The following is a 72,089-nucleotide window of genomic DNA, read 5'->3' as shown; positions in this document are numbered from 1 at the left end:
GGGTTTGGTAAATTGACAAAGTTGAAAAAAGTTGTTTCAGATTAGCAAATTTTCGTTTAAGTTATGATATTTGTGAGGAAACAGTATTACTGAACATTTACCATAGTCCAAAATAGCCTTTATATGTATCTTTTGACGATTTGAAAACCTAAAAATTATAAAGCGTTGCAACGCGAAACGATTGAATAATTTGGATAGTTCTGTTGTTGTCGTTTAAATTTACGAAACTACGAAGATTGCTTATACAAGGTATAAAATACTTAAACTGTGTAAATTCGGCGGAATAGCCAAAAGGGCTAATGCGTTTCTACTTCTGACTCACTCCAGGACTCCGGGGGCCAATGGTTCGAGTCCTGGTACCGCCTACTTTTTTTTCCCTTTTTTATATTTTGTTCTTGATTTTTTACTGGAGCTTTTAAGATACAATGTTTACATTTATCAATATAAAGCATTTAATGACAAACTTCAAAATATGCCAAATTATGTGAAAAGGCCCCTTTAACATCCTTGAGCATGAATAAAATATTGTGTTCTTTTCTGTTCAGTCATTAACGTTCAACATCACTGTATTTCTAACATTTTAATTGCTTATTAGAGCATGCTAGATGATAGCATGACCCCTTAATTTTCAATACAGCCAATTGCACATGTAAAGCATATTACATATTATAACACACAATGCAATGCTCCGCGGAGAGTACTTGGTCTGTGTGTTATAAAAACTGTCTATCAATCGAGATGAATATAATCTGCATCAGTAGCAGTAGCGAATTTAGCACGTCTCTTTATCTAGTCAATAAGTGAATATTAAGCATTGATAAATATGTTAACCTAACCATAAAACCATATATATAAAGCACTGTGTTTTTACGGACAGAGATACTATATCGCATTAATACAATAAAGGGAACACGGGCCGTTTCCCATTAACGGTTGTTTGGAGTTCGGAATCGAACAATCATTGTTTAAGTGGTGGTTTCCACGTTTCAATGACTTCAAAATTGTTTCAGGCAAACATGTGATTGAGTTCAGATCACGAATCATAGTTAATTCAAGGTTTTACATTAAATGCTCACTAAGGCTGATGTGATTAACTTAGCCATTGCATTACGTGCATATTGCACGTTGTGTCTAATTAAAGGTATCAACCGACAAGTATATTGCTCGCATTGGAAGTGTGACATTTCATTGAGTACAGTATTTTACAATATTAACCGAAATATAAATACTTCAGATGGAGATGCACAATAGTATTACCTTAAAATTCACGATACACTGCATATCATGATGTTGTGAGTGAATGTCCACCCTTACCTATAATGAACGTGTCTTCCACCCTTAACCTAAATGAACGTGTCTTCCACCCTTACCTTAAATGAACGTGTCTTCCACCCTTACCTTAAATGAACGTGTCTTCAAATGACAAGAAAGTAAAACGCATAATTAAATGTATTTTCTTTATTTACGTAGTTTTTATTATTTATTAAAATACAAACAATCCAGTAAGTGAAGCATCAGCGGATATAAAATGTTTGATTTGTTTTGTTTTTCTTATTTTATTTTGCAAAATCCTCAGTATTTTATTGATTATTTTACTGTATGCGTTCGTATATAAAACGTTACCACATTGTTCTACACGGACACATGACTCCCAGCGTTGTAAGATTGATTTTTAACTTAAATGAATTCCGCAGCTTGAAAGATAGACAACCGGACAACAAACACCACAACTACATACATTGACATAATTATGATGACATTCAAGACGATACACATTAAGGTATAACTAGTTGAAACTCATTGGAAGCATTCCGTGCTTAATAACTACATGCATTGCTCAACGCATATTCATGGTTTTGTCTGAAACATCCAATTCATTTCATTATCGTTAATTTTTCCCGAAAAAATCACAATCGATTAACCTAAACTCTTTATGGTATCACGCACCCAAGCCGTATCTTTAATACAATGTATTTTTATTGAACAAAAGGCATACTCTTTGGGTATTTAAAACAATACAATATTGTTTAGACAAATATAATATTATTTCTACAAAGATAACGTTGCAAAAACATAAACTATTTTAGCAAGCAACACCATTTTCTAATAACTATTATTTTTAAGTAATACATAAAAATGCCCTGCACTGTGAACACATTTATAAATGGACAATAAAAAAACAGTTCGAACGAAACACTGTTATACTTTTGTGCCTCCAACTAATTTGCTAAGATATCAACCTTACATTTGGTTGAAAAAACAGCCAACAAAGATGAAACTAAACAAATCTATGAGGTTCTTACATTTTCGGTACCCATTCTGGTTTCTTCGCGCATCAAGTACGAATAATGCGAACAATACTGATTGTGAATGTTTCGCATATTATTATATTCTTACGATATTATGATTCAAAAATTCATAATATTTGTTCTTATATTTGAATAAAAAGCAACACGTGTATGCGCAATAAGACAATTTCAGCCATCAAATTTAATAAAAGCTCGTACCGCACGTGCAACACATTTACTTCACATGTATCAAAGCGCACACAGCAATCGTTTTCATCAGCAACTTGAACTACACCGTAAAAAATATCTAACATTTTGTGACATATTAAACAAGAGATGTGTTTGTGAAACACTATACCCCCCTAAATAAATTTGACCTTTGTCCTTGAAGGGTGACCTTAACCTTTCACCACTCAAAATGTGCAGCTCAATGAGATACACATGTGTACCATAAATCAAGTTGCTATCTTCAATATTGCAAAGTTATGACCAAGGTTAAAGTTTTGGGACAGAAAGGCACACACAATGGCAGACAGACAGGCAAAAACAATATACATATACCTCCTCTTCTTCGAAGGGGGGACTAAAATATGTATTAAGTCAAAACATTCAAAACAGTACATTATGCACGATCTGCAATTGTCGCGAATTCAGGAATGGATGAACATAGTATCAGCATTCAGTTGATATAAAGGTTTCTATATGAGACAAGAAAATGTGTCATTCTGTCCTCAGATCGATAAGTTAACATAAACGATACTGAGCACCTAGGTATACATAGTAATTTAGCGCATGCATGATTGAAATTAACTTTTTGATAAATAAGCATTTTGAATTGTGTCATGTTGGTTCCTTTTATATTGGAGTGGTAATGCTTGTTTGCTGATAATTTATCGAGTCGTCGATGAATTAAAAGACTTTTTTTTCACTTGAGAAATTATACATCTGTCTCATTAAGTGCCAATTTCCGCTTAGATATTTATAATCTGCTTGTTCCTATCTCTGTAATCCTATCCGCCATTAAAATGAACCAATCATGCTTTAATGCTGGGAATAATGAGAAACAAAAGCACAAGCGAACATAGCTTATCACGTTTCTGCAATATGTATTACTTTAAATTAAACTAAGTCAAACATTAAGAGAAATATAATGACAACAAACAAACATAGAACATTAATTTAGTGCTAAAACCATGCGTGCTTCATCAGTTAGCAATTATATGCAACATAACACTATAATTATCAAGGTTTAAAAAAAACGCAACAAAGAATATAATTTGTGTTTATGTTCCTCATCTGTATGATATTGCACTTGTCTTTGTATGAACTCTCATAAAAATCTAGTTGTTCACAAAACATGATATGTTTTGATTTAGAGACTCATTAAGTCTGAGAGGTACAGTTGACATTAAAACATTCGCTTTGATCATCAATATTGCCTTATATTTGATGAGATGAAATGCAAATTATACTGCACAAGGTCTTCATACTATCGACATTCGCATTTGGATCAAAAGATAAAACCGTTGAACCACCATACTTAACTGTATTGAATTATTGGTTATGCAGAATAAACCGGTCTGTGGCATGAAATGGTGAGAACAACATTACCTGACAGAATACATTATGTATATAATCCATATAAAATACACCGGTGTTAATTAAAAAAAAAAGAAAAAGAAGCACGACCGGCAAGTATATTGTTGACAACTGACTTATTTGAAAACAGATATAACACATTATACTGTTTTTTCGCAATATAATGAGCTCTTACTTAACAATAACGTATCGCAGTTATGTCATGTAAACGAACTCATAGTGAACAGTATTATTTATATATTGCATCAAACACACACAATTGTTGTACAGAGTTAGATATTTTCAGGGTGAACATAGTGCACATAAAAAAGTACAAGCATTGGTAGTCTGTTACTGACATTACAATTACGTGAAAATGCTTTAAGGGAATGTTTGTGTTTTTTGCCATGTTATGGATACAATTAACAAAAGAGCTTACATTGTGCGATTAATGAAGGCAGAATAATTTTAAATTTTATTCGCAATAATCATATTCCAGCTACTGATCATCCAGCTAGATTAGCACAGTGGTTGGTACACACGCTTCGCACCAAGATGACCCGAGTTCAACCCCCTGTCATAGGAAGCATGAACGTTTGGTTTTCGGTCACCTTACCGAACTAAATAGCTGGAAGTTGAAGCTCAATTTCGTGGTGATTATTGTAAGTTCACTAGATAGGAGTGCTCGGACACACTTCGGGTAAAATGTACATATTGTTACATTTAAGTTTCTACGAGACGCTCTCGATATCAAAAGAATATTATTATGTATATACGAACAGATTGAATTACACCAATGTTTTATGGAATGTTGTTTATAATATAAAAATGCGTTACACCAATGTTATATGGATTGTAGTTTATAATATAAGAATGCGTACGATTGTACGATTGTATACACTTAACATATGTACGAAGTTCCCATAAAAAATCATCAACTTGAAACATGTGTGACATACTTTTAAATACCAGATCTAAAAGTAAAACTTTTAAAGTTATTTAAAATGGCTTAATATAGCTTAAGCAGTTTACATGCACTTATCTTAGTTGTAGGTTTTATCTCAGATATGATTTATACAAATTCTTAATTTTGTATCTTGAAATTTGCTCGGTATATTTTAAACGTACACGTTTTATTTGTATTCTTAAAATAATCTATTAATTAAATTGCTTCTAACAAATTGTTAAAAATCTTGAATAGATTTTAACTGGTCTTGTCGCCTATTAACTTTTAATTTCCTTTTACTATTCAGCATTAATTGTCTTTTTTATTAAGTCATTTCCGATGAGCTCTGTCATTTTATGACACTCAACACAGATGCGAATAGATTGGTGTTCAACGAAAAATGTAAAGAAATTTCAATAATTGTCTCCATTATTTAAACTGTAAAACATACAGGAATGTTTATAAAAATGTTAAGCACATTCTCCGCCGTCTGTCTGTCTGTCTTTCTGTCCGTCCGTCCGTCTTGGCCACTATCTCCTCCTACACTATTAGCACTAGATCCTTGCAACTTACACCCATGGTAGCTTTAAGCATATGTGCGACCCTGCACTAGTTGGAATTTTGATCTGACCCCTAGGTCAAGTTATGGGGGTTGGGGTGGGGCCGGGTCAGAGATTTTCACTCATTTTATTAGGTTATTTTACATTAACTTCTTCATTTCTAAACCGATTTACTTCAAATTGATACTGAACCTCTCTTATGACAATACGGTCAATCCCAACTATGCGTTGCACCTTTACCAACCCTGGGGTGCCCCGCCCACATAGCCCACACCCACCCAAAATTGCCTTTTACTATAATGTCTTCATTTCTACACCGATTCACTTCAAATCGTTCTGAACCTCTCTTATGACAATACGGTCAATCTCAACTATGCATGACCCCATTTACAACCCTGGGGCGCCCCGCCCACAAAGACCACACCCACCCAAAATTGCCTTTTACTAGTATTTCTTCATTTCTACACCGATTCACTTCAAATTGATACTGAACTTCTCTTATGACATTACGGTCAATCTCAACTATGCATGGCCCCATGACCAACTCTGGAGCGCCCCGCCCACCTAGGCCACGCCCACCCAAAATTGCCTTTTACTATAATGTCTTCATTTCTACACCGATTCACTTCAAATTGATACTGAACCTCTCTTATGACAATACGATCAATCTCAACTATGCAAGGCCCCATTAACAACCCTGGGGCGCCCCGCCCACATAGACCACACCCACCCAAAATTGCCTTTTACTAGTATTTCTTCATTTCTACACCGATTCACTTCAAATTGATACTGAACTTCTCTTATGACAATACGGTCAATCTCAAATATGCATGGCCTCATTACCAACCCTGGGGCGCCCCGCCCACCTAAGCCACGCGCAACCAAAATTGCCTTTTACTATAATTTCTTCATTTGTACACTGATTCACTTTAAATTGAAACTGAACTTCTCTAATGACAATACGGTAAATGTCAACTATGCATGGCCACATTACCAACCCTGGGGCACCCCGCCCACATAGTCTTGCAATATTTTTTCAAATGCTGGGTCAACTTTTAAGAAATAACACGATACACAACTCGCATGACCCAGTTGATAATGACCATGCAAGACTGAAATCTTCACGGAGTAAAGGATATCTTCCCTACAAAGTTCATGTACCTCGATACCATAATTCAATAAAACGTATGAAAGAATATTATTACCGTTCTTGTCGTTACATTATGCATCAAGACTACCTGTCCAGCGCCGTTTGAAAACTTTGTTTACATACATTTCAACTAACTGACATTTTAAACAAACGAGTGATTTCATTGGTCTAATGTGGAGGTGTGTCTTTACAACTGGAGATTTCATTCATAAAAACAGCATGATCATTGTCAACTGGGTCATGCGAGTTGTGTATCGTGTTATTTCTTAAAAGTTGACCCAGCATTTGTTAAAATATTGCAAGACATATACATTAAGGATAAAAAATGAGGGGTTTCATTAGTATTAAGAAATAAACTTTGAAAATTTTATTGATTTACATTTCAGAAAACCCCGCGGCAACAAACTAAAAAATAATTAATTTAAGATCATCTTGCATTTCAGACGATCAACGAAGAAGCGGAAGTTTAAAAGTTTCAATCGTGATAGCATTTGAAAGAATAATACCGCTATTAAAGTTGTTTGCAAATAAATAATGATGTTACTAACATGTATCGAAGATTCTGAATTATAAAGGTAACCTCAAGACGATGTTCAAAGAAGACGTTAGGAATCGGTTTCGTCTTAGTATTTTGATGATCAAATCAATCGTAAAGTATTACAAGTTATGAACACAAGAGTCCTAGCGTATCGGTAGTAGTAATACTCGTTTATAGGAAATAGTTATGCATTACATGTTGTTTTTCGCTCAAGGTATATTGACACTGGTACTAAATGGATTTATAATGATCGATGAGCGATGTCTGAGCCATACATATTTCACAATGAGTAATGTTTAAAAAAAATCGAATTTTGAAATTGAAATTTGAAATTATACCAACTTTATATAAACTAGTATTTCCGCCTCAAAACTACTGCTTTATTATGAAACTATGAATTTATGATAAGCCATGAAGTACAGAGGATACTAAGTAACTTTAGTTTAAGTTTAAAGCGAGATGCAGATGATCTGAATCACAAGTCATAACGAATGAAGGACGTCATTGTATCTCGCATTATTTATTAGAGGAAAAGATTGATAAATACTTTTACCTTACAATAGAGTATTTCACAAATCTATCTCTTCATTTTGATATCGCCAGAAACAAACAATATTGTCATAAAACTGAACTAGTTTTATTTAGTTCGCATTATTTAAAGACAGCGTATTCAATGCAGTTGTATGTGCAAAGGTAAAGGTCTCGTTTAAGTGAATTAATCAAGATAAAAATGTTGAGGCATCTAAAGCTAAGAAGTAACCAACTACATGTGATAAGTATCAATAAATCTCCAGTTTTTATTCCTGCAAAAAATAAAAATGAAAAATGTCACAAAAGCCTTTATTCAAGCGATGAAACTAATTTCATTTGATGTGTGCACACCTGCGTTTCGATTTAATATACTCAAGTAATGAACAAAAGTTTACAGTATCTTAAACATAACATATGTTGCTGTTTATGATTACAATTGTTCATTCCAAAAAAAAGATTGTATTTGTCTACATAATAAAATATTGTTTATAACATGTATAACTGCTGTTACTTATTTAAAATGTATATGATATGACCTACGTATTGCAAAAATGGGTCTTTTGCCATATGCGAACATCATAGCTCCAGCACAGCCTGCTCATCGACACAGTCTGGTCAGATGCTTCATGGTTATCAAATGAGACAACGAACTATTGCGTGCTTTAAAGCAGACAGCGTAGCGCCTAATAAGCCTGCGTGATTGCATATTGAAAATGAGTTATTTTGCATGAATCGGCTCATATGTTTACATACACAACATAACGTTTTGGGCCGGAATTCTAATAATTGATCATTAACTTTTCCAAAAGTAACACATACTGACTTAAATCATGATTTTTATGAAACAAAAATATAAACGCAGTTATATTTATGAGAAAAGCGCTGTAGCATAACGGAGTTAAAAATACATAACTGGTGTATTCACTTTATAACCGGCGTGTACTCTTGTATAACAAGTGGCGTAGTGAATATGGAGCGATCCCCACCGTCGGAGCGTTCTTAAAATCTCTCCCCAAAGACATCAAGTTCTAGTCCCAGCGACGCTGCTATCGAGCTAAAATAAATAGTTTTGAACTAAATGAAACCAATAACATTACATTTCATTCTGCATTTTGTAAAAGATGTTGCAGTTTGGGGAGAGATTTTAAGAACGCTCCGACGGTGGGGATAGCACCATATCCACTACGCCACGGCGAACTATTTATGACAAAGAATAGTCAATCTTAAAACGTTTCAAACATGATTAAAATTATAATAATTATCTGTTCGTAAATTTGACATAATCGGACAATTTTACGAGTTTTTTTTTCTTGACTACTTGAGTACATTATGCCTTTTTTGGCTTAGTGGTTTTTGATAATTTTGTTCTTGTGTATACTCGTTTTTATATCAAAATACAAAATATACATTTTCATATAAAGCATCCTGCAAATTATTTTCTTAAGTAGATGGCTATAACTGATAGCATTTACCATTTTGACAATGTGATTTAGAACTTGTTCTTTGTCAACAAGGCACGATATATGTTATAATGTGTGTATTTTTGTAATTAGCATTATAGAAAACAAGAGTAACCTTCGCACAAAATTATGTTAAACAGCCAAAAAAATTATAAGCAACATACTATCAAGCTATAAATTAACCAAACGCATAAATATAATAATTGATGTCATTAATATTTGATGTTTGAAAATACATGGTTATGGATTTAGTAAAACTGATTGTGTATGATTCCATACCAGAATAAGGTTTTATCACATGCTATACCATGTTTGCCATGTAATATAACAATTGCGAATGTTTTATCTTACACATGTGTAATATACATTTTGAGCGTTTTTATTGGCTTATGTTTATTCGATTGACCAATCGCATTTTGTTATTTTGCTGAAATGACGTTGCAACGTCAAATGACGTCACAAAGTGAAAACAACATTTGGGATTTATCATTAAGCTTGCATTAATATTTATTTTAATTGGTCATTTAAAAGCATGTGATAAATAAGATCTGACACTCGTCGTCATTTCATACCATATTTTATTAAACTCGTCCATGAAATTTGTTAGTAAGCTCGCCAAAGGCTCGCTTACTAACAGAATTCCTAAACTCGTTTAATAAAATATTGTGTTTCTCTTGTTTTTGTTCATTTTTGCTGAATTACCAATTTCGAATTAACTCAATGGCTTAATCCACGGGGGTCCGTACATGTAGAAATAAACAAGACACAACTTTACGCACATGCATTAAACCCCTTTTTACAGAGCGAGGTTTTAAACATTTCTCCCAAATTGAAATCAATCGCAATTCTTCATAATTTCTCCATTATGTATCATCGAATTTGGTCAAAACTCGGAATATGAAATTCACTTACACATTTTTTTCCACAATTTAATGAGTTATGATTAAACGAAGAATATCACTTTAAATCAAAAGGTCACAAAGTGATACTAGCTAAAAATATCATCTTAATGTGAAAATCATTACACAGTCTATCAAAATTAAACTTGCTCTATGTTTCCGTTCCTGTTAAATTTGTATTTTGTACGTAAACCCATTGCTTTGAAAACAGTTTGACACATTTGTTGTATGATTATCGAGAACCCATAATATCTTAATACCTTTACACGGATATTCAATGCGTCAAAAGATTATCGAGAACTCATAATATCTTTCCGTTTTTATGGGTTTTTTTACTTTTAAAGGAAGTATCTTCTTAGCGAAAATCCTGTTTAGGCGGAAAGTGTCGTCCCTGATTAGCCTGTGCGGAAAGTGTCGTCCCTGATTAGCCTGTGCGGAAAGTTTCGTCCCTGATTAGCCTGTGCGGAAAGTTTCGTCCCTGATTAGCCTGTACGGAAAGTGTCGTCCATGATTAGCCTGTGCGGAAAGTGGCGTCCCTGATTAGCCTGTGCGGGAAGTGTCGTCCCTGATTAGGCGGAAAGTGTCGTCCCTGATTAGCCTGTGTGGAAAGTGTCGTCCCTGATAAGCCTGTGCGGACTGCAAATATACATATATGCTATAATAATTTTGAAGGAAATAACACTTATTCTTATTGATTTGGAAAAAAAGAAAGTTAAACAAAGTTTACAATTATTGCGTTAATTACCACTACAGCTCGATGTATTCTTTCTATCATTCGTATCACTTGTATAATATGAGTCTCGCTCTGTGTAAAGGGAGTTTAATACATGAGCGTAAAGCGTCGTCCCAGAATAGCCTGTGCAGTCCGCTGAGGCTAATTAGGAAAGACACTTTCCGCTATTATTGTATTTTTGTTCACAGGAAGAATGACCAAAATCCAGTTTAGGCGTTTCGTTCTTGAATAAGTCGGTACGGACTGCACAGGCAAATCTGGGATGACACCATACGCACATGCATGAAACAACCTTTACACAGTGCGAGGCTCATGTGATTAAATACGAATCTTTACGTCGGCATAGGCTAAGATCCACTTGTTCACCCTATGCGGCCGCCAGTCTATTTCGCCGAAGAGGATTAGGTACACTCAGTTTGACGGTATCATATTATAGAACTTGTCAAACATAAATACGGCTATTAACTACGGCACTGGGACTGTCACTCCAAAAATACAGCACAATAATAACAAGATAAGTATTGATGCAAAGAATCAAAGGGCGTCGGAAATGTCAGTGTAAAAGGCACTCAATGAAAATACATTGAACGATTTTTTTCTATTGTAAATATTAATATATTGGCCGATTATTTTAAACAAAATAGAAAAAGATACTGGTATAACCATTATCTATTATTTTGTGTTATAACCCCAAAAAACAATTATCTATGATGTTGTGTTATAACCCCCAAATAACCATTATCTATGATTTTGTGTTTTAACCCCCAAATATTTCATGGTTCATTTTATTTACATTGGTTTCCTTTTTTTACTGGCATCCGTGTGCAGTTTTCATTAATGGAACAGAACTGTGTAGGTTTTAAAAAATCTTCTTCATCTTGTAAGCGTAATTTCATATTTTTCAAGGGGATATGATTCTGAACTTATTCTTACGTTGCTCATTTACAATAGGGGTTGAGTACTCATTGATATATTATACACTGTAAAAGTGTTAACTTTAATGTGTTTACGAACCCCCCCCCCCCCCCCACCTTCTCACACGTGTATTTCATGGGCATAATAAAAACAAAAAATGGTTACAATAAAAAAAACATATTTATTTAAACTAAAATGTCTACATCAAAACAAAAGGCTTTCCTTTATCAAGACTCATTATTACAATTAATAATACGTGTCGCGCTTCGCGCTCTATAGCGCCTTTATTAGTAACTAGGTGGTTGCTAGGAGAGTGGAACAAAGAAGTTTTGTTTTTATACAAAACAAGAAAGTTTCACCGGTTCGCGAATTTGCCCAGTCCCTGTGATCTTTTATTATTGCCCAGTCCCTTTGATCAGTTATTAATTAAAAGAATTAGCTTTGCATTATTCGCAATAAATGTTGTAGTAAATGTAATAGGCACAAATGCAGTACTTATTTACACTAATTTACACAAAAATCACCACTATGCAAGATATTCTGAAAACAAAAATATATACATTGATCCGTAAAATAACTTCTCCTTTTATAAGCGAAAAAAAACGTATTACATGCTAGTCGCCGCACTTCAGCGCGACGCCAATAATAACTGTTCAAGATCGCCAATACACCCAGTAAGACCCGTTTATTATATCCATAAACAGGAGCTGATGCAGGATTTCTGGTTGGGGGGGGGGGCGGGATATTGAAAGATTTGCTGGAGGTATATCGGGCCGCTAGGGCCTTAGTGGGTGCAGGGCTGAGCCCTGCTAGGCGGTCCAGGCAGGCAAAGCCCGCCGGAAGCTCCACGATTTTAGTGATTTTGAAGGCTCTGACAACCACTTCTCGAGCGTCACGCCTTATTTTCTTTCATCAAAGTGCTTTCTTACAATGCCAAAAAAAGGCATAGTTTATACGTAATACGGACGAATATAGCCGGGAGAAATGAAAAAAGAAGGAAAATGGGTTAAAATAGGTGATTAAGATCTAGTTAAGTGTAAAACATCGAATGAATTGACTTTAATTTGGCGATTTTAGTGGGGGGCGTCCGCCCCCCCCCCCCCTTGGAACCGCCTATGATAAAGCGTTGTCATTATCGTCGTCGTCGTCATCATCATCATCATCATCGTCATCATCATCATCATTGTCATCGTCATAATAATCGTCGTAGTCGTCATCATCGTCATCATCATCATCATCATCATCATCATCATCAGCAGCAGCAGCAGCAGCAGCAGCAGCAGCATTTCATTACCAACATCAACATTTTGGTCAAAATCATAATCATCTTCACAATCATGATGAAGAAGAGAAAGACTATTACCATCGTCATCATCGTAATTGCCATCTTCGACGTGAATGCCACTTCAACTAAATGTCCATGTATAACACCGTTGAAAAACAACTTAAGAAATTGAGTTTCAATATATTATGATGCAAATGCAAATGCATGTTTGTCTAGTCTGATTACGATAACTTAAATCGACTTTGACAATTTGCACCTTGATAACTGGGATATAAGTCGTCCGTTTACATTCGGCGCTGTATGCAGCCACGGAACATTGGCTTATTTCCCTCACAGGTACCCATTTATACTCCTGGTCGGTGAGGAGCAGGTGTGGGATTTATATTTTGCTCCGGAAAAGTCCGTGGTCTGAGCGGGATTCGAACCAGTGACCTTCCGATTCATAGATCAGCATCCTACCAATAGACCACGGTCCCGTGATGTGATTATTGCAAGTGAGCGATCTGAATTAGTTTGATCTGGATTGAAGAATGATTTCTCGAAAGTCAGTCACCAAATATGTGCCACTTATACTAGGGTATAAGCTACAAATAACAACTGAACAAGTCAAAGACAACACATTGCATTTTTTTAAGCAAACATAGCGCGGGCCAAAGGACCAGGTGTATGGAATAGATTAATGTTAAATACGATACGGGTCCGTGTATACACCGTCTTTTCCTTTTTCGTTTAACATTCGACATAACGAAACACGAAAAAAAAACGCATGTAAGCCCATATTCCGATTTTCTTTTAACCGAAACAAAAACAAAACACAAGAAACAAATTGACTTATTTATATCGTTTTTCGTTTTACTAATTTTAAAACAAAAATCGAAATTGATTTCCCTGTTCATAGTTCGATTCAATCTTCATATAACGAAAATAAATGTTTGAAAATGGGAACGGATTGTTTTATCCCGTTTACCGTTCTTGGTTTGAAAAAAAACTGTAAACGAAAAACGAGTGGCGCTGTTCACAGATCTATGAATACACATGTTTATTTATAGATTTTTGTGCTGTGCTGCTGTCTTGGGGAGGTAACTCATAAGTGGAATTTTTCGCGTATTTTTCTCCCTTACATAATAATGAATCACTTATTTCCATCAGCATGGCTTCTTACGTGCTTTTTTCGGAGAGGAAAGACACGGCGTAAGGGAAGAAGACGTGGATATTTCCAGTTGCTTTTCCATTTATTATATTTTTCCAAATTGAAATGATCATAATCTTGACATCTAAGTATGTTCAAATTGAAGATATAAAAATAAACATATTAATAGATCTTTGGTTCCAACTTACCGGTCTTTCATGTCGATCCAGCCGAATAGATAGGGCAAATATCTTAGGATCGGGCTATAATTAGCCTCTTATAACAATTGTCGTTCTTTTACCCATATGCTATGTAAATACAGTTCTTATTTTACACACACAAAATCGTTTAAGTCCTAGTATCAGTAAGAGGTCGTTACATTTTAAGAGCTGTAATACCCCTTCCCCTGAGTCCCGTATTCCTATTATTATTACCCCTTAGACCCGCATGACGTTGCTATATAGTCCCCTATGTTTTCCCTTTAACGTCAGCTTACATAATACAATGCTACAGTTGTATTTGTACTGTCAATAATAAAAGAAAGAACAAGACAAAAGGATAATTCATAAATAAAAATGTTTCAATTTTATGGAATGATGACGGGGTATGGCTATTGAGTTTAGCTCTAAAACAAGAGATATAACAACTTATATGAAACCGTTTTGCGCGTGAAGAAAATAAAATACACTTAAATAATATTAATAAATGTGCCTGTTTATAATTCATTCAACAACATATTTAATGTTTCGGAAAGAGCGCTCAAAATTAAGTTAATGCTAACAAAATATTTACCAATGGTATTATAACGCCGCTAATTGTGTTTGACTTTTTAAACGTTACGTTAAATAAATAATGCTAATATCATGCGTCACGTCTACAGAAGCTACCTGCACGCGTGGAAATGTTCCACTTTAGATCCTGGTTGTCTCCTTAAATAAAACTCAAATACTATTGTAAAAAAGCTTTTACATTGATTGCTATACGTGAATGATTTTCTGAGTCAAGGAATTATATATAAATATATATATCGCTTTTAGCCGTTTATATAAAATAAAACGCTTTTATTAAATTTGCCGTAGCTTTCGACCTCTCGGTCTTCTTCAGCGGCGTTTATATGTGAATAAGCATATCATCTTTAGCGGAAGTGACGTTATATTATCGCACGTAACATTGCGCGCCAATTTTAGTCTTTTGTGTTTAGTCCATACGGTTTGAAAGTCCTCAGTTTGCGCTTCCAAAGATGTTCGATGGTCTTCCGGTACTCGTCGGTTCCATTTAATTTTTCGAGTCCCATGACCCGAAGTCTGCGACGCTGTGGCCGTTTGTGTAGAAGTGCTCGGCTACCGGGTCGTTGTGTCGAGTCCGTATGCGGGACAGGTTAAGAAGATGTCGCTGGTACAGGGTATCTCCCGTTTCTCCTACGTATACGAAGGTCTTACACCGTTCGCAGTGTACAGCGTAGACTACATTGGTGGATTTGCAGGTGACCTCGTTCCGCACATTTCAGATCATATGAAAAACGTTTTTTCTGAACCCCCGTTAGCAGCATTCAGAAGAGACTGCAACCTTCAAGACATATTGGTTCATAAAAAGCACAACCGGATGTTTTTCCGAGTTCACAACAGGAGCGGACCTTGTGGGGCACAGAGGTGCGCAATCTGTCCATACATGATGGAGGCTGAAAAGTTCAGCGACACCACCGGCAAAAGCTACAATGTGCGGAACGAGGTCACCTGCAAATCCACCAATGTAGTCTACGCTGTACACTGCGAACGGTGTAAGACCTTCGTATACGTAGGAGAAACGGGAGATACCCTGTACCAGCGACATCTTCTTAACCTGTCCCGCATACGGACTCGACACAACGACCCGGTAGCCGAGCACTTCTACACAAACGGCCACAGCGTCGCAGACTTCCGGGTCATGGGACTCGAAAAATTAAATGGAACCGACGAGTACCGGAAGACCATCGAACAACTTTGGAAGCGCAAACTGAGGACTTTCAAACCATATGGACTAAACACAAAAGAATAAAATTGGCGCGCAATGTAACGTGCGATAAAATATCGTCACTTCCGCTAAAGATGATATGCTTATTCACAAATAAACGCCGCTGAAGAAGACCGAGAGGTCGAAAGCTACGGCAAAATTAATAAAAGCGTTTTATTATATATATAAATATATAAATAAATATATATATATATATATATATATATATATATATATATATATATATATATATATATATATATAATGTGTGATAAGAAACCAAGATACGAAATGCAGTATTTATATTGACATAATCAAGATATAAACACACTGACAAGAAAAACCGTATGCACTATAAGTAGGAACAAAGTATGAACTATATATTTAATGTTTTAAGCATATCGTTTGTACATGTAAGAACACAAAATATACATGTTTCATGTGATACTGTTTTCAATCAAAAGACGTTTTAAATATGCTGCAGATTCAATCAACGAGTAAATTCAATAGAATCGAACTATTTTCATTGACGGTATCCGTAATGAGTATTGAAAGTGCAAAAAAAGTGTGTCGGTTTTAACCCATTTAAGCATAGTGGACTTTCCCATCCTTCTAAATTGGATCAATTTATTAAAAAAATAGAGATGTCTAGTATTTGTTTTTCTATATTTAGAATATTTCGTACAGAAATTCCTTTAATCAAACAGCGCAGACCCTAATGAGACGCCGCACCATGCCAAGGCCTTTTTTCTAGACGTTAGGCATAAATGGTTTAAGAACCTATGTATGATTGATATGTATTGGATTTATGTACGTGTATATAATACCAATCTGTTAATTTTTAATATTAATATAACACATGATTAAATTTGAGCTGTATGTTTCAAAATTGCAAGTATAATAACCAAAACTAAACAGTGCGCAAGGGATTAACATGTGTAGGTTAATTCTGAGAAGGTAATATTCATAACGAATACGTCAAATAGAAATAAGCCTACCAAGCTTGCAGAGATACTCATATAACAGTCACATTCACACCGTAATATACTCCGAACACAACGCAATGCTTACATTTCCCCATAATCATCGATTAAATACTACATGCAAATTCTTACCAGAAAAAAATGTTATACCAACTATAAAAAACGATACGAATGTCTGTATCTACGGAATACGGACGTTAAATTGATAAAGTGAAATAAGATATTTAATGATCTTAAACATTTAAAGGATTTGTTGTAAATGTATTTGATGTAATAAACATCACTAATTGCAATCGAAAATTGTATTACCTTAAGACCACTGTTATATTTCAATGGCTTTCAATTTCCTTGTGATTGTTGTCAGTGATTAAAATGCGATTCGAAACTGCACGCATCACATACTAATCAAATTATAACCGCAAATTAATTGAAACAATATCATGCTGAAAATTTGGAGAGGAATTTTATTCGATTAGGTAATGTCATATCCACGTTATTATAAAAATAAAAGTAAACAACGTTACCGTTCGTAGTATGTGTTAAATAAATTTGTTGGATAATTTAGTATGGACGCTGAAATCGACCAACAACCAATTCATGCAATTTTAAAAGTCGTTTGTTGAAACTTTTGAAGTATGTGTCAAGACAAACAGACGAACAAACGTCCCTGGTCAATCAAGTATGACGCCTCTACTGCGTGGTGAGAATTACATTTAAATATAAAAGTTAACAATAACACTTGATATTATGTATTTGTTTAAAGATGACATAACAACGAAACATAAAACAATGTAACCCAAAAAACGCAATTGATTTAACATAAAAAAATAAGAGCACTGTTCTTCTAGGACAGGTGGCTCTTTTCGGTAATTCGATCACGGTCATCCGATGAACAAATACCATAAAGGAAACACGGACCGTTTCCCATTGATGGTTGTTTAATGTACGTAATTAAATAATCAGTGCATTAGTGATGTTATTGTAGTAAGTTTCCACACATGCAATCAAAGCGCTGAAGGCACAGAAGTTGTTCGCTGTTGTCGTCCTTGAATAGCTTGTGCGCATTGTACAGGCTAATCAGTGTTCACAGGCTTATCTTATTTGACATGCATTAAGCTCCGTTTTCCCTGAAAGCAGCCAATATGTACAGATTCCAATGATAAACACTAGACTGACCAATGTCGTCTTACAAGCTGGTAAATACACACACTGCAGTAGTAGAGCAGACGCTCCTAAGCATTCGTCGTCTGCAGTGCAGACAGGCAGCGTTAATCGTTCCTAGAGTAGTGAGTTACCGTCCTTAGCGTAGCTAAACTCATACTGATTTGCAAAACATGCTCTGTAAATTTAGTCGGCCGCTAACGCGACCAACTAAAAATGACTAAACACTTTCTACACGCAAATATGTGATTGGATTAAGATATTGTAATTACCTGTATTCAAGGGTTAACATTACATGCTCAACTATGCTGATTTAAACACATGAGCCTTTGTAGTACTAAAGTAATGGATAATGAAAGTTTTGAATAATTAAAGGTGTTATAATTAGTCTATTGCTCGGATTTTTGATGAGATTACATACTATGGTAATATGAAAGGGAGTCTAACACACTTCATAATGAGATTAAACATATAATTCGCTCAAACCTCACGTTGTACTGTGCCTAATAATGTTAATCTAATATAATTTAGATGTGGCTAGCATCAGTTCTACTCAAATTGCTTCAATAAGTCAATAATATAAATTTAGTTATAAAATTGATTCAAATTAAAAGATGTCCACGACTGAAACGACAACCTGTCAACAAACACCAGAATAAATGTTCAATGTATAAATAAATCTTAAACGTTTTTTTCTTTAATTCAAATAGAAAAAAAAACATCCACAATTAACGAATAAATATAACAATTTAAGTCGCGACCTTACAACTTGTGTAGCATACGGAAACTTGAATGGGTCGATATTTGCAAATAATGAACATTCCATCAGCATTCAGCTTACATTATGAGAACTTATGAGAAACACATGTGTCAATCTGTAATCAGATCGTTTTCTTTACATAAACGATACTTAGCACCAGAAGCCATTTAGCCCATGTGCGATTCTAATTAACTTCTTGAAGATGTTCCCTGAACGTAAATATGTTCAATTGTGTGACCTGTTTTTAAGACAGATCTTGCTCGTTTAATGATACTGCACGGGTTCGTTGATCAGTTCAAATTAAATTTCGAGAAAATATAAGCATATACTTTATTAATCTTTATTCATAATTTTAACGGAATCACGAAATGAATAACCGCGGAATTATGCTCAACTACGTGTTGCGTAAGAGCTGCTTTAATATGTCGATTTCCCTTTGAGAAATTGTATTTCTGTCTCATTAACTTCTGGTTAGAAATGTGTGATCTGCTTGTCATTAGCTTTTTAATAACATCCGCAATCTTTTTGAAAAAATCATACGTGTATACAGGGAATTAAGAGAAAGAAAAAACACAAGTGGAGAAATTATTCACGTTTCTTCAATATTTGTATTTTTGTTAGTGACCTATGTGAAATATAAGCATCACTTAAAGGGGCCTTTTCACAGATTTTGGCATTTTTTAACTTATTCATTAAATGTTTTATATCGATAAATGTAAACATTGGATCGTAAAAGCTCCAGTAAAAAATCAAGAATAAAATTAAAAAAAGGAAAAGAACATTGCCCGGACCAGGTTTCGAACCAGTGACCCCTGGAGTCCTGCCAGAGTCCTGAAGTAAAAACGCTTTAGCCTACTGAGCTATTCCGCCGATTACACATACTTGATATATTTTATACCTTATATAAGCAATCTTCGTAGTTTCAAAAAAATTAACGACAAAAACAGAACTCTCCAAATTATTCAATCGTTTCGCGTTGCAACGCTTTATAATTTTTAGGTTTGAAAATCGTCAAAAGATGCATATAATGGCTATATTAGACCATGGTAAATGTTCAGTATTACTGTTTCCTCACAAATATCATAACTAAAACGAAAATTTGCGAATCTGAAAAAACTTTTTTCAATTTTGTCAATTTACCAAAGCGTGAAAAGATCCCTTTAAAAATGAAAACACACTCAACAAAGACAATATTTAAGTTTTAAAACCGCGTGAACTTTATCAATCTGCAATTATAACAGAATATCACTTTTTTAATATTGACGTTATTAATTTTTATAACGCACGACAGAATAGATTTCATGTTTGATAAAACACATGGATGTGTTAAGCAGATTATAATGTTGCGCCTGCCTGAAAACACATATAAACTCAGCTGTTCAGAAAACAGACTGATCTTGTCTAAAGGTACAGTTGAAATTTAAAAAAAATATGAACATTTGATCCCCCTATCTAGCCTTTTATTTGATGAGATGAAATGCAGCATAACGTCGACATATTATCGACATTCGTATCTGGATCAAAAGCTTTACCGCTGATCCATCAACGAAACATGTTTGAATTATTGAGTAGGCAATCTTTATAGATGTTTGCCACGAACTAAGGAGTAATACAATTCCTTAGAGAATAAATAAGCATCTTTATGGGTAACCACTGTTTAATGTATGTGCTAAGAGTGTCAACCAAAAATAGCCTGCGCCGACGACTTGTGTTCGCTTATATTGTTTTTTTGCGTTTAAAATATTATCTTATTAGGGACAATCCAGTAAAGGCCGAGATTATCGTCCGTGATTAGCCTGCGAGGACTGCACAAGCACCTCTAACACGACACTTTACCAACATGCTTTAAACCCTATTTTCCTAGACCGAGGCTCACTCTATTTAGAATCGATATGCAACATTTCAAGTGCTACTTAAATACAAAAGAAACAAAACAACGTTACATATTTCGCTGAAAACTGATTTAATTGCAGATTGGCAAAAGACGTGTTCAATATTGTTTTACGTAATACAATTGAAACTAACTTTACAATTACGTCCTTCACTCCTATTATGATAATGATATCGTTGCGAACAATATTATTCCACTATTAAAACATAACCACATACATTGCTTTTGGTAGAGCAAACTAGCTGATTTACTTTCCAGAGGGCTACAGTATGATCTACTTGCCAGTATAGCAATACTTAAATAGAATGTGAATGACAGGAAACAATAAACATTGAGATAAATGACCCGCGCCATGCGAAAATTCATGCTATGCAAATTGGTCCGTTGTAGCTCAAGACCAGCTTTCGCATCCACTCAGTCTGATAAGGGGCTACCCTTTCCGCACATGAGAACACGAAACCTTGCTTGACTTTATATCGAACAGTGTGGCACCTGACTATACTGCACAATTTCACAAGGCTTGTCTGGAGCAACGCGAGTCTCGTACCGCATAAACACTATTTTTTCCATGACGCGGATCGATTACAAGCTTGTGGACATTTCAACGAAGTATTTCTTAAAGCAGTACCATTTTAAAAAGCTAAGCGTAAATTCGAATTTGCAAATACCAGTGATTATGTAATAAGAAAGCTCGATAAATATAGTGAAATAATATTGCAATAACGCACTGTCAAATTATTGAAGTTTGAATAATATGTGGTACCGTTTTACAGTGTAATCGTGCAATTTTTCAACTTTGTTCGAAGTAATTGAACTGAAAGTGTAATTGTTAGACGAAATAAAATTTATCATGCTGAATAATCATCAGCATAATTTATGTGGAACACTGCAATATGCATAATACTAGTGTTTCATACGTATTGTGCTTTAAAAAGGTGCTTTTAAAAAGTTCAATAACGACCAAGATCGAAATAGTACGTATGTACAGGTAACCTGTTTAATACAGATATAATACCACATAATGTTTCATATTGTGACAGGATTGAAATAAAAAAATACTTTATGTCAGTTAAATATATTTTTTTATTAAAGCTAGATTGCACCGAAACTATGAGGCGTATTTAGACACTTTCGAACCTGTTTTCAGTATATATCATGTAGCACCGGCTTTTCATACTTATATAGCTTGATAAATCAGAAATATCATCAAAAAGGCAGTTTGCATAGGGAGACATTTACAATGTATCGAAGCCATCTGTTTCAAAACATCGGATTGAATTTCAGTGTTGACGAACTTTGTGGCGATAAATATCAGGGCAGTCAAGTTGAAGAACACATGCCAGAAATATTAAGGTATTTAAATGTCATTAAGTTCTCAAAATAATCAAGTGCAATGCGCGAACGATTAGATATCATCAACAAAAACAACAACATTAAAAGTACCTATTGATATTAATCTAAAAGACAATTCGATTATTTGATCTTCATGTTTTGCCACAATGCAGTTTTGTCAAGTAAATGCCTATATGCTTAGATATTTCTTCAATACACACACTCGACATTTGAACCGCTATAAACGTATTGTTTTTGAAAGATGAAAATTTACATATAGTTAAATACTTAAACTTGTATTTATCAGAATAACTTGGATTATGCTGAGTTGATATAATTACGTTTACATTTAATTAAAAACATGTTCCATGTAAAGGACTTTAATACCATTGTATATCATTTAATAAAGAATATTATTAATGTGAACGATAATTATGGTAAATTATACACCGAATGAGCAATCTAATGAAAACACCCGAATATATGCACTCTTAATGCAATATTCCGTGTATTTCAGTATAAAAATGCAAAGCCAAAAGGCAATATCAAGTAATAATATATGCGTTTTGTAAATCCAAAAAAGAAAAAACCATCAATCATTTATTCTTGCATATAAATAAAATGTATAAATGTATCCACAAGATAAGGGCGTTATTTCTTTACTCCCGAACACCATTCAGATAGTTACCTAAAACCTATTTATTTTAGCTCATTTGCCTAGAAAGCCGATATCATAAGTATGAAGTAGTAGATATAATAATATCGTTGAAGTTAACGTGCGAAACGCCCGCGGCAACACACACACACTCTGTATTAAATTGGTTTTGGTATGTTGTTTGTCAAGATATTTTCGTACAACACATCTACCAAACGAGTTTTACTAACACTCATTTTTTGAAATTCCGAGTATTATATAAATTTATGCCGCCAATCTTCCGCTAATGTTTCCCACAAAGCAGGTTTGACGTGTCAGATATTAAAATAAAGTCTTTCCTGTTGCGTCGACAGGGACAATAACAAAGCTGAATTGATTTCATACCATCTTACATTTCACACGATCATCGTAGAAGTAATGAATTGCGAAACATTGAATTTGCAACAGCACTACAAAGCAAAGACCGCCATGCAAGTTTTTGCTAATCGAACACATTCTTCAGATTTCTTGAATATTCTGAAATTATAAAGGTAATCTGAAGACGCTGTTTAAAGCAACTCACACAAATGTTAACAAGCGGCTCCGTCTTCGTGCTTAAATGATCAAATGAATAGTACATTTTATTCACTTACGTGTCCACTTTTATAGGCAATGGCGTTTATAAGTAATAGTAATACGCAAATGGGCGTCCTCCGATAAAGATCAATGAAAATCATAAATCTCTTGATTTTTATCATATCTGAAAAGGTTAACTTATGAAAACATCACACATCAACTCTATGGCATTATAGAGTATACACACGAACAAAATCACGCATCAACTCTATGGCATTAGAGAGTATACAGACGAACAAAATCACGAATCAACTCTATGGCATTTGAGAGTATACACACGAACAAAATCACGCATCAACTCTATGGCATTAGAGAGTATACACACGAACAAAATCACACATCAACTCTGTGGCATTAGAGAGTATACACACGAACAAAATCACGCATCAACTCTATGGCATTATAGAGTATACACACGAACAAAATCACGCATCAACTCTATGGCATTATAGAGTATACACACGAACAAAATCACGCATCAACTTTATGACATTATAGAGTATACACACGAACAAAATCATGCATCAACTCTATGGCATTATAGAGTATACACACGAACAAAATCACGCATCAACTCTATGACATTATAGAGTATACACACGAACAAACTCACGCATCAACTCTATGGCATTATAGAGTATACACACGAACAAAATCACGCATCAACTCTATGGCATTATAGAGTATACACACGAACAAAATCACGCATCAACTCTGTGGCATTATAGAGTATACACACGAACAAAATCACGCATCAACTATATGGCATTATAGAGTATACACACGAACAAAATCACGCATCAACTCAATGGCATTATAGAGTATACACACGAACAAAATCACGCATCAACTCTATGGTATAATAGAGTATACACACGAACAAAATCACGCATCAACTCTATGGCATTATAGAGTATACACACGAACACGATCACGCATCAACTCTATGGCATTATAGAGTATACACACGAACAAAATCACGCATCAACTCTATGGAATTATTCGAGTTGACTTTCAGGGGCCGTATTCCAGTAGCTTCGCAAGTTAAAAAATAACTTAAGTTGAAATATTGCGCAATATTTTTTCTTATCTCCGCCATTTTTTCTTTAAACTTTAGATTTCACTTAAGTCAAATTCTGGTAGCTTCATAAACTTAATAAATTTCTTTACTCTGCGTATTTTTACTCATATATTTAAAATTAAGTTAACTTGTTTTAACTCTTGAAGGAATTTCTTAAAGAGAAATACTGAGCGTCTCATGTTTTGTTTTTGACATTTAAAATTTAACTTAAGAAATTTAGTTAAGAAATTTCTTAACTGGAGTGAAAACTTAAGAAGCTACTGGAATACGGCCCCAGATCTACTTCATATCATACTTTGGTAAATGTTAGAGTAAGTTTCATATTCATACATAAAAAGCGATTTACGTCTTGTTTAATTACGAAAACCACCGGCTTGTATTGATTCGTCTTAGGTTTACAATTGTATAATTTATTAAACTAATAACCCTTATCATATCAACTGTAATATTAAACTAAAGATATGAGTTCGTCTGTGAAATTTGATATCCCAAATATAAAACTTGTGAATACCATTCAAATTATTTGTAAAGGTTATATCTTGTTCAGAAAATTAATTTAAATAAAAATATCTTTAGCATAAAAGTAATCTAACTAAATGTGATATTGTATCCATAAATCTTCAGCTTTTGTCCCTGAAAAAATTTAAAAGGTAACAAAACACAATATTCAAGCAAACTCATTTCATTTGATGTAATAAACACATGGGATCGAGTTAAATTTGTTCAACTGATGACAATAACATGTGTAGTTTTTCACAGAAAATATATCTCTATGATTGCAAGTGTTCATTTCCAACAAAACAAACAATATTATGTCTATAGAGAGCAGTAGCCTTCATAAAATATTATACCGCTGAGTTTTATTCAACAAGATATGTACATGATATTGCCCGAGTCATGTGAAAAGTGGTTTTTGTACGTGTGTTACCAGAACTCCAGCAGAGTGTGTGAACAGAACTCCAGCAGAGTGTGTGACCAGAACTCCAGTCGAGTGTAAGACCAGAACTCCAGCAGAGTGTGTGACCAGAACTCCAGCAGAGTCTGGTCAGGAGAAACCTTTTCCACTACTGAGACCACGAGAACAATAGCGACTTTAACGCGGACATCATGTCCCCTGACCAGACTGCTCGATTCTGTATTGATTCCACCATAAAACCCATTTACGAACGACCCGGCTCATATGTAGACAAACAAAACATTTGGTATCTGGCCCAACTGCAAGAAGTTGATAATCAACTTTTCCAAAAGTACAACATTGTACGACGTCAGTCTTAATTTCTTATCAAATAAGTTATTAGCGCATTTATACTGAAACATACAAGCTCCGTAGCATAAATATGAGTTATAATGGGGTTATAAAAGATAATAACCGGATAGTACTTTTTATAGTGGTATGTCCACTTTTCTATCAACAAATAAATTATTTCCCGTTGTATGTCTGTTTTATTTTATAAGTGTATGTGGGTTTTTAGGGAATAACCAGTGAAATTTTAACAGTAAACAGAGCAAGAGCCGTTTTTCGAAAAAGTTCACGGTGTTACGTGAAATTACGATGTTTGTCTATGTCATGACCACATTATTCCAGCAAAATGCTCGAGTACAGCTATTTTAAATTTTAAATAAACCGTTAACCAGAGGAAAAGCATCAGCTATAAACATGTGTTGGATTTCGGTAGATTATCGATTTGAATTCACTATTGATAATTGGAAATGAATATTCTCATTCGTAGATTCGCCACTCATGACAGTATTAAATATCTCTGATCGCTTATTTAATCACATCATTAATCTACCGAGACCAGACGCAAATAACCTTAGCAGGGCAAGCAAGAAAGGCCATTTTTAAAATGAAAAAATACTTATATACCATTACAAATATAACAGTAAGCCATCAATTAGAATTGTTTGATAAACTCGTTAAACCAATTTTGAACTACGGTTGCGAAGTATGGGGCTTTCATAAAGCACAAAATATTGAACGTCTTCATACTCAATTTTGTAAAAATATCTTAGGTGTTAAAAGGGCAACTCAAAATGATTTCGTTTACTGTGAGTTAGGGCAACATTCGCTTATTGTAAGTAGATATTTTAAAATAGTTAAATACTGGTTTAAAATAATAGAAAGCAAAGAAAATAAGTATATTAAACTTATATATAACATAATGAAACATGACTTTGAATTAACGCCGTCTAAAAAAAATTGGGTTAGTTCGTTGCATCAACTGTTGTCAAGTTTAGGGTTTTTAGAAGTATGGATACACCAAGGGGTAGGACAAAAAGAAGTTTTCTTGTCATTATTCAAACAAAGAATTAAGGATTGTTTTTATCAAGATATGAATTCACGATTAACGGAATCTAGTCGAGCCTTGTTCTACAGGCATCTTAACATAAACAATGATTTAAAAATGTACCTTACAAGCATCTCAAATGAAAACCATCGCATTGCTCTTTCTAAACTCAGAGTATCATCTCATCGTTTAATAATTGAATCTGGCCGCTGGCATAAACCCATTGCTACTCCTTATAATGAAAGAAAATGTACACATTGTCAAAAAATTGATGACGAATATCATTTTATTTTAGAATGTTCTTTATTAAATGACTTAAGAAAGAAATATATCGATAAAAAGTATTGGTTACGACCTAACATGCAAAAATGTATTGCACTTATAAATTCACAAAATGCACTAACATTAAGAAAACTAGCTTCTTTTACATTTCTTGGTTTTAAAGTTAAGAATTAACACAATAATCCTTTATATAAGTAATGTCATTCATTAAATTAAATCTCCTATACATGTATAGCCTGACATATTTCATTACGAATTGTTTAACTTAACATTAAACTAAAGCTCCTATACATGTATAGCTTGACATATTTCATTACGAATTGTATAACTTAACATTAAATTAAAGCTTCCATGCATTTATAGCTTGACATATTTCATTACGAATTGTTTAAGTTGCTTATCCTGTTTACCGGTAATTAAAATATTCATATGAAAAGTAACTTATCTATGTTTTGCTGGTGTTCATAATACTGTTCTTTCTTACGTTTTCATGTATCCAATGTACACAGACAATTATGATGCGTTAATATACTCATTCTGAGTGATCGGCAATTAAATCTTGATCGCCTCTATTAAAGGCTCATCCGTTTATGTACTAATTATGTATGTTTTGTTTACTTGTGATCGGCAATTATTTCTTGATCGCCTCTTTTAAGCTCATTTCAGAAATTATGGGAATAATATTATTTTGTAATGTATTTTTTTATTATAATTATTTATCACTCATAATGGGCTTCTCCGCTTGTTTTCATGATTATTGTGTTGTCCATGCACGTTTTATGTATGTTTAGTTCACTTGTGAGTGTGGGCATGTGTGTATGGGAGTGGGTGTATTCGTGTGCGCGTGTGTGAGTGTGGGTGTATGCGTATGGGAGTGCGTGTGTATTATTATCTTTATTATTTATTTATTTTTGCATTTTGCTTTGCCTACGTTGTTGTTAATTTTATTGTGAATTTATGTTGTCCTCATGTGCCTACTATGGCGTATTGGATAGAAATAAACACCTATACCATATAACAGAACACAGAAACCTAAAAAACACACGAAATAACACAATTAGCACGTGTCACGAACTTCCAAAAATAGATACATTATTTCAAAATAACTAGATTCATTTGCATTGCATTCAAATACATAATTGCAAAGTACTAATCATATAAAACTTACCAGGTTCGTAAATACAGAAAACACAGCAATAGTATTAAAACAAGTATGTCTTTCGATAGCCTAGAAGCAAAGGGAAGCATGTTCAGTAATTTTCACTGAATTTTACAAGGGTTCTGGAACTGACCAATAAAAATCTTGTTTATTTGATTTCTCTCATTCTCAATGGACAAAACATGTATGACATCACGGTACATGGCTGGACGCACAAGGTACAAGGGACTGAATCTCACAAGAAAAGCAAAAGAACACATACAAGACAAGGGACATAAACACTAGTATATGAGACATAGACACATATAGTAACACATAGTGACCCATCCTACAAAGTCTCTCCCTTCTTCAAAATATTTTGTAATTACAACCATTACAACAATAACCATTTAATAGAAGGCACGAACTTAGTGAAAGATATATAGGACAGGCCTTACAAAAAAACATCGAACCTCGAGTAACAATAAACACATAAATGATACAAGTACACTGTACTATTATAAAAAAACATAATAGTCAAATGGGAGCAAATAATATTAAACTTAATTGCAATCTTAAGAAGAGTTTTCTCCCATGTTACATAACCTTAATGCATAAAAATGTAACAAAGGAAAAGACAAAATAAGAAAACGTTTAAAATTCATAAAAAACTTTCAACAAATTTATCCGATGCACAAACATAAGTTTTAAACAATACTAATATGGTTTTCATACGATTCAAATGAAAAATTCCCATATTAAATATTGTTTTAATGAAATAGATAAATGCAAATATTTATGGTGTCTGTTCAAAATCACTAAAAACAAAATAAACTTTCACCACTTTCATTATAAAATGATACAATGTTTGTATTTTGAACTTGATTCGTGCGAGAGAGGTGAACCCACCGGACTGTCTACATGATTGGAATGACTGCCTGTGACTGACTGGGTGTTTGGACGTACAGGACTGGGCTGTGAAATAGAATCAGTAGAGTGAGATGGAGAAGAATGAGAAGTGGAGGGGGTACTGATGCTTGTCACTGGGCCTGGAGTTACAGCAGTACGAGTGTTAGGGTTCCTTCCCTGTGGAATCCTGTACAGTTGTACAAACGAACCAGAATTTGAACTAGAGTCGCTATCACTACCATAATTTTGACTAGGTTTTGAATTCGTTCTGATCTTGCGGAGAGTTGGTGGTTCCTGTTCAAGTTCTGGGATAGAAACAAAATGTAACAACATGTTCCTGTGCAATGTTCGAATAGGTCCCTTGCGGTTCTCTGTCTGTACTATGTACACAGGCTGGCCTTCATATGGGATATCTAGAACAATGTATGGTTCTCTCTCCATTTGTCAGCCAATTAATGTCCGCCTTGCCGATTGACTTGTCTAACAAGTACAAGATCATTAATGCAGATCTAATTCTCTTTAACTTCACTGTCATACAGAGCTTTGTTTTGTGTTGCACGCTTTTTGGCGCACTCACCATTAACTCTGTATGCGAATTTGAGGCGTTCCTGCAATTTTGAAATGTATGCAGAGTGACATGCCTCTCCTGCATTTCCTGGAGTTGTGCCTAGATATGCATCAATCGGTAATCTTGGGTGCCACCTGAACATTAGTCTTTCCAATTTGACTTCTTCTTATCACACAGAGTACCCAACTGCGGAGCAAGGTACGATTAAACCGCTCTACTGATTGATTACCCATGGGATGAAAAGGTGTGGTCCGGGTCTTAGAGCATCGCCCCAGGATCAAGGAATGGGGGTTTTCCTTTTATTTTAAGTAGATGGACTGTGCCCTTCTAAAAGTGAGTTTAGTGGCTGGGCAATTTTGGCATAGTCTTTTATGAAACGCCGGTAAAAACCTGCAGTTCCAAGAAAAGATCTTAACTGAGTAATGTTTGTTGGGAAAGGCCATGAAGTAATGGAAGATGTCTTTTCAGGGTCAGTTGCATTACCTTGTTCTACATAAAATGCCCCAGATACGTCACAGAGTTGTTGAAAAACTCACACTTTGCACCTTAAAGCTTTAGGAGATGCGCCTCAAGTCTCTGAAAAACGTAAATTAGTCGCTCAAGATGGGATTCAAATGAATCTGAAAACACAAAAGTTTCATCAATAAATACAAGGCACCCATGATATAGTAAATCACTCAAACATTTTCCATACAGCGTTGGAATGTTGCGCCTGAATTCACAAGACCGGAAGGCATGCGGTCACACTCATAAAAACCTAAGTTGCCAACAGAAAATGTTGTTTTTGCCTTACCGTCTTCCGCAATTTCGACCTGCCAGTATCCAGATCGTAAATCAAGCTTGGAAAAATATCTAGAACCAACACGTATATCACCTGTATCATCGAAACGGGGAAGCATGTAGGCATCTTTCTTTGTCCTCGAGTTAAGTATCCTGAAATCCAGACAAAAGCGAAGAGAATTATCTTTTTTGCAGACTAAAACATAATTTGATGAGTAAGGATTATTACTCTCACGGATAGCACCGCACTGTAGCATCTCCTTGACATGTTGGCGCACCTCTTCGTACAATCCAGAGGGAATCCTACGGTACGGCTGCTTGAAGGGCGCGTTGTTATCAAGCGTGATGTGGTGCTTGACCAAGTTGCAACGGCCAATATCTGTAGGACCTGTCGAAAAAAAAACATGTTTCCAATTTTCAAGGACTTGTCGAGTCCTAAGAATCTGTTCAATCGTCAAATTAGAAGTGTCAATGTTGATGCCCAGTTCATCCAGAGTTTTGGAAACCTGTGAAGTATGATTTTCTGAAGGAGCTTAAAAAGGGGAAGAAGTAATGTCATCAACAACAGTGACTTCATTAACAACACAAATTGGAGTCTTTGGCTTAATGAAAACTGATTTTGCGGTCATGTTACACACTCTAACAGGAATCTTGATATACCTTCCATGTTGTGTTTTACCACATGAGGTCTGACAATCAATGGACCATCATCTGACAAATTGTCTGTGACAACCTTCTGAATGGTATGGCTAAGTCCTCTCACATTTACACTAAATGAGATTGACTCATTAGGTCTCACTTCAACCGTGTGTTCATTGTTGGAAACAACAGTTGATGGTTTACAAAACCAAAGTGTCAAAGGCCATTTGCCAAACATCAGGCAGCTCTAGCTCAGCTGCGAGAGATTTAATCGACGAATGATATTAGTACCCAAAATAACAGGACAAAATGGACTAGACTTGATGTCTCGAACAACTAAAACAGGCAAGGCTATATCACAATTCAACAATTGATTTAAAATGGAGGTTTCAATAAAATCAAGTATTTCTAACTGGTCTCCATTTGCAACAGAAACATTTAAATCAATACACAAGCTTGATATCACAGAGAGGATGTTTTTTGAAAGAGACTGGTAAATAAACTTGATACAGTAGAAACCATGGAGCCAGTTTCAATAAAAGCAACAGAAGGAACTGAATGAAAAACAATATTGGTTCGATTAGAATCACCGACCAAACGATCTGCAACAGAAGACTTGTTAGGGAAACATTTGGAAAATTGGAATGGCCTTGATATTCACCTACCTCTAGCGGCCGCTAACCAAAGTTGGGTTATTGAAAAGTCTGCTGCAAGGTAGGAAATGGAGGATATAAGGATTGCTGGATCTGAGGCTGGAAATACATAGAGTCCAATCGTTTCATTACCCGAAGATGTGTTTGTGAAACACTATTTCCCCCATATATTTCGCCTTTGACCTTAAAGGATGACCTTGACCTTGACCTTTTACCACACAAAATGTGCAGTTCCCTGAGATACACATGCATGCCAAATATCAAGTTTATATCTTCAATATTGCAAAAGTTATGGTCAATGTTTTAGTTTAACGCAAACAAACCAACAAACTAACCAACACACAGACAGGGCAAAATCAATATATCTCCCAGTATAGACTGCAGAACAAAAAATCCATCATGAGACAAAATGTCAAAATAGAGATTATTAAAATAACATTGTTATAGCTTAAATGTAACAAATTACAGTATAGAATATAATTGAATAGAATAAATTGAGTATAATTGCGGTTGAAGGAAAATCAGTAGTAAGAGTTAAATCGGAATGAATGAAGGAGTCCCTCCAGTACCTCTGTACGTATGCGCACCAGCGGTAACCGGAAATTAGCATAGAAACAAGAGATTGCCAAGCAATATGGTCCCCTACCGCTGAAACTCCACCACTGTCAGTAAAAAAAATATTTTTAAAAATATTTGTTGCCATAGCAACCAGAATTTTTGACGTAGAAACAAAATGAAATGACGTGCATAATCTCCATATTACCATCTATTCATGTGTCAAGTTTCATGGAAAAATATTAAGAACTTTTAAAGTTATCGCAAGATCCATAAAGTGTGACGGACTGACAGACAGACAGACTGACAGACAGAGTGCAAACCATAAGTCCCCTCCGGTTTCACCGGTAGTGAACAGAAAAATTAATTGAAGGCGAATGTTTAGGCGTTAGTTCAAATCCCACGGGAGTTTATACAAAAAAACAATTGTGTCACGATATTTTTTAAACGATTTTATCATTATAACAGTGTTACTAAATACCTAACTGATAATCAAGAGAAAATGTACCTTGTTCCATTCCATGTTGCTTTACATACATATGTTTATTTAGTTTAAGAAGCGCCTGCACGCCCCTTAGGCAATCGATATCATAATATTCGTGTACCCAATTTCATTGCTTCAAAACATTCGACTTCAGCGTGCCCGATTTCACATTTCTGCAAGACAAGCAACTCGCCTTGCGTAAACGAAAACCGGCAGATCATTCAGGGAATATGTGCGAGCTTTTACGTCACCAGACGTTTTATTTTCCTCATCAAAATGCTTACATACGTACATAATTGAACCGATTGAAACCATTTCGAAGTTCTGTGTGATTTTCGTTAAATCAGATATCTTACAAACCACAACTCCTGAATGTCCACGCAGAGTTGTCGTTCCATATTCTCACATATAATATATGCATCTCAAACAAATCCTTCAATCTGGACGGATCTGTTTGTATAAGTATTAAATTATGAAAAAGTAATATAATTTTCTTTTATATTAAAATTGTATATACGTTTAGGTTCATAATGAAAAACTAATAACTTAAATTAAAAACGAAATAATAACAACGGGAACATGTTTGTTCCTCGGCTATCATCACGTGGTCGGGTATAACGGCAGGGGTTTAATAGAGGTATGCTGGTCCAGTAAAATCTATGCGCGAGGGTTGACAATTATTTTCAATTTTTTTACGATTTCTTATGCATATGTTAGACTTTATTTTACATTTAAACTTTAAGGGAGGGAACCGTTGGGAGTTTTTTTTTAATCTTAAACGAATAGTTATCTCCCTTTTAGGTAAATAATCAAAACTTAACTGAAGAGGTGCTTAAAAAGATAGGAAACGGATGTGTGCTGGATGCTATGTCGTAGACTAAAATGTAGTTATTTATTATATTATTGAGTATTATGGTTTAATAGACACTGATTCATACGATTATGATAAAATGTTTACGACATGGCGAGCGGGGTTAACAAGGACAATGCTAAGAGGTTATTGGATCTTGTTTGTGCCAGTTTACAGCTATTGAAACGTGATTGTTTTTCGCCTGAAATATATGTACATGCATTGGTATAAAGCTGACAATGAACTCGCGTCAATAAATAAACGCTCATTGTTTTCAATCATGGCTCTTATGTGTACTTCCTTGTGATTGTGGGGAAATGTGTTAAGCAAACATCAATGCAATGCTTACTGAATAATGTGAGAGGCTTAACCTAGCCCTGAATAAGTTTATCATTTGACATTGTTCGTAATTGAAGGGACGCAAAACCAGGATGTATGAATGAAAACAATGTCACTGTTAAAGCGTACAAAGTTATTCGCCTTCTTCATAAATCTCAGTCTGCTGGTATAAAAAGCGTTCACAGAGTCTCTGGTATAAATGTATACAAGCCGCGCTCTTGGAAAACGGGGCTTAATGCGCATGCGTAAGTGTTGTTCCAAATTAGCTTGTGGAGTCTGCATTAACTGGATATTCGCTACGAAGAGACTTCATTTTAACGCAAAATACCATACAAGTGGACTTTTCCGTGCGTGATTAGTCCGTGCAGAGTCAACAGGCTTATATAAAACGAAACTTGCACATTGAATAAGTCCCGTTTTATCAGAGCGAGGCCGATATTGATAAGTCTATGCGATATTTATAAATAACTCAATATCAGGCACCTTGCTCTGTGATTGTACAGTTGATCAGAGTTGGTTTATTCGTACACACAAGTTAAAAAGCACTGAACTAACGCTATTGTTTTGGGATCTGTTCACGACTTATACTGTATTATATTAGAATTTCAAAATGTGTTTCATCACACGGTAAATTAAGAGAAACAATGCGAAGAGTATTTGTTTAATGCACTTATATATCGTATTGTATATACGTATCTTATGCTATGTATGATGCAACGTTTAAATGTATTAATTGTTGTAACGTTGTATGGTACTATGTATGTATACAGCGCGTGCATTTCAGAGTCCACGTGTTAAGCTAATTAATGTGTTTTACTGCATGGGGCGTACATTTCCGGTAATAGTGCCCGCAAACGAAATCGCTTCCGGTTATGTACAATATATCATAGTTTTAGTGGCGGGTGCCGATGGCCTCTCGACCACCGTGTGCATCCTAGAGGAACATCGGGCAGCCACGTTACCATAATCGTCGACAAATTCACGGCGGAGACGGCCAGTCATGGCGCCGCCGGCATCTTCCGTCCGACGACAGTTTAGGTATGAAGGAGTATTGTGTTTCTTTAGACACGTTCAGTAATAAAACGCCTCTAAATATGTATTTAATACATAAGAAAGTCATTATGTGTATTAATCTCAACACATGTTCACATGATAGAGGTAACTTCTGAATTCTGAAATATCGTAGGTTGTTATAATTAGCATACAACTGTCCGTAAAAAACAAGAAGCAGTACATGAACGTTTAAAAGAAAGTTGGTGTGAACGTAAACATTGATTGTGTTATGCAACAGCAGGGAAAAGTTGATATGATATGAGTGTCGCTCTTTGAAAATGGGGCTTATTGCACATGATACTCAGGGACGATAATTTAAGTTTAATCTGGATTTTCGGAATCTACAAATGTACCTTTCAATATTTCATTGATCCTTACAACGCACGTACAACCGTATTCTTATGTTCTAATCATGAAGCAATATGTAGCAGTCAGTGTCATAAAAGCCGAGATGTTGCCATATTGAAAATAGCACAAATTGGTATCATAGCGTGTTAATAACTTTATTGCCAGGTGTCATACACATAGAATTAAACTACAGCTGCTCAGACATTATAGAGAAATCTTATATTATACAATGTTGTATATATATGGCGAGGAATCAGTTGCAAAACAGTGAGATACAAAACAAATATACAAGACAAAATACGCATATCATTGCAGCAGCACAAAATACCATGAACAACTCCGGGGTCACCGCCTTGGAACGGTCAATACAAAAACACCGAGGGTTTAAACCGGTGTTAAGGAGCTTCAAACTTCACACTTGATCGAGAAGCATTCATTTCATATTGAATTCAACATAAGTATTAACCTCATAGCATCATATTTAAAATTGATAAGCAATAAAGGAGAATGCATTAGCATTTCGTAACTATTTAACTGCTAAACGGTTATATAAAGATCATAACACAAGAACCATTACAACAGTTCATTATAACTGCAAACCAAAACGAGTATCAACTACATATTGTCTTTATTTAAAATATAAACTTAAGAGACATTGCATCATATAGTTTGTGACAGTAAGATCATTGCGCACAACGTGTGGTCGTATTGAGGTGTATTAGGTGGTGCAAAAGACTAATACACACAATTTTAATATGATGCATTGTTATGACACACTTTTAAACATCATGGTGCTAGCAGCAAGACCGTAGTCAGAGTCATACTTCATGAACGTCGAACCGTATTGTCCTGGTTGGTAAAGTCCATTCAGATTGATGTAAGTATAGCAGTAATTGTACCACCAGCTCCCTTTCAAGTCTGCTGCACAGTTGTTCCGCAAATGCCGGTCAACGTCATGATCATACGTACTGAAGGCATTTCCGACCGGTTTCCCTTTAGGGCTTCCATCAGTAAATGAGTGGTATGTGTTGAAAACTGTAAGATAAAACAAAAAGACAAAATTGTAAATATATCAAACATATAATTATGTGAATCTAATTTGTAACTGTTGCAAAGTGTAGCGTAATTGTATATAGTTGATTTAATTAAAGAAGTATCTGTTTAACCGTGTATTTGCTATCGAGCGCGCTTAATTAAAAAAAACATAAAAATGTGTGATATAATCTAGGTATGATTTAATTTATGTTCAGATAATCGGATTGATATACATGTGAAACACGTGTGTATTAAGAAACCATAGTGTTTACAAACAATATTCGGTTTTCTTTAAGATATAAACCAATTTGAATAATAACACTTTACTACCTAATAAAACTGTACACATCTTATTATACCATTTAATTGTCTTATTTAAATATACAATCTACCATTTTAAATTAAGTTCTGTAGTAAATAAAGGAAGTATCTTGTTACATTACGGTTTTAATGTCTAAACCGATTGATATGTTTATATCTATTTTGTATTGTGTTTCTCATTACGATTGACCAGACATGTTTCGTGATTCGTTTAGAAGGACGGGCACTATGTGTGCAACATATATATGTCACATTTTGCTTAATCATATAATCGGACGAGGCGTAGGGAATAAAATTATTGCGAAATTAAACAATGTTAAAACGACTTGGTTAAAAAATAAATCTTTATCAGACGGATTGTCGAGAACGAGAATCACATTGCTAATTTAAAGTGCTTCATTTATGACGTACGTCAATACAGCAATTATACCAGCTGAAATTCTCCTTCTTGAATATAAGTCAAGTATTTAATTTAAAGTTGCTCATTCAAATGTAACTATGCACAAGTATTCATTCTTTGCATCTTGAAAGACATATGATTGGATATTAAGTAGGTAAAATGTTGGGTTAGACAAAGTCATTGAAACAAGAATAAACTCAACGATTAAATCACTTACGACCATTTGACCGTATACGCGACCCAACGTTCAGTGTGTAGTTCGTTCCAGGCTGAAGACTAAAGCCCTCGTACACATCGTATCCCTTGCTTCCGTTCGAACGTACAATGTCCACACGGAGTTGGTAGGAACCGCTAGATGTAATCTCGTAAATGTATTTAAGACCTGAAATTGAAGAAAATAAGTTGCAACTTATTGATAGGATAAGTATTTATACCAAATCTTACTAATTGAACTTCTGTTTGTCCATTGTTTATTGTATATGCAGAGAAAAAATATTATTCATGAAACTTAATTATATCGCTCATTCCTGAAATAAACTGTGGTTGAATAATAAAAAAAATGAAAAAAATAGAAAAACATGCATTTGAGAAATATTTTTGTGAAATGTTTATGATAACAGATAGTAGTATAACCTAATACCCAGCCAGTGTTCCGCGTAGACAGATCCAAAACCGTTTTCATAGTCACTGAATTTCCGATAAAAATCCTCACTGCCATTAAACCGCTTTTGAAAGACCTACAACAGACCAATATCAGGAAATAAAAGCCATATACTAAAATAGAATGGTACATAAAAATGCACACAGCAGATTACTATTAACACTCCCTTCATTATAGAATAATGAAAGCGATTACATGCTCAATATGTATATGTTTTTTTTCTTCATGTGTTCTTTTTTCGTTAACGCAATATTACTTAAAACAATTTCTTATTTCCTCTTTCTCTTTTGTACAGATTGTTACGTCGTCGAATAGTCTAGTGTTAAATAGTTTAAACATCGTTTAATGTCCGTGTTTATAATCGCCTTACTGGCATATCTTTTAGTTCAACTAATGCCCGTGGATTACAGTACTTCACCATGATCACAATATTTTGACACTTCTAGCATAGAGTTTGGTCGCTTGAAAAATATTGATTCATTACTAGTCTTTTTTTCCAAAAGGAGCTGAACTTGAAAGAAAGTGTTATTTAAAAGCCCATAAACACTCAAAATCAACGAATATTAAGTACAGTATTTCGAAAAAAAAACACACACAGTTAACACATTAAGAAATGTTCCTTGTAGCAATAGTCAAATTCCAACGGTAGATGTGGTCTGGAAACATAAATTTAACAATCAACAAAATATCATTTTTTATTTTTGGTGAGACATTTATTCAACACATCTTTAATAGCCATATTAGTGTTCGTGTGTCGTATGAATATATATCGTTGCGGGAAATTACTATGGAATATATTGTGCCACAACAAATAAAAACAACCATTGTTTATCTTGTGGGATCAGTGGTCTTATGGAAGGACGCTGGCTTGGGGATCGAGAGGTCCCGGGTTCGAATACCGCCCTGACCACTGGAATTTCCTTGAGCAAGAAATTTATCCCAAATCTGCTCCTTCCCACCCAGGTGTATAAATGGGTACCTGTGAGAAAAAAAGCCAATGTGCCGTTGCTGCATTCTGTGCCAAGATGTTAACGGACGACCTATGACCCAGTGATCAGGGACAAAATGTAAAGCGCCTTTGAACGCACATCTCGAGTATGAAAAGGGCGTTATATAAATGTGGTATAAAAAAATCGCGTTAAATCTATGTTACCATACCAAATCTAGCGTTGAAATTGTGGCTATTGCTATTATGAACACTGATTGTTAATGGGTTAACTTTATTTAAGTATTCTGCGAAATATTCGTTTTATATTGAGTATTAACCCATTTATGCCTAACGTCTAGAAAAAAGATCTTGGCAAACAGCGTAGACCCAGATGAGAAGCCGCATGATAAGGCGTCTCATCAGGGTCTGTGCTGTTTGCTTCAATGAATTTCTGTAAGAACTATTCTAAATATAGAAATAAATATACTAGACATCCCTTATTTTGGAAATAAATTGATCCAATTTAGAAGGATGGGAGAGTCCACTAGCCATTAATGGGTTCTTTAAGTGCATGCCATTGAATACTTAAAGCTAAACAATATCATTATTGGTTTAATAATCAATAATTAAAATACAATAATTTGAATATTTTGATTGCCGGATTTCGAAATATTGTGTCAATTGATGAGTATCATATTTTATTGTAATAACGCACGCACTCACATAAGCAGTGGATATTGAGCTATACGATGACATACTCGAAACAAATTACTTGATATACGATGAAGTTAAAGACAGGAAGGCGGTGTTTTAATTTTCCCATAAGTATGACTTTGAAAGCATGATGGATGATAATTTACTGTCCATAAACTCTATCATGCCAAAATGAGACTTTTAACCTCAAAATATTACTTATATATTTGAGCTAGAGAGACAGGTCTGCCACGCAATTCACGGTGAACATATGTGGAAAGTTAGTTTATAAATGGATAGCAAATATTTAAATTGCCGTCCGAAAAAGCTGTTGTCAAAAGTGTACAATTTCCCTTCTGTAGTATGCTCTTATTATATGTTTGAACTCTAGGTGTGAAACTAGCAAAATTTTAGATTGACATTGACTGTTTACTAGAGATACGCTTTTTACGCGCGAGACGCCGTCTTGCAATGGTCAATACTAGTGATTATTTTCATGACGTAAAAATCCTAACACACGTACATAAAACGTACAACCGCACATTAATTCAACAATTGTAATATACTGAGTATATGGCTTTTTAACAAGCGTGTTAACAATTACTAGATATAAGCACACTGATGCCCCAACATTGTCTGAACATCTAACTTGTTGCGAGAAAAACATATCCAAGTGAGCACACGCACATGCTCTTGAATATAGCTGTACATTTTTATGACTGAACGTGCAAAACATTTAAGAAACGGATTACACAGCATGATAAACAATTTCATGTTAGGCATAAAACGGGGCTATACTATTATATCAAAATCAGTTTAACAACATACCCAGATATGCATATATATGTTGTGTTATACTATATATTTGCACATTAAATACTGTAACACCTATACTCGAGTAAAACCGCAAGATTTCGTTGCAGCCGCAATTACTCTTTGTCTACACACACACGATATTCACCTTTGAGAGTTATAGCGATATCAATCGTGAAGTTAAAAGAAGAGTTGGAAACAATAGGAATATGTATACTATAGTAGAAAACAGGCACAGAACCATCATTATGACAAACTTCGTTGCAAACGAAGTTCCTATATTTACAGCCATCCGCTCATTACTGTTATCCACCTGTGAAATAGTGAGCGAGATACGCCCAGTTGTTAAAGACTAGTTAAACACACACCCTTCAAGAGACTATATGTTATAGAGTGAAACACATACAAAAGACCATAATTCTGCTAAAACTCGTCGCATCCGAATTCCCTTTCTTAACGATCATTTGCACATTAAGGTCATTTAACTTTGAAAGTTTGAGCGATATCCATTTTTGAGTCAAACAACGTTTAAAATGCAAGCTTTGGAACGCACATAAGTACGACAAAGGCAATGCTTAATATCCCTATTTTGCTAAAAGGGCCACCATTTTAGTATTATGTTAAGAGAATCATCATCTGCATTAGCAGGAGATCATTATTATCATTACAAGAACGTACTTGATTTTAGGCAGCTTACCAAATGTCATACATTGACAAAGGACAAATACATCAATGCAACATACTGAACTCAACACCTAAGAGTTCATACACATCATAGCCTCGGTGATTCAAGACCGGTTTAATGTCATCCAAAGCTCAACGTGTGCCAGAATAGTTTAATAAAGCAATCGATTGTAAATAATAGTTAACATCATAGGATCACACTTCAAATAAACCTACGCTAGAAGAGAATATACATCGATTTAATTACAGTTAACATTAAAGGATCAGATGTTATCCAAAGCACGATGTCAGAAAAACCACAGGTGGTAAGCGTGTGGCTATGATATTAATTAGTGAAAACATCATTTTGAATGATAAATAATCATATTATAACGAAAAATTAACTTTTCTGAAAAAAAATATTTCACTATCAAATATATATATAACAAGGTATGCAACTCAAAATCACCCCAAAACGGGGTGCATCGCTTTGAACAGCCATATCTTCATCAATTGTGCAGCGATTTTCACGATCTCGGTCTTATTCAACGCAGAAATGAATTTCCTTTCTGGAAATGTATATGTCTTGCAATATTTTTACAAATGCTGGGTCAACTTTTAAGAAATAACACGATACACAACACGCATGACCCAGTTGACAGTGATCATGTATTCTTTATGAATGAAATCTCCAGTTGTAAAGACACACCTCCGCATTGGACCAATGAAATCACTCGTATGTTTAAAATTTCAGTTAGTTGAAATGTATGTAAACAAAGGTTTCAAACGGCGCTGGACAGTTAGTCTTGATGCAGAATGTAACGACAAGAACGGTAATAATGTTTTTTCATACGTTTTATTGAATTATGGTATCGAACTACATGAACTTTGTAGGGAAGTTGCCCTTTACTCCGTGAAGATTTCAGTCTTAAAGACAGCATGATCACTGTCAACTGGGTCATGCGTGTTGTGTATCGTGTTATTTCTTAAATGTTGACCCAGCATTTGTAAAAATATTGCAAGACATATACATTTCCAGAAAGGAAATTCATTTCTGCGTTGAATAAGACCAAGATCGTGAAAATCGCTGCACAATTGATGAAGATATGGCTGTTCAAAGCGATGCACCCCGTTTTGGGGTGATTTTGAGTTGCATACCTTGTTATATATATATTTGATAGTGAAATATTTTTTTTCAGAAAAGTTAATTTTTCGTTATAATATGATTATTTATCATTCAAAATGATGTTTTCACTAATTAATATCATAGCCACACGCTTACCACCTGTGAGAAAAACAAGTGAAAGATAAATATCGTCATCCATAGTTCAGTGTATCAGTCCAACGGTAAATAACTAGTATATATAGAGAATAATAGGTTAGTGTTGATTATAGATCAGGTTTATCATGCGAGGCTTAGAAAACAAAAAGCACGAGCCTAATCTAATATATTATTCTATTTATCCCACTTTTTATTTTGTAAACCTTATTGTTTAAACAAAATTAGTTTGACTGGATAATTTCGCTGGATTTATGACGTCATTTCGTCGAAATATTGACGTCATTTCCTGCCGTTGATTATAAATGATATTTAATCAACGGGGCTTTAATCAACCGAATTCGCTGTAAAAGTGGGATAAATGTGTTTTATAAAACTGAGTTAAATAGCATACGTTATTTTGCAGTCTTAATTAAAAATTAAATACTAATCTTAATGCCAACACAAACTGTAAACACAAGTATGCAATTCAATATTGACTCTTCTTATTACGACAATGAAACAGTAACATCGATTCTAGTACAGTATGCCTTTTTCGCCTGAGTGCGAAATTCAACCGATGACAGTTTTTTAAATCTCTAGATACGTAAGGTAATCGTTTACTAAATTGAAACTTCATCGTTGTTAAAACAGAATAGAATCGTTTAAGAAAAATACAAAGCGTATATTAGTACGTATAATTATATTGGGTTGATCAAAGTATCTCCTTCCTGTACACCAAATTGTAAATACAACATTTGCAAAGATTAAACAAATTAATAACAAAACCCAGTAAGCACGTAGATGTATGTATAATTACAATATATTATTTTGATAAGAAAGAGTGTACAAATGTTGTGATTATCTATATGCGTTATGTATATATTTCATATTAACATTTGCAATCATGTTTATGAACATCGCCGTAAAATGTTGATAGCAATAATACGTGTGTAATCACTTAAACGATACATCGTATTTAGAAACTAATGCACTGTAGTTTTAACACAAAAATAACTAACCTAAATACATGCATGTGTATACGTAAACATTCTGGTTTTTAAGTTTATATATGCTTTATTAGTTTTTAAAGCAATACATATTTTGAGTTAAGCACGAGACACGAGCTCAACTATTTCACTTTTGTGAGCCCATAAATCCCCTGTGTTCTAACATACTTAAAATATGGATGTGCATAAGATCACACGCGTGTCAATATAGGAAACAATACATCAATAAAGAAGCAACACTTTTCGAGTATAGCGAGACACCAAAATACGTCTGAGAGACTAATGGACCGAAACTTGTGAATCCACCCTCATTCATCTTAAAATGGGTTTATAAATAAACAAAACATAGCAAATTGTTAAGATAAAATACTAAGTGTTCGATAAACTAAAATTAAGAGAGATAAATTTATCAAGTGTAGCGATTTAATTAATCAATTTTATCCGAAGAAGGAAATATACTTTTAATCATGTGCAAATGCGAGATTAGGTCAAAATGTCCCAACATTTAACATATGTCTCAAAATCCAAAGAGTTCGAAAATCGCAAGAAGCAGAAAATCACATGGTGATTATGGTCAATATAGAGGTTAATTACACGAGCAGTTATAGTGTTCGATTTTGTGTCACTATCCTTATTTCGCCAATGCGAAATACAGATATATGTAGTCCTTTCGTGATATCTCATGCTTACGGTTTGTGCCAACAATCTTATACGTAAGAACAACAAAAACTAAATGTCTTTTATCGTTGTACTTTATAACAATCAAGGCTCAAACACGCCCAATAATGGGCTAATGAACATTAATTTATATGTTTTGAAATTAAGACGTTTACATTGTGTAGAAGAAGGATGGCTCTCTTATTAACTATTTCATTTTTGATCGTTTGCGCTTATAAAGGTCGCCAACATGCCGACATGTCAAAACAAAAATAGATGTATATATCGTTTGCGCACCGGTATTTATCAGTTCGGTATGTCAGTATGTTGCGTAGTAATGACCGCCCCTCGGGTGTAAATACGCGCAAACCGCAAGTCCAGACAGCAGTTTGATAATAAGCAGATTGTATTACGCTCCGATTGCGGGATGAATAATGCATGCAATTATAAAAATGATGTCTGCATGTATTAATGATGGCTACACAAAAATAACCCTTTTATGTCCACTCCTGTTTGAATCTTGATTTCTAGCGTCGACTATTTTGACTGTTTTATATTCAAAGCCCCCACACTCGGTGTATGATAACAAAGGTTAATATTTTAGGTTAAACATGCAAGATTTCTCGAAACGCTATTTTTTACAAAAAGTATTATCTTTAATACAATTTTTGTTATTGTGATAAAAAGTGGTTCGGTCGGGACGCGTGTGAAGTTAGCCAATTTAGCCTATTTAGCCTATTTTGCAAGTTAAGTGCGAATGTTGAAATCAACACAAAAAAGTACCATTTATCCTCCTTAATAAGTATATTGATGAAACATAAATCCTATTTAGCAACCAGTTAAGTATATTTAGCCGTATGGCGAAGTATACTGTTAAAAACAAGAGTTTTTCTCCGGAAGAGGCCTAGTGCACGCTACCCTCCCGTCGTTTGCCTGGTGGGTTCACCGAGTTTCGATTGGGAGATTTAATTAGGGTCGGACTCACATACAGCCTATTTAGCTCATTATTCGTATTTTTTCCAGTGAGTGGGTATGCACGTTTAAGGTCCCCTTTCGGACAAACAAGAGTTATTACCCGAAAGCGACTTTGTGCATGCTGATATCCTGTCAACTTCCTGTCCTGCTTACCTAGTTTAAACCGGGACGTTTAATTAGGGTCGGAGTCAAATACAGCCTATTTTGCGTTTTACTGGTATGCGTCGTTTTTCAGTGAGTGGGTATGAACCTTTCGAACAAACTAGAGTTATCCCCCGGAAGCGATCTAGTGAACGCTCACTTCCCGTCGACTGCTTATCGGGCGCACCTAGCTTTGGCTTGGATTTTTAATTAGGGTTGGAGTAACATCCAGCGTATCAAGCGTATTATTGCTATACGTCATTTTGCTAGTTTCTGGGTATGCAGCGTTAATGCCCCCTTTCGGACAAACAACGCTCTAGTGAACACTCACTTCCCGTCGATTGACTGCCTGTCGGGCTCACCTAGTTTCAGCCGGGACTTTTAGTTCGAGTCTGAGTCATATACAGCCTATTAAGCGCATTATGCGTTATTTTGCCAGTGAGAGGGTATGCATCTTAAGGATATACCCTGCTGCTCTTTCTGCCGCCCTGTCTTATTCATATTATTTTTATCAATAAACATTAACAACAACACGATCATTTTGCTGCTCCAGATGTGTCCAAAGATCTATTAACCAAATAGAATGGTAATATCGATGGAAAACTTCGGGAGTTCTCGAGTTATATCTCCCACCCCACTCTGTTTTCTGGCTTGATCACGCGTGTTTCAGCCTGTATTCCAATATACATGCATTTATGACAACTCGCAATAGAACTAAAAACACGCGCATTTAAGTTCTAATATTTAATAAGCTTTTTCTTTACAAAAGATATATAAACTTACACATAAGACATTAATAAAATATGTGTATCTGGAGCAATATGGAACAGACAATTTGCAATATTCTAGACCGAGTTATCGGTTTGTTTACAAGTTCAGCTTTGAGTACGTCTTTTTGATTTAACTTTATTATTTCTTTATTAAAACTTCTTATTGAATTATCATCTTGAAAATAATATAAGAATATAAAGCCTTAAATAAAGTTCGTGATTTTAACTTAACTTATTTAACAAAATAGTAACTTTAACTGTGCTTATTAAAAAAACATAATCTCTTTTGGCAATACATGTTTATAGTGTTAGCTAATTAATATATCCGCAACTATTCAAGGAACCGTCACCCGCGATTGACGAAAAAAGAAAAGCTCTAAAATACCATATTATTTTACAATTATTAGTTTATATTGATTAAAATATCACGACTTATTTGTCAAATATGCTGTATAATGTATTGTATTTTATATAATTGATAAATAGGCTGCCGAAAGGTTAAAACTTGAAACAGCTAAGTTTTAATAAAGTTGTTAAACATGCTTAATGGCTGTAGTTTAATAATATTTATTTAACATGCTTATTATGCTTAATTGTTTATAAAAGGCCGCTATAAAGGCTAAATATGCTGTATTTTTATACTTATGTTCAGTCTTGCTAAATACGATGCGAAATACATAACATGTGCTAAAAAGACTGTATACTGTGGGTATACTGTCATCTTTTTAATAAACTTGATACATTGGCTGTGTTTCAATCCTTCTAATTCAACATTCTAATTATGCTTGCTATCTAAAATCGGATGTTAAATATGCTATATGTGCTGAATCTTTTCAACAGAAATACGCTTCATAGGCTGCTAAAAAGGCAAACTATTATGTATGTTCTCGACCTACTAGTATTTAATCAACTTGCAAAACAGACTACATAGGACTCTTAATATGCGTAAACGCTAAATAAGATGTATATTTCATTATACTTCATAAACTTGCTAAATAGGATGCTACATTAGCAAACGGCGACGGTAATAGAAAACGCGTCAAAAAACGAGTCCGGAAGTCAGAAGGCAAGCAGGCGTTTCACGGAGTGATTTATAAGTGACAAGCGGTTCGAGCCTTGATCATGGAAATGATTATGGAGACAGATGAAATTGTAAATACTTCATTTAATAGATGTCTTAATATATGCTACATTTTATTCTAAAACACTTATGTTAGTAGGAACCGCATGCATGTTAGTTTATTCTAATCACTATCAGATAAAATTGTTCCAATAAAAAAATAATCAAAAACAAAACAATCATAAAGTCACTGGCTGACTAAAAATGTTACATCTGTCAACAGATAATACCACTCTCACTCTAGGTCCTCGACCCTTTGGTGGCGCCCTATATGTACAACCCACCGCGGCACAAATGACCCTCGGTCCTCTGGCGGCGTCCAACGTGTCTTGCCCACTGCGGCACAGATGACCCTCGCCTGACCCTTGGTCCTCCGACGATGTCCAACACGACCTTCGTTGTGGCGCGTCCCGGTCAGCCCTTGTCGCCGAAACCGCCTTTCTCTCAGATATGGCAGCTTTCTGCCAAACCGTCGTTGGTGGTGGCCTCTGCCTCACTCAGAACTTCCCGTTGGGTGATACCTGTTTGCTGCACCCACCCGGAAACTGGGATCTATTCATTGAAAATAATCCCTTACCTTGACATTGCATGGTTTTGTACACATTATATTCATTATTACATTTAGACAGCCAGCATTTAATCACTAAATCTATTAACACCTAGGCAAATGGCAAGTACACATGCATAACTACAGTATTTACAAAAAAATACAAATACCATTTAAACATTAACATAAACATTAATTCAGTTGATATTTAATAAATGTTACTTGGTTTTAAATCTCAGAAGCTAGCAGGTTTTCAGTGCAAAAATTTACTAAAAATGTAATAAAATTTATAAAAGTTATATTTACCCCAGTTCCTATAAATATGTTATCCAAATATCTGCCCCTTGGGCACCTTTCAGAGCGTCCACGCTGCTCGAAACTTACGACGGCACTGAGTTGATTTGATTAAAATTTCTGGAAACATTGGGTGTAAAATAAACGATTCACTGATCTGTTGTTTATCAACTGGGCATGTATTTGCTAACAAATGCCAGAGTTCATGATTAGTTTGCATCCCATAGCCCTATTATTTTGATAACCCAGGTCACATCGGGAACAAGGAGAGATTAGGTTTGGTGTAGGGGAATTTAACATTGCACATGTTTAAAGCATGAATCTAGAATCTTGACAATGCGCATGGTACGCATTCACGTTTGGTTCACTATTGTTATATCAAACTTAACATGGACAAATTTGACATTGGTATGCTTGCATGTATGAACATTCCCCTGACGAAATAAATCCCTTATTAAAACCCCGGACAGAAATTATGTCAGTTCGATAGGGAGCCGACGGAGTTAACTCATGTTTATCCGACATGGGCCCATAAATGTACATACCAAATCGCGGTGGATATAGCGCATAATACGCTAAATATGCTGTATTTACGTCCCCCTGACGCCGATCCTAATAAAAACCACGGCAAAAGACAAGGTCAGCCCGACAGGCAGCTGACTTGAGATCTGCTTGCAATATGTTGCTTCCGGGGTAAAACTATTTGTTGTCCGATATTTGCTGTTAAACATTCATACCCATTCGCCGTGCATATAGCGCATACTTTTCAACATATGATGTGCGTTCGCATCCCCCCTGACGCCGACCCCAATAGAAACCCCGGGCCGAAACAAGGTCAGCCCGACAAGTAGTCGAGGGAAATCAGCGTGCACTAGGACGCTTCCGTAGGATAACTCTTGTTTGACCAAAATGGTGCCTTAAAGGTGCGTACCAATTCAGTGAAAAATTACCCTAAAAGTTAAACGCAAAATAGGCTGTATTTGACTCCGACCCTAGGTAAAAGTCCCAAACGAAGCTAAGTGAGCCTGACAGACAGTTGACAGAATAACAGCATGCAGTAGGTCACTTGCTGGGGATAACACGTGTTTGTCCGAAAGGGGCCCTTAAAGGTGCATAGCAACTCACTCGAAAAATGACGCAAAATGCGCTTACTAGACTGTATTTGACTCCGAACCAAATTAAAAGTCCCTGCCAAAACTAGTTGAGTCCGAAATACAGTTGACAGGATGTCAGCATGCACTAGGTTGCTTTCGGGACATAACTCTCGTTTATCCAAAAGGGGCCCTTAAACGGGCATACCCACTCACTGGAAAAATGACGCATAACGCGCTTAATACGATGTAAGTGACTCCGATCCTAATTAAATATCCTGTCCGAAACTAGGTTAGCTCGACAGGCAGTTGAAATAATGTCAGCAAGCACTATGTCGCTTCCGGGAGATAATTCGTGTTTGTCCGAAAAGGACCCTTATATATACATACCCACTCACTGTAAATTGACGCATACCAGTAAAACGCAAATTATGCTGTATGTGACTCCGACACTAATTAAAAGTCAATGCCGAAACTAGGTGAGCCCGACAGGTAACTGACAGAATGACGGAATGTCAGCATGCACTATGTCGCTTCCGGGAGATAACTCCTGTTTGTCCGAGAAAAACTCATAAAGGAGGATAACCACATATTGACGAAAGGCGCTTAGTGACTCCGACCCTAATTAAAAGACCCTGCCGAAACTAGGTGAGCAGGACGGGAAATTGACAGGATGTCAGCAACGCACTAGATCGCTTCCGGGGAATAACTCGTGTTTGTCCGAAAGGGGACCTTGAAGGCGCATACTCACTCACTGAACAAAATAACTCGTGTTTGTCCAGAGGGGCCCATAAAGCTGCATACCAAGCACAGGGAAAATGACGCATTATGCGCTAAATAGGCCGTATGTTACTCCTACCCTAATTAAAAGACCCGCCCGAAACAAAGTGAGCCCGACAGACAATCGACAGGAGGTAAACGTGCACTAAGTCGCTTGTTTGTCCGAAAGTATGCCTAAAATATACATACACACTCACTGGAAAACGATGCATACCACTTAGACGCTAAATAGGCTGAATATGAAAATTCCGTGTCGAAACTAGTTGAGCCCCACAGAAAGTTAGCAAAATGTTAGCACACACTAGGTCGCTTCCGGGGGATAACTGTTGTATGTCCGAAAGGGGCGCTTAAAGGTGCACATGCACTCACTGGAAAATGACTCATAATGCGCTTAATATGCTGTATGTTACTCCGACCCTAATTAAAAGTATCGGCCGTAACTAGGTAAGCCCGACAGACATTAAAAGTCTCGAGCTAAACTAAGTGAATCGACAGACAATCGACAGGAGTTGAGCATGCACTAGGTCGCTTCCGGGGGATAACTCGTGTTTGTCCGAACGTGGGCCTAAAATGTACATACCAACTCACTAGAAAATAACGCAGACCACTTAGACGCCAAATAAGCTGTATGTGACTCAGACCCTAATTAAATATCCCGTCCATAAGTAGGCGAGCCCGTATGAAATTGGACCGGAGGTGAGATTGCACTACGTCGCTTCCGGGGCAAAACTCTTATTTGCCCGAAAGAAGCCTTTTAAGGTTCATACACACTCACTGGAAAATGACGCATAATTCGCTAAAAATGCTGTATGTGATTCCGACCCTAATAAAAACTTTAGGCCGAAACTAGGTGAGCTCGACAGGCAGTCGACGGGAGGTGAGCGTGCACTAGGTCGGTTCCGCTGGATAACTCGTGCTTGTCTGAAACGGAGCTTTGAAGGTGCATACTCATTCACTGAAAAATGACGCATACCAGTTATACGCTAAAAAGGCTGTAGTTGACTCCGACCCTTATTTTAAGTCACGGCCGAAACTAGATGAGCACGACAGGCAGTTAACCTGATGTCAGCGAACGCTAGGTCGCTTCCAATGAATAATTGTTGTTTGTCCGAAAGGGGCCTTTCAATTGTCATACGCTCTCACTGGACCAACAACGCATACTGCGCTAAATAGGCTGTATGTTACGTCGACCTTAATTAAATGTCTTGGCCGAAACTTGGTGAGCCCTGCAGGCAGTCGACGGGAGGTGAGCCTGCAGTAGGATGCTTCTGGGGGGATAACTATTGTTTGTCCGAAAGAGGCCCTTAAAGGTTCATACCCACTCACTAGAAATATGACGCATAATGCGCTAATAATGCTGTATGCGACGCCGACCCGTATTAAAAGTCCCGGCTTAAACTAGGTGAGCCTGACATTCAGTCGACGGGAGAGAAGCATGGACTAGGTCGCTTCCGGGGAATAGCTCTTGTTTGAAAAAGTATATTTTGTAATTAGGCTTAATATACACAACAGGCTGCATAATAGGCGAAATAGGATTTATGTTTCAGCCCATTTAATATACTTTAGTCTTAAAATGATGTATATTTCAACATTCGTACTAAACTTGTTATATAGTAGGCTAAATTGGCTAACTTCACACACGTTCGGTCGGGGAGAAAATGACAATATGTCATAACGATATACAAGATAAAAAGCCACTGTAGTATTACGATCGTCGGTAAATCGAAATTATTGTATTTATGAAACAATTACTCGATCTTTCTGTATCAGTCTAACTGTATAATTACAATTTCTGTCTGGGCGTGAGTAAATGTAAATGTGATTTTGTCTTTAAAATAATGACGGATAGTATCGTAGATTCTGTATCTTGCTCTGAGCGAATGAATGGTTATGTTATATTTATAATTAAACTGATACTACCGTCCAGCCTCCGCCATCAATCTCCATCTCACAGTAGACAAGTATCTTCGTGTGAGAGAGCGGGGTGGTGATGGTGTATACACCACTTTGCTTTGCGTCACCTCTGCTAAGTAGCTCGGAGCAATCTTTCACTGATAAAAAACAACACAAATATAAAGAAATTCGTAAAATTCTTCAATATGATCATATTATTGCTTTGTTTTGCGTCACCTCTACTAAGAAGCTCGGAGCAATCTTTCTCTTTTCAAAACAACAAAACTAAAAAAGTTCGTAAACAAATATTTTATTAAAAACATATTTCTTAAATGTGCAAAAGACAGCTCTCTGGAACTTTATCAATATGCAATATGATCATATTATTGATAGTAATATCAAAATATAGCAATACCTGATTCGTATTAGCCTATGTCTTTATAACATTGGCCATTGTATTTACCATAGCAATTGTTGTAGTATGAGATGAATACTTTTCCATGAGTTCAATGATTAATACACACGTGATAAAAGATGTTAATTATTACCTCTGCATGAAGAAGTGTAACATTTTAGCGTTTGCGTCATTAGGCCGGGGCAAACTCTCCCGCCATTTAGCGGTGCTGGATTGTCGCAGACTCTAGTCCGTGTCTGGTTATAGTGAGAGGTACACAATGACCATGCAGCCCATGAACCCCACTGTCCGTCCACTTTTAACAGTAATTTATATTAAAAATTAGTTGGTGTTGGCTGAAATTTAAATGTCTGAACCTGCCGACCTAATATTATAACACAATAGAAGCAATCAAAGAAATAAATTAGTCAGAATACATAATGTTTCGTCATTGCAAACATTACATTTTATAATAAATTATCGATATTCACAATACATATGTACAAAATGTATACGTATTTGAAAACTTAAACATGAAAACATATCGTAGTATATCATGATAGATTGGTTAAATATTCTTGATTCTTAGTTGCGTAAACATTATTAACAAATTGATCGAACGTAAAACAGAAAAGCATACTCAGAAAAAACTGTTATTCAATAGCCTTAAACAATTATATGACCGTACAACGATTTGAATAATAAGCTCGTTTCCAACTGTAGGTGTTATTTTGTTGATTTTGTTGAATCAAAACTAAAGCATATCTGACAACGAGCAGTTGATGCCTTCGACCCTAAATGATAATACAACATAGTTTTGTCTTTAGTATTTCCAACATAACTTGTTCCTAATAATTTATCTTTAAAAGATGACAAATCATATCATAACTCATTTTGGTGTGTACCTATGGGGCAGTTTTACGGATGGTACGTCTTTCATTGTCGTTGGCAAAATGAAGCATGTGCCCATGGGCCGATAATTATATATATCTCATCTCCCAGAACATGTCCTTATCCGATTGGCTTAGAGCGGTCACGTGCCCTTTGTTTATTTTCCACACACACATCGATTAGTGTCCATACTCTCCGAGTAATGGAGTAGTCGGTTGAGATATAATCGTTACACTGTTAGTTACTGATGGTGTATGGGATATACACCCTCAGTTCTCTCATTTGCTCGAGTATGGTATGCAAATAATGAGGGTGTATATCACATACACCATCAGTAACTAACAGTGTAACTAATAATACAGAAAACATGTTACATCCCTAAGGGAAAAGACCACAAGGGTATGAGTCAAACAATTTGTAAATAGGACCACATTACGATGTTGCATGTCCAATATCAATCATCTGCGCCTTGCGGTTTGAGATGAATTTGTGTTTGTGTTAATAATATAAATATTATAACTTTACAAATTAGTGCTTTACAATGAATGATGTCCACATTCTCTTTTGCATTTGATTAATTATGTTGAAGGGATGATACTAAAGTGCTTTAACGAAAATACAGTTCAGTGAACACAATGTTTAAAATAACCTCACCGGTGATACGTTGAAGCCGCATTACATCCGCTCTCGTCCTATCGACCTTTGCTTCGATAGTCCGTGTCTTTGACTGAAGATCCGTTTGTGTTTCCTCAAGGGTTTGAACCTTAGACTGGAGTGTTTGAAAGTTAAGCTGCGTGGACTTAACTTCCTCTGAAATGACCGCTACAAGCGCTCTCGTTTTGTCTTCCGTCAGACGAAATATATCCGCTCGTGTTGTATCGACATGTGCTTTGATAGTCTTTGTCTTGGACTGCAGATCCGCTTGCGTTTCCTCAAGGGTTTAAACCTTTGACTGGAGTGTGTTAAAGTTGCGCTGCGTAGACTTAACTTCCTCTGAAATGACCGCTACCAGCGCTCCCGTTTTGTCTTCATTCAGCCGAGATATATCCGTTCGTAGCGTATCGACCTGTGCTTCGATCGTTCTTGTCTTGGTCTGAAGATCATGTTGCGTTGTCACGAGGGTTTGAACCTGAGACTGGAGCGTATTGGTGTTTCGCTTCGTAGACTTAACTTCATTTTCAATGAGCGCGATCAACGCTCTCTTGTTGTCCTCAGTCCCTTTCATCGCTTCCTGCGTATTTTCAAGCGCCTTGACCCTTCCAAAAAGATACTCGTGTTATAAACCGTACCTATCACCTCATGTTCTAGATTTGATACATTAACTTGCGTTACATTCAAACGCTTATCCATATGAGCTGTCCGCAAAAGGATTTGCTCTTGATTCTTCCGGAGATATTCAAATCGTGTCATCGATGCCGCCTTTTCCTGCTCCAGACCTCTTCTCAACAGATGCATCCGTCGCCCTACCTCCGCCTCAGCGACTTTTTTCACGTAAGTCTCTATATTAACGGATATCTCATCGACAACGACCGACTTCGGACTGCAATTAGCCACATCACTGAGCCTCTTTTCAAAGGAGGCCAACTGCTGATTGGTCGCAGTCATCATAGACATGAGATCCTTAACCTGTTTCATCATTGACATATCATTTAACTTCATATCAAAGACGATATCGTCCAGTCGTGCAGAGAGCACCTTTTCCCATGTTAATTCACACTGTCCGCCATGGAAAAGCAAAACAAACGTTCCAAGAAAATAAACAAGCAGCGACATTTTTCTATTCATGAACTCTTATATTAAACGCTGTTAAAATCTGACTCCCATGCGCGTGTGCCTCTAGCGTGAACTGCCTCGCATTTAATACACATGCCTCTGATTATAAAACGGAAAGCTCTTGTGAAAATATCAAAGACGATTTCACGTGCCAATTATTTCTCCTTAATGTGGTTCTCCAGTACCAATTAGTTATACTGAATGTAATCTAGAATTTATCGACATGCTGCTGTTTTGATGCTTAAGATAATATATCAATATTTCCCCACAAATACTTGAGGTACTTGATGATACCGAGTTGGCATTAAAACTTTATCAGAACACTTAGGACAATCGGATAGGAAGTATATTACAAACATATGTATTGTAAATGCTTGACAACAATTATTTTTTATGTTTGAACCTGGACTTTATTTTGCAGAAGCAACGTCATGTCTTTAAATCGACACTTAATATTTGGATTGTGTCCCTCTCTTGATGAAATAAATTATCAACTGAAAATTGTACTTTTAATTTTCGTCCAGTATTGTAGTACTTTAGAACGTAAAATATAATAGTCATGGATATTATATTATAATAGTTCGATAGTTAAAAGGTATGTAAATTGGTCGTATGATAAACTCACGAACATTCAATAATTAGAGCCGCGAACAATTTAACTTCCATGTAGTAATTCGCGTTATTTTGCAGTGTTGAAATTAATTATTTAACTACTCAAGTTTGCACACTTGCAGAAATGTTCATATCAATGTTAATGTCATAATATAATCTATCACGTTAATAAACACGAAATTTATCAAATGGATGTTGCCCTAACAAAGACACTTAGAGAAAAAACGAAGAACAGTCACTTAGTCATTAGGGCACTGTACTTGGAACACAAGATATCCCTCTTTGCACAAACAAAAGGACAGTACAAACACATTAATGACGCATATCAAGACAATAATTCAAACAGCTCGTATTGAAGCGAGTGTTTCATTGTTACGATAACAACATAGGTCGAGTATGTGCACGATTTATACTGAAAAAAAACACTAAACGCAACATGTTTGCTATAATTGTTTTTTTTACCCTTCCGCACGTCATACTCAGATGACATATTAAATGATACAAAATCAATCATTTGTGACTTAGACAACAAATACAACATACCTCATGTTTCAAAATGTTAAAAGTTTTAAAATAGCATCGTCAAATGGGTACTGCCGTTGCATCGCAGAAACATGTGCCCTAAGGTTTGCTTGTGGAGATTTCAAATACAATTCTTTGCTTTATTTTCAACGTATGCGCATATATTGTAATCTATTTCAAATCTACAGTTGAACATTTAACATGTATAATATATGTGTGTGTGTGTGTGTGCGTGTATGTGTGTGTGCCATAATTAAAGTACACATTAACATACTATAAATATGTCGATATTAAATATTGAATAGGAATATTACCAATATATGTATTTCCAAATAAATCACTGATGTCATTATACATTCGGCAGTTTAATTTAACGTTTACAGAAATTCATGGTTTAACAAACTGATCTCCATTACTGAAAGTACCGTCGTAGTTAAAATAGCATACACATGTAAATAATTTAGCAAATAATCACATTAATATTTTGTAGAAAGCAAACACACCATCACCAAGATTTGCTATGTTTGTCAACAAACATGCATTACAAACAACAATGAGCGATCTTAAAAAGTGGCATTCTGGTTTCTATCAATATTTCTAGGTTCTCGTATTTGGAAAACTGTGTTATGGGCATTGGATTTATATTGCAGTGCTATTCTAAACGTGTAAATATTCATGCTGTATTAACAACGCCATTGTACTTAGATATGCATAAACCGCCAGTCATGGCTTCAGGTTTAAATGACGTATTTTTTATTATAAGCAGCTTCGATTTAAACTTGTTCACATTCTGACGCAGACCGCAAAGCAGTTCAACGAGGTTGTGTTTGAAAGACAAACGCATCAATTGGATGGAAAATGTATGCTTAGGCATCGAGCGGTTGTTGCACGGGCACTTCAAGATTGACGCACGATTGTTAATTTTCAACGCGAATCGCAAGACCTACGAGCGTGAATCCTGAGATTGCTGCACATTCCGAATGTGTTCGCACATCTGACGCGTTTAAAACAATGTAAGAATGTATTCGCACGATCATCGCATCTTCCATGCATACAAGCCACAGTTTTAAGGTTATTTTTGTGGAATAGCGTATTTTTTGTTTTACAAAAAGAATTTAGTATCGTTTCGATGCTCATGAATGCCACCTTCAGAACAAACTTGTAATGGCTTGCAAAAAATGGCTAACACCATCGGTCGATCTTTCCCGTATTTCGTAGCTTCAAAACTAGGCGGGTATATATTAAAACAAACAGTGACACATTGAGCAAATAATGCATATTGCAAAAGTGTTCGGTTCGGAGGCGGCCAAACGATATGAAATCTACCCAATGACTATATCTATTACAAGACAAAAACATGTTTATAAAAAAACTCTCAATATTTAAGTTAAGGTAGAGACATTAATCAATGAACTACCGTAACCCTGTACGGCCCACTGTAACTGACCCATACATAGTCACGAAATAGAACACCGTCAATTAATTCCGGGATGTGCGATAACTAGATAAGTTTACAAACAAAACTGCATTAATAAACAATCCAAATTATTCAATCTGCACCAGGTCGCGACAGATCGCGATAAACAGTCAGTCAAATAATGTTCGTACAAGGAACATTAGCTGTGTGTTACCTTTTAGCATTTACCAAAGGTATTTTTAAAGCAAGTATCAATGTAGCCAACTCATCAATATGAATATGGTAGCCGGCTTTCATGAATGCAAACATTGTTTTAATTGCTTATCCGTGATGTCGTTGGCGGCGAATATCCAATATAATAATTATTAAGTATTCAACGCTATCAAACAATACATTATAAACCATATTGGATTTGTTTTTTATTGTATGGACTAGATACTTCATTTGATAAACATTTTTTAAATTGAATGTTTTTTTTTATCAATTTGAAGGTGGTGTCAACTATGTTGACAAAGGTATCCCTTATGATGATGGGAAATTGTCATCAGCAAAGCTTTCCATTGAAGTCACTACTGACGCCAGTCCTAAACATGTCAAAGGTAAGTTATCATTTCAAACAGTTTTAACATCGAACGAGGGGTTCGACAAGGATGTCCACTCTCATTATCGCTATTTATTATTTGCATCGAGTATCTATCATATCACATCCAATCAAATAAACACATAAAAGGCATATCACTAGAACCTGATGAAGATATCAAACAGTCCCTATTTGCTGACGATGCAACTTACTTCTTAAACGGCAATTACGATTCTTTCCATAACCTAATAGAGTCACTTACCATTTACGGAATGACATCGGGTCTTAAACTAAACAAAAGTAAATGTACTGTGCTACGAGTAGGTAAATTAAAACAAAGTAATGTCCTATATAAAAAACAAATGAAATTTAATTGGACATCCGATGAAGCCACAACGTTAGGAATTACTTTCACAAATAATGAAAAGGATACAGTTCTTAAAAACATACTACCTAAATTACAGAATTTTAAAAACTGCTTAAAATCATGGCATCACCGTAAACTTACACTGATCGGAAAAAACACAGTATTGAAAACGTTTGCACTTCCTAAATTAATTTATGTATTCACAGTTCTCCCAAATCCACCAAATAATATTATTAACGATATAAAATCAGCAATATTTAATTTCATATGGGACGGTAAGCCTGATAAAATAAAACGAACTCAATTAATTCAATCTGTAGAAAATGGAGGTATCCAATTAACGAACATTGACTCATTCTTGAATGCAATAAAATGCAGCTGGGTTAAAAGATACCTAGATAATACCAATACGAGTAAATGGAAATTATTCTACCAGAAAATCCTAAAAAAATATGGTGACTCCTTACTCTTTGAATGTAACATCAGCAATACTATCTTACATGAAATTGCAAAGGAAAACATATTTATAGCTGATGTTCTATCAGCATGGAGTGATGTCACTCATAACATAGAAACCAAAACCAACAGTAAAACAATTTTATGGAACAATAAAGACATAACTTCAAACAATAAGACGTTTTTCTATAAAGATTGGTTTGAACGAAGCATTAAATATGTCGACCAATTATATGACTACAGAATTAAAGATTTCTACTTGTTTGATGATATATGCTACATATACGGAATACCTTCAAATAATTTTATGAAGTACTACACACTAACCAAAAGAATACCCATACATATTCAATCTGAAATCAATACAAATAATACACCATGCACTCAAACAACATTCGTAGAAAACATACTTGGAAGAAAAAACAAAACAAATAACATATTTTACACACTACAAATTAAAAACCCTACAGAACACTCCAAAATCCAAAATAAATGGCAAGTCCTTTTCGGAGAACATGAACTTAATTGGAAACACATATTTACCATGCCATATAAAGCAACTATTGAAAGCACACTAAGAAATTTTCAATATAAATACATCCATAGAATTATAGCTACAAATAAATACCTCTTTAAATGCAAATTATCTAACACAAATCTGTGTGACTTCTGCGGTGAAAACATTGAAACTATAGAACATCTTTTTTTGGGAGTGCAAACACATCCAGCCTATTTGGAATCAATTAATATCTTTTCTTGAACAACAGCAACTAAACGTCAAACTATCTTTCTTAAATGTAAGTTTCGGAATTAACTCATTGAAATCAATAGACTATAATAATATAGTGAATTTTATTCTTATATTGATGAAATATTTTATCTTTAACATGAAGTACAAAAAACAAGTACCAAATTTTAATTGTTTTGTCCATAGTCTTAAACTAAAAATCCAGATTGAGAAAGAAATAGCCCTCAGTAACGACACATTACAAATCTTTGAACAAAAATGGAATCGGATTAAATTCTCATAATGTTTTGTTCAGTTATATACATTTCACTCTTATGTTAGTTTATCTTTCTAAAATAGTTTTGTTTATTTTTTTATTTTAATTTTTCAATCATACAAGATCATTATGAATATACAACAAAACACACAAGTCCAATATGCTTTCTTCCGACTTTATACAACTCATCATTTTCATAACTATTCCTCTGTTGTTTTTTCTTTTCTCTCTAATTTTTTATATATATATTAGCATATCTTGTATAACATGTCTGAACTGTATTGCTTTGTACAATCACTATGTTGTATGATCATATACATGTATACATTGTATGTATTATATTGAATAAAAAAAACAAAAAAGGTATCATTTTAGAGTAGTATACGAGCCAAACTTGTAGGAACGTTATTAACCCATTTGTATATTTCGCAGAATGATGTTCGTTCAATGTATTTCATTACCTGTAAAATGAAATGCCCGAATATATTGAAGTTTAATCGGGCATTTATAAAAATAAGTTAAAACTACAAACAAAAACGTTTAATTAGAATACAGTCAAATGTATAAATCATTAACGAGTACATCTTCATATTTGTCTGTCTCTAGCAAATGTGATATCATTTTGTTTAACTATTGAATTGCTAACTTCGATATATTTTCTCGTGCTTTACTATTCTTTAGACTCAGCCTTTAGCGTTTCCGATGTGCCTAGTTTACCAGACCATTGCCGCATCCTGAAAACAAAACAAGTCGCCACTTGTACTTTGTATCATAGTGTTCTTCCCATCTTGACAACAAAAGACGTCGCCACTTCTGCTTTGTATTATATAGTACTCCTTACAACAAAACAAGTTGCCACTTGTACTATGTATTATAGTGTACTCCTAACAACAAAACAAGTCGCCACTTGTACATTGTATTATAGTGTGCTTCCCACTCGGACCAGGGGAATTTCCATTCATCGGAGGTCTGATTGCGTACGTGCCTGCTGAAGCCTGTAGCATCGTGCTGTAGAAATAGGCAAAGCACGGGTTCTTCGTGCTCGGGATAGACTATGGTTATCCTCTATTGGAATTGGACGCTGGAGGAGAGGATTTTTACGTATATTTCAAGGAATTACATTTCGTAAGGTTCAATTAATTAGAGAATAATGCTGTGAAATAAAAGTTTAACTTTTGGTCATTAAGTTTACACATATTGGTTTATTTCCTTATAAATTACAATAAATTTTAAATGCGCTATATATTTATTGGTATGCTTTTAAATTGGTCACAATGTACTTATCATGTATTAATTGAATATATGTAGTCAGACACAGTTTCGCTTATTTTCATAAAGGAACCAATAAGTAAAAAATATCACTACGATCCTATAAAAAATTAAATCCGAATACTTTTGTTGTTTGTTGTTTTTTTTGGCATACATCTGTCTTCTTTGTCACTTTTCCATTGATTTTAAACGCCACTCAAACCTTTGTTTTGAGATGAAGAAGAAATACAACATTAACGAATGCGTCCCTTTTCAACATTGAGCATTAAAAATAAGCCCCTCATGCCTTTCGCCAATTGTCATCCTAAAAAAGTCGGTGCAGTCCGCACATGATAATCAATGATTAAACTTTCCTCCTAAACTGGATGTTCAATAAGAAGAGACATACTTTAAACGATAAAAAATAAAAAAAGCAAGCGGACATTATCATCCCTGATTAGCCTGCGCGGACTGCACACTCTAATCTTAGACGATATTTTACGCACATGCATTAAGCCCAGACTGCACACTCTAATCTGAGACGATATTTTACGCACATGCATTAAGCCCAGACTGCACACTCTAATCTGAGACGATATTTTACGCACATGCATTAAGCCCAGGCTGCACACTCTAATCTGAGACGATATTTTACGCACATGCATTAAGCCCAGGCTGCACACTCTAATCTGAAACGATATTTTACACACATGCATTAAGCACAGACTGCACACTCTAATCTGAGACGATATTTTACGCACATGCATTAAGCCCAGACTGCACACTCAAATCTGAGACGATATTTTACGCACATGCATTAAGCCTAGACTGCACACTCTAATCTGAGACGATATTTTACGCACATGCATTAAGCCTAGACTGCACACTCTAATCTGAGACGATATTTTACGCACATGCATTAAGCCCAGACTGCACACTCTAATATGAGACGATATTTTACGCAAATGCATTAAGCCCAGTATTCCCTGAGCGAGGCTCATAAATGTTGTCGTTCATCTAAGAATAAAGATGTGTTTGTCGTTAACAAATTTATATGAGAGTGGCAATGGACACAGATCTATGAACAACACAAATATAATAAAGTCCTTTCAGAACGAGGCTAAACTTATGTCGGTCCTTTTCAGCTGCAGAAGTACCTTGTAAACAGAACTTCCGGTATTCCATGATGGGACTTCACGGGGCTCGCCTGCCACTCAGCTGGTTGTGACATCGCCCTGAAACTGCAAGAAATGCATATAAAGTAAGATTTCAGTCATTTGTTGTAGAAATTAATACGTTTTCATTAACAGCATGACTAAGTTATTTAAGAAGAGCACAGTTTCTATTTATAGTAAGATTTAATGATAAGTTATACAAATCCAAAATTTCAATTCATAATAACAATGTAAAAGTAATACAATATGAGATTTTGATTGAAGACATAGCATTGATAGTTTTAGTTATGCAAAATGTTTATTTGTGATATGAACTGTGGCATCGTATTGGAAGTTTAAGAAACGGAAAATTGTCTAGTCAGGGTTAGATATATTACTAACCATACGGGTATTGAATTTTGCATTACATTGCTAACGTTAGGTGGTAGATATATGAGAAAGCGTACATGGTGTTTGTTTTTTTGCAAATCAATAAACATAAAGAGATGTTGAATTAGTTGATGCTCGCAATTATGGAATAACCACCCGAAAATGTCCATAAGAGCAGCGTCCTGGAAAACCGGGCTTAATGCACGAACGTAAAGTGTCGTCCCATTTTAATATAATGGACGACACTTTTGGTTTTATGGAATATTTCTTTAAAAGAAAGTCTTTTAGCAAAATTCCAAACTTGGGTGACTGCACAGGCTAATCTGAAACGACACGCATTAAGAACGATTTTCCCGGGCGAACCATATATGTAACACACAGTGCATAAAAAAAGCCTGATATATATATATGTGTTCATGTACACTACTTTATAATACGCGTCTGCGCCTTCATGGAACCGCACAGACAGCTTTTCAACGGGACACAACCAATGAACTACACAGTGCCCTCCCTCATGTATGGTACCCAGCTCTCAGAGGATGGTCTGCCACACTGCAACGTGCGCGGATACGACTGCATACAGTTTTATAATGAATGGACATTTCCAATGGTTGCTTTGGAAGTAGCGGTGAGTGTTTAATCGCAGTGGTTATTTATATTGTTTATATGCTTGCTGGTGCATTGTGTGGTATTAAGCTTTACACTGACTAATGTCCTCTATCTTGGATGTTTTGTTGTTATCACATCGCTAACTTATGATATCATGTGAAACGTATTTCAAGTCAAACACTAGGCCGTGCATTAACGGAAGTTTTTCAGTAATTTAATTCAAATATTTCCTTAAAATATTACAGATTTGCTGTTAAAGAATAATCAAATTTTCCAAAACATTCTTCAGACTTAAAATAGTTTAATTCGCACAGTCTATTCAGGGGCTTCTCTGTTGAAAATAAAGTAAAGCAATATTCCGTGGTCTCAATAGCAGACAGGGTAGCTCCGGACACGACAGCGCGGATGGAATAAGATGCATTTTCCCAAAACGCTGATCATATTTAATGAAACGATATTTTTTTAGTATTTCGGACATTGCGACTTCCTTGACACTATTGCATGGGAACGTATGCAGCCAACATACGATCTAATTGATGTCCAAGCCAAAGAAACTGAAATCAAATTACAATTTGCAGAATGTGTTCCAAATGACCATTATGCTGATCACAATAGAACAACATTCACGAGTGATCAGAAAAAATAATAATTTCCACGAGTGATGAAGTTACGAGTAAAAATACTACATTTTTACGATCACGAGTGAATAAAACTCGATAATCTAACAAAAAACAACATATGTTATTTCCATTTAATATTTTTTTCCACCGATCGTTTGGACTGAAAAAAAGCTTGAACTGGTGAATGTCGCTGGAATAAAACATTTATATTTCACTGTTTTAGTGTGTTAATTATCACGCTTATACCGCTTATATTTCGATATGAATCACATTAAAGCATTCAATAAAGTTTGCTGTGTTCATATTCCGACTTAAAGTGCGGTTTTAACTGAAATATATTTTCGTTAAGATGATCGAAAAGGAAGTGGACATAATACGTTGTTCTTGATTTTGTCACAAACACAACCGATATTACTACCAAGGTGTTGTCAACATCTGTATGATAGTGTTGTAAACTATACAACATGCACGGATTTGCCATATTTTTCGCCATTATTTTAGGCATATGTAAGCAACATTACCTTCGTAACATATGTCGTTGTAATAGTATATGTAAAATTCTATAAATTATCTTGATAATTTATAAGGCGATTTAATTATTAAACAATATAAAGAAGTGAAACTCCAGCTGCTGGAGCAGTATTGAATTTTCATTATACACAATTAGTTGGTCCTTTATTTGGAAAGGCAAGTGACCAATTGCCCAAAACAGCAAAGAAACAGCACAAAACAGCACAATACAAAACATCATACAAAACACATAAATGAATAAAGCTGGGGTTACCGCCTTGGAACGGTCAATGCAAAGCATGCATTGGGGGTTTAAACCGGTTTTAGAGCGCTCAACCTCACACTTGGCCCAGCAATGTTCATGATGCATTTAAGTGTAAATAAAATGTAACCGCATAGCATTGTAACCTTAAATTAAACAATAATAAATGGGAATTAAAACGCATTCAATTTAACAACCATTTAATTACTCAATGGTAGGAAAGAGACCAGAGCAACAGAGCTACACCTTTTTAAGGAATGATGAAATGAAAATACGAACAAGTGTCAACTACATTCCTTCTTGATAGAATTAGGAATATAGCATCATAAAGTTTATAGTTCAGATCATCATCGCGCAAATACAGGAAGAAGCAGCAATAATGGGTGTAAAAGTTCCATATTACAATGCTTGGTTGTTTATGTGACTGCAAAAAACAAAAAAACAAAATAACAAACAAAAAACAAACAAGAAACGACAGTCAGAGAGAAAATAAAATAAAAATTGAACGCTAAAAACCCAAATGACCTATGCATGTAGATTACAACTGTGAAAGTTGGTCGTATGACTTCTTAAGGGGTGTAAACAGATATGAGTTAACGATTCTCCAGTGCGAATGAACAATACAACCATTGTCTTGTAAAAACCTGCAGCCACAGGAAACAACTTGACGCTAATTTATGCCATGTGCTTTAGACTGGCGCCCGCGGTGTTTATTCCTAACTATTCATAAACTATGTTGTTTTAATGCCCGCAAAGTTGATAAGTTGTCATCAAGTTTTTAATAAACAACACATTACGTGTACCACATATAATACTTATGTATAATTTTGGTACTGATGCTGATGATCATGATCACGAAGGGATCATGTTCGTATGCATCCTAGGTACGGAAGGGATATTTATCGACCATGGACGGACCACGAGAAGTGACAAAGCTGGACATCACTGTAACAACAGACATAAGTCTTTAACATGTTCAAGGTACGTGACTTGTTCTGTGGAAACATGGCTTAATACATGTGCGTTAAGTGTCGTCTCATATTAGCCTGTGCAGTTAGCACAGAATTATCAGGGACAACACTTTCTGCTTGTATTGTATTTTTGTTTAAAGGAAGCCTCTTCTAACCGTAAATCCAGTTAATGATTAAAGTGTTGTACCTGAGAAGCCTGAATGGACTGCACAGTTTACGCACACGCATTAAGGCCAGTTCTCGCAGAACGAGGCTTATACATGTAAGAAAGCTTTTGTAATTAACTCAATTTTGGTACTGACAGACACATTCCCACTAAACTTTGCCTTAATAGAATTGCACGGGGTCGAGTGCCACTTAATATCCTTAAAATAAAATCTTAACGTTCCCCCTAAATAGTTGTCGCAGTTAGGTTCTGATGCTTTCGCTTAAGTGGTCACGTTTAGTTGTGGTTTGCAAGTGTATGTTTTTCAATAAATTAAATAGCTCGTTATGTAAAGCCGGTTGGCTATTTGTTTAACCAGTCAATTGTCTCAATATGTGAAGTTGTTTGGCTATCATAACAGACAAACATACCAACGACTTATGAAGGCCACGATTGGTTATTGAAAGGTCGTATGCACGTGGCATATTAAATGTTTTAATGACAGTGTTAAGATAAAACACGGATGAGTAAAACATCCAATTAACAGTTCTGAACAAGTAGTACCAAAGAATAAACAAATGTTCAGTTGTTGTCAAATACAAATAATCTGCTGTACAAAACTACTTCATGTATGCAAGATGTGCGCGCTGTTGGGAAGACACTATCAGTGTAGATTAATTCAAAATACGCATAGACACAATTTTCGTTCTGCAGCAAGTACAAGTAAATGTGTCGGTATCGGTGCAAACTTGTAAGGTATAAAGTTTATTCAAGGCAACAATATTTGATTGATGATGCTTATAAAGATGATTAATTAATTGATTATAACCGGGGTTAATGTTAGTATACTTTATAGTACATCAGTTTGTTTTAAGTAGTACGTTAACCGACGACCAATTGAGCTGCATTAAGCCTAATCTTCCGAGAATGAGGCTCATTTATACAAACAGATGTATACATACTTTCTACATACTTTCTACAAGGAGATGAACTAAATCATGTTTTAATAGTTTTATAAAAACGTGTATTCAATACTGGCGCGTGTGTTATGCCAATAACTAGGTTTAAACTAAACGGTATCAATTTTCTCCCACTGTTCACTCGGAGATGGTGATTTTTTCGGTTGGATACCTGAACCCACAGATTCTGACAGAACTGTACACTAATGACTGTATTCCGGTCAAAACGCTGGAATCATCGGTTGCTTTGAATGAAGCCTCGTTCTGGATCAACTTAGCTAAAAGCATGTACGTACAGTGTCGTCCCAGGTTAGCCTGTAGAGGCCATAAAAGCTGATTAGGAACGATACTTTCCGAATTATCTGGATTTTGGTAAGGAAGAGACTTCCTTTAAATGAAAATGATATTTAAAGCGGACTGCACAGGCTAATCTGGAATGACACTTTACGCACAAGCATTAAACCCAGTTTTCCCAGAACAAAGCTTTATGTTTCTTCCATTGAAATATTCTTTTCACAGGGCGCGGGTGAGTTTTAGGTTGTTTATTATGTGGGCGGCCTGAGCATGCTTCTTAACATAAAACGGAAACCTCTTCTGAAAATGTCAAAGAAAATTTCAAGTACCCGTTATTTATATTGAGAGTGATTCTCGAGTACTAATTAGTTCTACTGAGTGTATTCCTAGCTATTCAGAAATTCTGTTGTTTTAATGCTGATGATTATACCTCATTATTGTTCCACAAATATTTGAGGTACTTGATGATTTAGGGTTGGCGTTTAGACATTCTTTGAGTTATAAGGAACATTGGAGCAGAAGTGTTTTACGTCCATGCGTTTATGTCAATTATTGACAAAAATTGTTGTTCATGTTTGAAGTTGGCATTTATTTTGCAGCAGCAACAACTTTTTTTTTTAATCGACAATTATTATATGTGGACTGTGTTCCTTTGATAAGGAAATAAATAATGTGCTGAAAAGATAACTAACAATTTGCGTCTAGGTATATGTCTGTATTACAGAAATCATGCTGGTAATATACAATAGTCCTGGATATTCTAAATTAAATAGTTCGATAGCCAAAACGGTCTTTCAATTGGTCGTATGGTGAACTAACGTACATTCAATTTATTTATAAACATGATATGTATCGTATGAATTTCGCCACAACAAAGACACTTATAAAAAATACGAAGAACAGCCACTTAGGCATAAGGGCACTGTACTTGGCACACGGGATATCGCTCTTTGCACAAAACAATAGGACAGTACAAACATATTAATGACGAATATGAAGAAAATATTTATACACTTCGTATTAAAGCGAGTGCTTAATATTTTAGATAATACATTGGACAAGTATGTACTCGATTTATACTGAATAAAAGCAACTAATCGCAGTTTGCTATAATTATTTGTGTGTTTTTTTCACCCGTTCGTACTTGATACCCTGAAGTCAAATTAAAGCATGTAAAAAGCACGTGTAACTTAGAAAACGAATACAATTGTTAAAAGTTAAAAAAAAAATCGTCGAATGGGTACTGCCATTGCTTCGCAGAAAAATGTGAGAATCGGTTTTATGTTGGAAATTTCACACACAAATCGTTGCCTTTAATACAATTATTTCATTAGAACATATAAGCATAAACTGTAAATCTATATCAAATCTACAATTAAACATTTAAACTAGGCATATGGCTGTCTATTCTAGAGCTCTATTTTAGTTCTCAAATATCCTTCTAAATTTAGAAGGGTTTATACTTTAATATAAGTATCGCACCCGCGTGACTATTTATGTGCCCTTAGAGATATAAACATGTTTGTACTATGTTTAAGTACACATTAACAAGCAATTAATACTTCGTTATTTAATATCAAATCATTCTGAATATTATCAATATAACAACACCTAGGTACATTATTATGCTGCGTTTTCTGAACAAAACGTTGATGAAACTCAAATCTATTAATCATTCGGCAGTTTTATTACACGTTGGTATGTGTCATAGTCGCACATACTTATTTCTAAATATACTGAACGCAGCGTCGTAGTTACAATAGCATACATATAAAAATAATTTAGCAAATAATCGCAGAAATGTGTTTTAGAAAGCAAGATCAGCTACGCGTGTAAAAATGCAAAATACAAGTACCAATTAGCGATCTTAACATAAGTGTTATTTGCAATATGATCCCATGATGGTTAATATCAGTATTCCCAGGTGCCGTATTGGGCAAACTGTGTAACGGGCATTTGATTTGTATTGCATTGCTATTCTGAACATGTAATTATTCATGCTGTATTTACAGCGCGATTGCAATTAGATATGTATGCACCGCCTGTAACGGCTTAAAGTTTACATGGCGTTTGTTTGAACATAAGCATATCTGGTAAAGCAATGCCCACAACCCACTGCGTTTGACGCAGACCGCCGACCAGTTCCACAGGTTTATGGTCGAAAGACAAACACATGTTTTGGATGAAAATTAGAAATGTACGTTGGCCATCGTGCGGTTTTCGCGCGGTTACCTCAAGATTTACGCACGCGTGTTAATTTTCAACGCGACGCAAGAGGTTGTTCGAATGATACGTAAAACGCAATGCGGTCGCAAGGCCCACGTGCATAAAACGTCTAATCGCTCAACATTATCAAGGTGTTCGCATATCTTAAGCGTGGTTGAAAGAATGTATTCGCAAGATCATCGAATCTTCCTTTGCATACAAGCCACAACAAGTCAAGGATTCTTTTGTGGAATAACATGTTTTTTTACAAAAAGATTTTAGTATTGCTTTAATGCTCAAGAATGCCACCTCAAGCTAAAAATTGTAAAGGCTAACAAAAACAAACAAATCGGTCGATCTTTCCCGTATATTGTAGCTTCAAAACTAGGCGGGTATATATATGTATTCAATGCGGCAGGCTCATTGCCCGTCTAAACCGATTTGTTGATTATATTGTAAATAATTTAAAAACAACTCATTTTGTTCTGCATCCTGCAAGCGATTCATGGCAAACGTGTTATCACTTGCATTTAAATTAAAAACTTTCAGAAACATCATTTATTGATGACTGTCCCAGAGATTGGTTCAAGTAAATTTTATTGATTGATGACTGTCCCAGAGATTGGTTCAAGTAAATTTTATTGATTGATGACTGTCCCAGAGATTGGTTCAAGTAAATTTTATTGATTGATGACTGTCCCAGAGATTGGTTCAAGTAAATGTTCTTCCCCAAATGACTTCATAAGGAAACGCCCTGGACAAGGAACGAGTGGGATAAAGCATTTAAAGCACACCTTTTAAAACAGTGACTTAGTTAGCAAATAATACATATTGCAAACGTGTTCGGGTTGGCGACGCCCAAATAACACGATATGCAATCTACCCCATGACTATTTCTATTATAAGACTAAAGACAAATATCAATGTTTAAGTTAATGTAGAGTCATTATTCATCGAATTTCCATACGCCTGTACGGTCCATTGTCACTGACCCATTCATGGTTACGAAATAAAACACCGACAGTTGACCCCGGGAAGTGCGATGACTAGATACATTTGCAAACAAAACTGCTTTAATAAACACTCCAAATATTTCAATCTGCACCAGGCCGCGACATATCGCGATAAACTGTCGGTCCAATAATGTTCGTACAAGGAATATTATATGTGTGTTTCCCGTTAGCAGTTACCAAAGGTATGTTTAAAGCATATATCAATGTGGCTAACTCAGCATTATGAATATGGTAGCCTGCTTTGATGAAGGCACAAATTGTTTTAATTGCATATCCAAGTTCTCAGTGACGGGGCATATTCAATCTTATAATTGTAAGGTATTAAACGTTAATTTTAAAAAAATGCATTATAAACCATATCGCAACTGTTTTTTATTGTATGGACTAGAGACATAATTAAATCAACATATTTTTAATAAATGTTATTTATTGTTTGAAGGTGGTGTCATTTACGTTGACAAAGGTATCCCTTATGATGATGGGGAATTGTCATCAGCAGAGCTTACCATTGAAGTCACTACTGACGCCAGTCCTAAACATGTCAAAGGAAAGTTCACATTTTAAAGTATTGTAAGGGCCAAACTTGTTTGAACGTCATTAATTTATTTGCATATTTACCAGAACGATGTTTATTCAATGTATTTCATAACCTGTGAAATGAATAACCCGAATATATTGCATGTTAGTCGGTCATTTATACAAATCAGTTAAAACTAGAAACGTGAAAACTTTATAAGAATTAAAGCAAGTACATAACACATAAACGAGTTCATCGGCATATGTCTCTTGCTCTTACAAATGGGATATCATTTTGTTTTACTATTTAATTGCTAACATCGATATATTTCCTCGTGTTTTTTCAATTTTACGACACAGTTTTCAGAGTTTCTGATGTGCCTGGTTTACCAGACCGTTACCACATCCTGACACCAAAACAAGTCGCCACTTGTACTTTGTATTATAGTGTATTTCCCACTCGGACCCGCGAATTCACTGCGATATATTTAATCGGAGGTCTGAGTGCATACGTGCCTGCTGAAGCCTATAGCATCGTGCTGTCGAAAGTGGCAAAGCACGGGTTATTCGTGCTCGGGACAGACGATGGTTATCCTGTATCGGCCGCTTAAGGAAAGGATTTGAACGTATATTTTGAGGAACTAAATGTTTAAGGTTCCATTAATTGGAGAATAATGATGTCAATAATATTTAACATTTGGTCATTAACTTTAGACATATTGGTGTATTGTCTAATATATTACAATTTAAAGAAATGAAACTCCAGCTGCTGGAGCAGTATTGCATTTTCATTATTTACAATTAGTTGGTCCTTTATTTAAGGCAAGTGAACAATTGCCAAAACAGTACAAAACAGCACAATACAAAACAACATTAACACATATAAGAATAAAGCTGGAGTCACCGCCTTGGAACTGTCAATGCAAAGCATTTGGGGTTTTAACCGGCTTTAGAGCGCTCAACCTCACACTTGGCTAAGCAATATTCATGATACATATAAGTGTAAATAAAATGTAACCTCATAGCATTGCAACTAAAAGCAAACAATAATAAAAGAGAATTAAAAGGCATTCATTTTAATTACCATTCATTTAATTACTAAATGGTAGGAAAGACACCAGAGCAACAGAGTTACAACTTTTTGAGGAACGATGAAATGAAATTACGAACAAGTGTCAACTACATTCCTTCTTTTTAGAAAAAGATTTAAGAATATAGCACCATAAAGTTTATATTTCAGATCATCATCGTGCAAATACAGGAAGAAGCAGCAATTATGGGTGTAAATGATCCATATTATATAGCTTGATTGTTTATGTGACTGCTAAAAAATAATAATAAACTTGATAAATGCGATACATACATGAGTATGCAGTTACATTGGTCACATTTTTAATTACTTAACATGTATTAATGGAATGTATGTAATCAGACACAAATTCGCTTATTTTAATAAACGGCCAATACGTAAAAACATCACTATGATCCGTATATAGAATACAAATCGTTTACTTTTGTTGTAGTTTTTTTTTACAAACATATGTCTTCACTGTCACTTTTCCATTGATTTATAAACACCACTCAAATCATTGTGTCAAGATGACGAAGAAAAACCATATTTATAAATGCGGTCCTTTTCAACATTAAAAATAAGCCCGCTTTGGGAAATAGGGGCCTAATGCATATGTGCCAAGTCATTCTAGATAAAGCTGTGATGTCCGCAGATGATAAAACAGGATACAACTTGCCTCCTAAACTGGAT

At 35.2% G+C, this 72,089-nt stretch overlaps 1 protein-coding gene across 1 annotated transcript; it reads right to left on the bottom strand.

Annotated features, from left to right (window-relative positions):
• Nucleotides 1-35,520: 35,520 nt before the first annotated feature.
• On the bottom strand, nt 35,521-54,772 carry LOC127844999 (angiopoietin-2-like). The gene is made up of 7 exons (XM_052375603.1): nt 53,647-54,772; nt 53,355-53,463; nt 51,964-52,125; nt 51,443-51,573; nt 37,762-37,858; nt 37,339-37,503; nt 35,521-36,400 (listed from the first exon to the last, which is right to left on the bottom strand). Exons 1-7 carry the CDS (start codon nt 53,923-53,925, stop codon nt 36,132-36,134), a joined length of 1,212 nt encoding a protein of 403 aa, XP_052231563.1. The 5' UTR covers nt 53,926-54,772; the 3' UTR covers nt 35,521-36,131.
• Nucleotides 54,773-72,089: the final 17,317 nt, after the last annotated feature.

The sequence above is a fragment of the Dreissena polymorpha genome, chromosome 9 (assembly GCF_020536995.1).
Source record: "Dreissena polymorpha isolate Duluth1 chromosome 9, UMN_Dpol_1.0, whole genome shotgun sequence".
Classification (NCBI taxonomy): Eukaryota; Metazoa; Mollusca; class Bivalvia; order Myida; family Dreissenidae; genus Dreissena; species Dreissena polymorpha.
The sequence above is the reverse complement of the archived record's forward strand: the minus strand, read 5'-3'. Positions and strand labels throughout refer to the sequence as shown.

Excerpts from the sequence above, each read along its gene's own strand:
- LOC127844999 (XM_052375603.1), bottom strand. The coding sequence starts at position 53,925 with ATGAAAGGGACTGAGGACAACAAGAGAGCGTTGATCGCGCTCATTGAA. Across the intron at positions 51,574-51,963 it reads TTACACTTCTTCATGCAGAG|TGAAAGATTGCTCCGAGCTA; the intron begins GTAATAATTAAC and ends GTTTTTTATCAG. Across the intron at positions 36,401-37,338 it reads GCGTATACGGTCAAATGGTC|TTTTCAACACATACCACTCA; the intron begins GTAAGTGATTTA and ends TTTATCTTACAG.